This window comes from Peromyscus maniculatus, chromosome 7 (assembly GCF_049852395.1).
Source record: "Peromyscus maniculatus bairdii isolate BWxNUB_F1_BW_parent chromosome 7, HU_Pman_BW_mat_3.1, whole genome shotgun sequence".
NCBI classification, from domain to species: Eukaryota; Metazoa; Chordata; class Mammalia; order Rodentia; family Cricetidae; genus Peromyscus; species Peromyscus maniculatus.
The window spans coordinates 68,113,472-68,177,146 of NC_134858.1; the positions used below are offsets into that span (position 1 = coordinate 68,113,472).

The 63,675-nt window shown below is 42.6% G+C and overlaps 1 protein-coding gene across 9 annotated transcripts; it reads left to right on the forward strand.

Annotated features, from left to right (window-relative positions):
- The first annotated feature begins 2,410 nt into the window (after positions 1 to 2,410).
- Positions 2,411 to 50,108, forward strand: Sltm (SAFB like transcription modulator). Of its 9 annotated transcripts, none has more exons than XM_006979274.4 (21): positions 3,016 to 3,385; positions 4,276 to 4,363; positions 15,333 to 15,397; positions 17,908 to 18,108; positions 18,923 to 18,970; positions 28,361 to 28,388; positions 29,737 to 30,154; positions 30,793 to 30,842; positions 33,379 to 33,497; positions 35,436 to 35,585; positions 36,123 to 36,226; positions 36,337 to 36,500; positions 36,944 to 37,029; positions 37,488 to 37,651; positions 40,228 to 40,408; positions 41,099 to 41,223; positions 42,087 to 42,254; positions 42,989 to 43,306; positions 43,397 to 43,541; positions 47,350 to 47,510; positions 49,449 to 50,108. In XM_006979274.4, exons 1-21 carry the CDS (start codon positions 3,218 to 3,220, stop codon positions 49,555 to 49,557), a joined length of 3,060 nt encoding a protein of 1,019 aa, XP_006979336.1. In that variant the 5' UTR covers positions 3,016 to 3,217; the 3' UTR covers positions 49,558 to 50,108. The 9 variants fall into 9 exon arrangements, with proteins under 9 accessions (XP_076432747.1, XP_015853431.1, XP_076432748.1 ...); XM_006979275.4 differs by having other exon boundaries at positions 42,992 to 43,306; XM_042281221.2 differs by having other exon boundaries at positions 3,017 to 3,385; positions 29,683 to 30,154.
- Positions 50,109 to 63,675: the final 13,567 nt, after the last annotated feature.

Genomic DNA, 63,675 nt, shown 5'->3' on the forward strand with positions numbered 1-63,675 from the left:
GGTGGTATATACCTTTAACCCCAGCTCTCAGGAGGCAGAAGCAGGCCTATTTCTATGAGTTCTAAGTCTACCTGGTCTACATAGAGTTCCAGGCCAGCTAGGGCTACATACATAGTGAGTTACTATGTAAACAAATTGTATTTATTATTATTGTGTGTGTCTTGAGTGCATGGGGGTGCCGGAGCCATGGAGCACTTGTGGAGGTCAATTTTTTGGAGTCTCTTCTTTACCTCCACCTTTACAAGAGTTTTCAGGCCACCAGGTTACTTAGCAAGTGCCATCTTTTTGGCCCTCAACTTACTATTTTTTTTTTTTTTTTTTTGAGACAGGGTCTCTGTGTAGCTTTGGAACCTGTCCTGGAACTTGCTCTGTAGAGCAGGTTGGCCTCAAACTCACAGATCCACCTGCCTCTGCCTCCTGAGTGCTGGGATTAAAGGCATGCTCCACCATCACCTGGCCCTGAAACTTATTTATTTTTTTTAAACTTGAACAGTATATAATGAATAACTTTACACGCTTGGCTTCACTGGGGATCAAGCCTGGGGCTTCGGGTATGTTTGGCAAGCACTCTACCAGTGAGCACCATCTCCAGTCAGCACAGTCCTTTGCTCTTCATCTGACTAAAGAACACTTTACCAAACTTGTTTCCCTAACTGTTAACATCTTACTACATTTTTGTGATTGCCAGCATAATGTCATTTTTGTCTTTCTCCAATTATTTACAAATAAGTTGCAGGCACGATGACATCATCTACTTCCACTAGGGGCTCTCCACAAAATCCTATTCTGTTCCGCACGTTTAACCTTGATGGGATGACAAAATCTAATCAGTTGGCTCCAACTGTCCCTTTACTATTGCCCCTTTCTTTGAGCCACGACTCAAATAATAAACATACAGTATGTTTGTCGTGTCTCTGGTCATTTTTATCGCATTGCTTTTATTTTCACCACGGTGGTCTTTCGAATAGGGAAGAGCAGATAACTTCCTGAGAGCTGAAGATAATCTGTTATTTACTCCTTACCAGATTCATGGTAAGCACTCTCTGTATTTTGGAAAGTGAAATCTTTCTCAAGGGTATCAGCTGAGAATACACAGATTTCCAAGATTACTCCATTATTAGAGGTCTTTTTTCCCCTTAGACGGAAACAGCTGGATAAAAATTCATTCCCTTTGAATATATCATTAATGTGAAGTTAGTAATTAGATCCCTGGTTAAAAGTATCCACAGGCCGGGCGGTGGTGGCTCACGCCTTTAATCCCAGCACTTGGGAGGCAGAGGCAGGCGGATCTCTGTGAGTTTGAGGCCAGCCTGGGCTACCAAGTGAGTTCCAGGAAAGGCGCAAAGCTACATAGAGAAACCCTGTCTTGAAAAACCAAAAAAAAGAAAAAAAAAAAAAAAGTATCCACAGAAGATGATCCGGAAGAGGGAGAACAATGACAGAATAAAACCTAAGGCTTACTGCAAACATGGACAATAGGTGTTGGCCCTTAAGCAAAACTCAACATCTCAATTTACTGTGAAGGGATGGAGTGAGGTGCAATTGGTCTGGAAGATTAAGAACCTTTGAATTCTAAAATCCTGTGAGTGTGAAACCCATTTGTAGATTAAGACAGTTGAACCCGGGATCAGGAGGTTCGGATACTAGCACAGCTCTGCCACACACAAGCCACGGGAACTTTTGTAAGTCACTTCATCTCTTCAAGCATCTGGGAGATTTACCTCACAGAGTTGGGAGGGACTATGGGGGTTGTTATATCCGAGAGTTCCTTAAAAGCTATAAAGAAAGAAGGGCAACAGGAGTGCACGCTTATAATCCCAGCAGCACTCAGGAGGCAGGAGGCAGGGGGATCTCTGTTGAGTTCCAGGCCAACCAGGGCTTACACAGTGAGTTCCAGGACAACCAGGTCTACACGGAGAAACCCTGAATCCGGAATAAATAAATAAATAAATAAATAAATAAATAAATAAATAAATACATAAGAAAGAAAGAAAAAGAAAGCCACAAAGAAATACCGAACTGTCAGGTAAGCTTTTATAACGTCGGTTTTCCTCCATTTGAGCTAATTGCATCAGAAAAGGCAACCCAAAGTCAGTCACACCTCATCAATTTAAGTTTTAAAACCAGGAAATTGGAGAAAGGGGTAAAAATAAGGACGCAAACAAACAAAACCCACCACCAGTAAGCGTTAGTCCAGTTCTGGTGTATCCTACTTAACTTCATCGAACTTTCAGTTTATTCCATAAATGCTTATGTTGTGATGATTCATAATCCTGACTAAAATTACGAAGAGACACTCACTAGTACAGGCTGGTTCTCCATAAAGAGGCCCCTGTCCTTGACATTCTAAATGCTGAGGGCGCAAGACAGCACACACGGCACAGGATCAGGGAAACAAGTACTTAAGAACTAATCTCTTTTTGTGAACAATTTCATTGAGCCGTCACGTCCACCAGGGTGGATGGGCAAACAGGCCAACACGGAGAGGACGTTTTTCTGGTGGTTTTCAGGGGCAGCCCTAGAACGAACTAAGCTTCAGGATGTCGCAGCGTGACACGGTCCCCTGGGAGAGCCAGTGGGCAGTGTCCTATAGGTCCCCGGGGCTCGCAGTCTCAGGAGGTTTCTCTGGGCGTTCGGGGGCGGAACCCGGCGACCCAGGTTCCCCGGTGTACCCCGACCACCTTTCCGCGATGACTCCGTGCTTCTTCCGGGGAGGCTTGGCGTGCGTACACGCCCCCCTTCGCTACGGTGGCGAGACGCGCCTCCTCTCTGTACTCTGGGGTGCCTCTCACGTGGCGGTGGCTCCAGATGCGGGACGCGAAGAGAAGATGGTTAATGGAGAGGTGGGGACCGCGGTGCAAAGGACAGCTGTGCGGTCGGACGCGCTGGATGGTCCCGGGGCCCACGCCAGGGGCAGCGCCGCTAGTCGTTCAGAGCTCCGCCCCCGCCATGCTTGCTCAGTGCGCACGCGCACCCGTCATCCGGGTGCCGCTGCTGCAGGTTGCGCTGGGGCTGCGGGCCGGGGGGGGCGTGGTCCCCGCGGGGGGGCGTGGTCAGCGGCTCATTGTGCGCAGCGTAGCGCGGCGCCGCTGGCCGCCCGGCCCCGGGTTGGAAGTTGGTGCTGCCGCGGCCACCGCCTCCACCGCCGCTGCCTCCTCCTCCGCCGCCGCCGCCCTGCAGCCCACTCGCTGCCTCGGCAGCGCGCTGCTTTCCCAAAATGGCTGCCGCTGCCGCTGCCGGGGCCGTGGCAGCCTCGGCCGCCTCAGGGCAGGCGGAAGGGAAGAAGATCACCGAGCTGCGGGTCATCGACCTCAGGTCGGAGCTGAAGCGCCGCAACTTGGACATCAACGGGGTCAAGACGGTGCTGGTCTCCCGGCTGAAGCAGGTGAGGCCCCGGCGCTGCGCGCAGGGCAGCGTAGGCCGCGCCGCTGGGTTGCTGCGCTTCCGCGGTCGCGGCGGACCGGGCGGCGCCTGTGCGTGCCGGGCGCGCGAGGCCGGAGCCTCCGCGACAAGCCTGGCCTTCCAGCGGCCTCGCGAGCCGCCGCTGGTCGCGCCCCCCGCGTCTCCCCCGGGACGTCCTCTCGGTCGGCGCCGCGGCCTGCCGAGGGCGGTGCTGCAGACCCGGGGCGGCGCTGGGTACCCCGGCCTGCGGTCGGTGCGCAGCGCGTGCATCGCTCGGGCTCCGAGGCGATGGTTAGTTTGCTGACTTGGTCGAAGTTACCGTTTAATTGTGCCCAACCGTTTCTTCACCCCTGTTCGGAGAAATCGGTAGTGGGAGTTGATGGGTGGATGAGAAGGAAGGTTTGTCTTCTTCCCCTGGGCTTTTAGTTGATATATTTTTTTAATTTTTAGTTTCTGATTGCATCAGCATAATCATCTTACGTTCTCAGCCCTGCTAAGCTTTCAGGTTTATTCACGTGAAGCCTTGGAATCGGAGAGGGGGAACAAGTGTACGCAATACACGTTAGGAAAACTCTTCGTTATTTAAGTGGCTATAAACTTTTCTGTAATAGAACATTAGATTCTTGTTCAGTATATATGTGACATATAACTATCGACTCGTTGAAATTTCAAGTTCCAAGACATTTTGATACTTAATGACCCCCCCACCCCCACCCCCGTGTAGCGTAATAACTCGTTTGTGAAGTCGGTTTGTAGAATAACTGGCAATTCTAATGTCTTGAGACTTGAGGTTTGCTAATATATTTTCATTAAATTTTTATAAAATAAGTTTAGATAGTTTGTGTAGCATATTAACTTCTCTTTCTAATGTAGGCTATTGAAGAGGAAGGAGGCGATCCAGATAATATTGAATTAACTGTTTCAACTGATACTCCAAACAAGAAACCAACCAAAGGCAAAGGTTGTTACGAGTTCTGAACATATTTTCAAATATACTTTCGGTTATATAACTTGGCTCTGCTCTTGTACCACTTGCCCTGTTTATATGGTGCTACTCTTTGCTGTCTCCCTCTGGCACTCTGCCTTCTTGGGTCAAGGAAGAAAAGTTGGCTGTTACCAGGCTCCGAGTAACTTGTAGCCTTTTAGATTCGGCTGAAGTTGACTAGAAAGTGAGAAAGTTCTTTATTGATTCTGGAGAAAAGCACAAAGTTATGTTGCATACCGCTCCTTCATAGTAGGACGTGCTAAAGAATCAAATAACACTTTGATCTGTGTCTACCTTGCCCCACAATTGGCAGAGTTTTGATGAAATTCCTAACACACCTTTCCTTGGCTCTTGGCTGTTCTTTCTAGTGTATTAAAAGTTCTGTAACCTTTATGTTTAGTATTTTATTTGACAGACTGGTTATTTCGCATTTGTTCCATTATGCAGTCTAATAATTTTCAGTGAAATTCAAAAGACATCATCAGTCATACTAATAAAGGCAAAAAAAAAAAAAAAAGCCACAAATAATTAGCTCTTTTTTTTTTTTTTTTCCCCGAGACAGGGTTTCTCTGTGTTGTTTTGGTGCCTGTCCTGGATCTCCCTCTGTAGACCAGGCTGGCCTTGAACTCACAGAGATCCACCTGGCTCTGCCTCATGAGTGATGGGATTAAAGGCATGTGGCACCACCACCCGGTAATAATTAGCTCTTCAAGAAGTTTTAAGCTTCTTTTGTATGGGGATACTAAAGGTTTTTAATATCATAACTTTTAAATTCGATTTAGGTGTATTTCCAAGGGAAGAATGATTGCTGTGAATAGCTAAAAGTCATTTTCAAATGCACATTTTTATAATAAATGGGAATTAGGTACTGTTGAAAACATCCAACTAGTGTAATCTTATTTTAATAATTGCAAATTCCCCCAGCCCCTCCCTGCTTTTGAAGGCCTATGGCAGAGGGTAGACAACTAGCTGTCTGATGACTGGTCTCTACAGTTTCTAGACAGAATAAGTCACGGACTTCTGGGCATTTTGTTATTGTAACATAACTTTGCTGCTGGACCCGGTTTATACAGGAATGTAATGGGAGTAAGATGATTGAATAGGCCAGGCAGTGGCAGTAGTGCACACCTTTAATCCCAGCACTGAGGAGGTAGAGGCAGGTGGGTCTGGGTTCGAGGCCAGCCTGGGCTACAGAGCAAGTTCCAGGACAGCCAAAGCTACACAGAGAAACCCTGTCTGGAAAAACCAACCAACCAACCAACCAACCAACCCACCACAGATGATTGACTAGATTAATCTAAATAGAAGGGAACCTTCAATTTTGACCTTAAGCACTGTGTCTTAGGACCTGGCCAGCTTACTATTTGAGATTTCTTGATTCAGGAGTTCCCTGGGTGTGCTGATAGAAATTAAAAAAGGAGAAGCATTTCCTGGGTCAGTAGTTATGGCAACATGGAGATAGAATTTAGAAGATTAGCAAAATTATCTTGAAAATCTGTGGCTTTTAAACTTGAGCGATACATTGTATCACCTTGGAAACTGCCAGTGAAGCAGTTGTTTCATAATGGGAAAGAAATATGACAGGAATGAACATGTTTTGTATAGGTTTCTGATTCACATCATTTATTTGGTGTATTGTGATAGCTTATAAGCCATGTATTAATCATAGTCTCAAGTTAACTTAATGATTTTAGCATTGATATGCCACCTGATTTATTCAGTTAACACATGCTTTTCTTGTTTGATTTTGACATATTTTTCTTTGTATTTGTAGTTCTGTGCATATACATACATACATACATACATTCATCAATCTATCTTAAAAGGATGTATGTTCCGTCTGGAGGTAAAGCTCACTGGGTCAGCCTTTGGGTTCAATCCCTGTCACACTCCTCTCCCCACCTAAAATATGTTAAATGATTATGCTCAGGGAAGAGGAAAAGGAGTCTATAATCTTATATATAGAATTTTTAAAAGGCATAGTTTTCAAGGACAAAAGTCTGTGGTATTGATCATGTTGTAGTGGGTTCTGGTATTTGTAATAACATGTAGCTAATATCAAAACAGTTTGCCTTCTGGATTAGTTCTCAGTTCTTTACAGTCTCTTTCCTGGGAACTTTTTAATAAGTAACCTAGATGAAAGCTTCTCCCATTGCGAGTTACTATCGTATTACTTGGGTGTGTGTTAAGAAAGCTGTTAAACAGGTAGAGCCAATGCCTCCCTGCCTTGTTTCAGATACTGTATCTGATTTCTTCTAGATTTTCAACATTCAAAATCACCTCTAAACTTCAGCAAATTATGTGTTAGCAAATCAATGCAGCAGTCAGAATTAAGTATCATTAATTGGTGTTGAAACTAATTTTCAGTGCATATAGGCTAAAACAAAACAAAACAGATGTAGGATTTCCACCTATAGGAGTAAGTATAATTTGTAATTTTGGTTTGGTCAAGCATCTGATATCTAATATTTTTGTGAGAAAATAATACATATTATGTGTTTATTTTGTAAAACTTTAAAAAATTATCATAGCTGGGCGGTGGTGGCGCACGCCTTTAATCCCAACACTTGGGAGGCAGAGGCAGGAGGATCTCTGTGAGTTTGAGGCCAGCCTGGTCTACAGAGCGAGATCTAGGACAGGCACCAAAACTACACAGGGAAACTGTCTCAAAAATTCAAATATGTATGTGTGTGTGTATACACACACTATCAACTAAGATAATGTAATTAGTAGCCTTAGAGCACATTTTGAGTAGTTCAGTCCCAGTGAATGGTTGTTCTGCTCTGCTACCTGCTTTAAATTTTAGTATGTTGAATGTTAGTCACTAACAAAACTGTGGTGAAAGGTGGACTTTGAGCCCAGGATTGTCACAGGTGTTTCTTATGTGCCTGCTAGACTGAAAGATCCAGTGTAAGGATCAGTGAAGTCTCAGGATGTAGTCCTTACACCTCTAACAGCCTGGGGCAAGTATTTTGTGCTCAGATGTTGGTTGAATAAATTCTGAAGGTTGTTGGAGAAGTGTTATTTCCTAAAGTACTACTTGCTGCCTGTCTCGATTGTACATTTGTAGGAAGCATTTACACCAGGCATTTTTCCTCAGGAGCACAGTGGTTTCTCCTGATACACTCACTATGTCAAGTGTACTTTGAGAATGCACAGCTCACTGCATTGTTCTTGTATTTGTTACCACGCTGTAGCTGCATTGGAAAGCCTCCTGACCCTTGCTGGAATAGCATCTAGTGTCAGGGATCGTATGTTGTTTTTATTTCAGAACGCTCATTTGTCTCAGCCGTTAAAACAGTGTTTGTCATTAAGGTACTCCTGCCCATTTTTCAGCTATGATATCAAGTATGGAATATAGCTAGTCGATGCCTGTATAGTACTTTCCTGCCAGCGCAGTCATCTTAGGTGTTCAGAGGCTGAGGAACTCATGTAAACTAAACTGTTGATCGTGCATGAAGTGCAGAAAAAAAGTCATTATTAGTGTTGATGGCCTGAGATTTTAATGAAAAGATTGAATGGTGGCTTAGAGGGCATGTGGATTATTGATTTATTTAATCAGTCATTCTTCTGAAAGAATGAAAGGACCTCAGTGTTTTACAGCTTCTGGAGTTAACTGTGCAAATCCTAAGCTGCATAACACGAGTCGCCTGTGTGGCAGCCCTTCTCCTCTGGAATAGTAGTTTAGTGTTTTCCTGGTCATAAAGGTGAAGTGTTTTTCTTTTTTAAATTAGATAATCCAGAATAATACAAAAAAACCAAAAACAAAAATAGCTCTTAACCCTCCCACCTTGAATTTGTCATTGTGTTTAAGTATTTTTTTTTTTTACTTAAATTTTTTCTTTGGATTTTAAAAATTGTATTAATTTTATCAGCCAGGCGGTGGTGGCCACGCCTTTAATCCCAGCACCTGGAGGCAGAGGCCAGCGGATCTCTGAGTTCGAGGCCAGCCTTGTCTATAGAGTGAGTTCCAGGCAAGGGCTACACAGGGAAACCCTGTCTCGAAAAACTATTTTATCTATAGGAGTTTTTGCTTGCATGTCTTTATGTACATCACATGCATACTTGAGGAAGTGAGAAGATGTTGGATCTCTTGGGGCTCAGAATCTGGAGTTATAGATGGTTGTGAACACTGTGTGGGTGCTGGGAACCCAGGTCAGGTCCTCTAGAAGAGCAACAAGTGCTCCCAGCAGCTGAGCCATCACTCCAGGCCCATTTCCCCCTTTTCAACACTTTCAATACGTCCACATCATGTACTTGGTGCTTTGTTAAAGGTAGGTAGAAAGCCACTTTGCTCAGTGTGGAGAATCTGAAAACAGTCCCTTTCCTCCCAGATTTTTCTCACCCTGGCCTCTTTAGTCACTCCCATCATTTAAATGGTATTCTATACTCTGCATTAAAGTCACTCAAAATCAGATACCAGTTTCCCACTTCTTTGTGGCTCAGTTTCTGTGCTCTGTCAGGCCACCAGTCTTCTCTGGAAGCTTCCAGATGGTTCTCATGTGCAGCTGAGGCTAGTCTGCCTTTTCTGGGTGACTCTGCTCATCAATTTTATAGTTCCAAAAGCCTTTTACACTGCTTTTGTTTGATTCTCCCAGATGTGTTGAGATGTAAGCAGGACTTAAAATAAATAAATAATATATGTATATATATATATATATATGTATTAATAGTTTTAACATTTTTTAGATTTATTCATTTTATGTGTGTTTTGCCTCTATGTATGTCTGTGTACTACCTGTATGCCTGGTGCCCTCGGAGGCCAGAAGAGGCATCAGATCCCCTGGAACTGGAGTTATGGATAGGTGTGAGTCACTCCTGGGTCCTCTACAAAGGTAGCCAGTGCTCTTAATCACTGAGCCGTCTCTCCAGCCCTACAACTATATTTAGTTGATAGCTATTAACAGCCTGACAGGAACTCAAATAAGTTTTAATACTTTTCATTTTTACATACTTGTTTTATTATTATTTTCTCAGTGCTAGGGTGTCAGCCCAGATTTGGGGCCTCACACATGCTAGGCAGGTGCTCAGCTACTAAACTATATGTACCCGGGCCCTTTCACTATCTTTAAAAATCTCATGTTTATTCTAATTATCATTAGATGACATATTTAAGGGACTTTAAAGATATATACTTTGGGTATTGATTCATTATGATGAATATGAATCACCTTTCCTGCCCCGCCCCCCCCCCCCCCCACAACAGGGTTTCTCTGTGTAGCCTTGGCTGACCTAGAACTCACTCTGTAGACCAGGCTTGGCTTCGAACTTCTGCCTCTGCCTCTCAAGTGCTGGGATTAAAGACGTTCACCACCACTGCCCGGCTGAATCGCCTTTTTATACACACACACACACACACACAATCACACAATCTATATACATAAATATATATGTGTATATATTTCTTTTTCCTTGGTTTCCCCTGAAGTAGATTAAAAAAAAAATCAAACTCATTTATTCAGTGACTGCTCTATTTAAGACAGGGTGCAAGGACTTTCAGAAATTTTGTTCTGTTAGTAAAATGTTAGTTAATAGAAGCTAAATACAGCTGGGTGTGATGGTATACACCTGTAATCCTAGTACTTGGGAGAGGGACAGGAGTTTTTATTTTGGGGCCAGCCTGAGCTATATAGAGAAACTTTATCTCAAGAATAAAGTAAAATAAAGCAACAGTAGCTAAAATAGATGCCAGCAATTACCACAGGAATGATTTTTGGTTAAAATATTCTAGGCCGGGGCTGGCAAGATGGCTTAGTGATAAAAGGTGCCTGCCACTGCACAGCTTGAGTTCGGTCCCTGAGGACCCCAATGGTGGAAGGAGAAAACTGACTTCTGCAGGCTGTCCTCCGAACATGCACCAGTGAGTGTGCCCGGACCAGACACAACAAGAGCAAATAATGAAGAGGAGGTTTTGGCTGGAAATGTCAGTGGTCAGTTGGAAATCATATCCCTTTCCAACAGACGTTTTGTAACTAAGCCTCCTCCCCTCCCTGAGACTGAGGACCACCCTAGGACTCACGTCTGCTAGGCAGGATCTGCTCTGGCGCTGTGCTCTACAGCTTAGCTCTTCTTACCTGTATTTCAGAGTGATGTCTCGTGTTCAAAGGTAAAGTTACTTGGAAAAATCACTTCAGAATCTACTTACTAAGTGGATTGCAATTTTTTTTATTTATTTATTTATTTTTATTTATTTTTTTTTCTGAGACAGGGTTTCTTTGTGTAGCTTTGGAGTCTGTCCTGGATCTCACTCTGTAGCTCAGGTTGATCTGGAACTCACAGAGATCCACCTGGCTCTACCTTCCCAGTGCTGGGATTAAAGGCGTGCACCACCACCATCACCACCACCACCGTCTGGTGAAGATTGCAAATCTTTAAAGGACCAATTTACCTTTGGAGAAGAAAAATCAATTTGTAACCTAAAACTTTTTATATATATTTCTGAAATGTGTAAGTTCTGAAAGCTTTAAAAAAAAGTTTTGTGGTAAAAATGAGCTATTCTTGTTTGATGTAACCATTCATATATTTCAGCAAATAAATATTTCCTTCCTTTTTTTTTGTTTTTGTTTTTTGAGAAAGTTTCTCTGCTAGCCTTGAACTCAGGTGTCTGCCTGTCTCTGCCTCCTGAGTGCCACCATATCCCGTAGGTAAAAAACACTTCTAATGATTGTGAAGGAGTTTAACTTAATAAGTGGAACATAGAGTGCCCATTCTTGCAAAGCCTGGAAGATTGCAGTTCTTAGACATGACTGGCCTCAAGGTTTCATTAAGAATTTGTTGACCTACACACTGTCATTCACAAACATGTTTCTAACTTTGTCAACTTCGGTTTAAGTGATTTTTGCCTAAAAAGTGAATTTTATACATTTCAAAATAGTTAACCTCTTCTGCTGTAGCTTAAGATGTGATATGTTAATTTTGCTTTCATTTTCTATTCTTTTTTTCAGACAGTGTTTACTGGCCAACTTATTTTCTAGTTTTGTTTCACAAAGCATTAAAAATAATGTGCAAAATTCATTACTTTGAGTTAGCCTTCATCCTGGTCATGCTGCTCTCCTTTGGGCCAGTTTGCCTTTCTGTGGTACATGCCAGATTCCTGAAGGACAAAGGAGGGGAAGTTGTCTGTAGGACTTTTGCCTAGCACAGGGTTAAGAGGAACAGACAGAAATGGCTACCAGCTGAATAAAGTGTGCTAAACATAAGTGTTATTGGAATGTGGTCCTTCTTGAAGACCTTGAACATCTGTGACTGCACGAAAAGCTAGAGACCTGCCGATACAACTTACAGCATCAGTTAAAGTTACTCCAGCCTTTTTGACAGGATGAGGTTGCATATGACTCTTTGACTGACGTGTCACCTCTTACCTTTGTCCCAGTTGGGCTTAATCGAAGTCTAGACCTGGGCCTCCTAGTGTCTACTACTCTTCGTCTGTTAGGACCAGCCAGGAGGTTCCGGACAGTGAACACCTGCTGGCTCTAGTGCCGGACTGGCTTCTCTGCCGTATGGGCCCCATGGTGGCTCATGCAGGCTAGTTATATTTGTAGGGAGAGGTAATGATTGTTTTCACAGAGGAAGCATTTGCAATATAGTTTCAAATTCAGCATTAGTTAAATAAACCAGAGTTTCAGATCATCAAAATCTGATGACTAGATCAAAAGCAGCAAGTGTGAGTTTTCGGTTTTCTCAAATGCTGTGTACTGCAGTCTTATCTCTGTGTTGCCCAATCTTGTCCTTGTGGTTTTAAAGTTCATAAGGAGAGAGTCGAGTCACTGTGTAGTGCTTTCATGTAACATGGCATCTGGCAACAGTGCAGAGCAACAGTAAGACATTGCTATGTGCCCTCTTCGGCCTCTTCTTGTCTGTCTGTCCTGGGGCAAGTTTCTTAACTGTTGTGAATTCCACAGTTTACAATTTGGGGGATGGGGGTGGTTTTGAGACAGGGTTTCTCTGTGTAGCCCTGGCTGTTCTGGAACTCATTGTGTAGACCAGGCTGGTCTCTAACTCAGAGATCTGCCTGCCTCTGTCTCCCAAGTGCAGAGATTAAAGGTGTGTGTCACCACAGTTGACATTTTAAAGATGGGGCCTTGGAGCCTTTATTTACAGCAGGAGAAATAGCAGCTGAGCATCTGCCCCATTTTCACTCCTCAGGGATCTCCTGCCTTCCAGGTGTGGGATTGGGCTTGATTGAAATATTGCTATCTTCGTGATCTTTTCAGCCTTGGTTTCTAGTTTGTGGAATGAGTGCTTCCGAGTAGCCGGAGGGTGAAATGCACAGGTCTGTGACTGTAGAAAGCATCCCTTGTGGACTCTGGACAGCAGGAAGAGAGTGAGCAGCAGCGGCGGTGGCTGCTGGGAGTTTGTGTTGAAGTGCAATTTGAGCTTCCTCTTAGTAAATTAAAGCAAGTGGGCTTCCCCGTGGAGTGTGCCTGGTGCGTGGCTTGTTACCATGCTGTGAGTGTCTGTAAATTGTGTGCATTAACCACTTCCTAGAATGAGGCCTTGTTAGTCAGAAAAGTCTCCCCCTGGAATTGAGAGGTGAGCAAATGACTTTGCTGGTTTTTTTTGCTGGTTTGGGGCATGCTACTTGGCCTCTGAGCTCCTTACATCTTTGTAAAATTGTGGAAACCTGTCCTGTGTACCCAAGCATGCCTGTAAAATAAGTTGTATTTATAAAAAGTGCTTTGCAAATTGTAAGATAGATTTTAATTACAAAGACAAACTTAGCATTTTGAAGCAACTAACTGAGTTCACCCTAAGCTTTGCCCTCTAGGCAACTTGGGTATGTATTTGTAGAGGGAAGGCCTTGAGGTTTTTAAAACCTTTTCCACCAAAATGTAGCATCCTTAAATTAAAAAAAAAAAAAGTTTATTATTTTATGTGTCTGAGTGTTTGCCTGCACATATATAAGTGGACCAGTGTCTGTTACCCGTGCAGACCAGAAGAGGGCATCAGATCCCTTGGAATTGGAGTTACAGATGGTTGTGAGCTGCTACATGGGTGCTGAGAATAGAACCTGGGTCCTATGCAAAAGCCTGTAAGTGCTAGTAACCCCTGAGCCATCTCCCTAGACCTTAAATATTTTTGTTATGAGATGTCCTTCTATAATGTAATAGCCAAGTTAATGAGATCATGTGTGTTCAGTTTTCAGAAAAGCGACACCTTTGTTGTTATTTTTCTTCAACACACTTATGTTGTTCTAATGAACAAGGGCTATGAAGTGGTCGCCCTTGAAGTCATTTCTATATTTAGATCTTAGGCTTCCCTTATTTTGATTGTTGTGTAAAATACTATTTATGATAAAAAGAATGATAGTAATTGTAAATTCTTAAGTACATTATACATTTATGTTTTCCTTAAACTTTCGGCACCGGTGGTCTAACTAGGAAGCTGAAGCCGGCAGCTGCAGTTGATGCATTGTAATCCAGCACTGGAAGGCTGCAGTGCAGGGCCAGCCTGAGCTACATAGTGAGTTCCGGGCTATCTGGGGCTAGGAAGTGAGACCTGTCTCATCTCCTTCCCCTTTGAAAGCAAGTTTTTAAAGACTCTGTATTCTCAAGGCATGCCCTGCTCCTTGAGTAAATGGGAAGCATAGTCTCCCAGGCTTGCTTCTTCCACTTGCCGGACGGACCAGTGTTTGGTTTCCTGTTACCACTCACTCACTCACTCACTCACTCACTCACTCACTCACTCACTCACTCACTCACAGAGGGGGTTTTGAATTGAGAACATGTGAAGATAGGGTGACTGGATAGTGATAGGAAAGAACTTACTTTTTAACATTTCCCTTAGTAGTTAGACTCAGGAGTTGCTGAATCTTCAGCCTTGGCCGTAGAATGGTCAGTACCTGTTTCAGGCAAAAGGAAAAGGCAGGTTAGTTTGCCTCAGAAGGAAATAGTTGTTTACATTTCAAAAGAAATGAAAAAAAAAAAGGTTAAAATATAAACACTAAAGTTTCAGTGGCTGTGATTTTCTAAAGACAACATTTACGGTGAATTACAGATTTTTAGGTAGGTTTTTTTTTGTGGGGGGGTGTGCTATATTGAAGACATAAGAAACTTGTAGCATTGGCTGTGTGGAATGTATTCCCTGCCTCCCAGAACTGTAGTAGCACTCTTTAAATTCCACCAAATAACATAGTTTTGAAAATGAGGGCTGAGCAGAGAACTCTTGTGGTCTGCCAGGAAGCTGGGGATGGTCTGCATCTGGAAGTCCGTTCTCCTGCTTTGCATCTGCTAGGTGTCATGTTGAGTGAGCAGTGCCTGGCCCTCATGCTAGAGTGGTCAGGACTGCTGCTGTACTGAGGCTTTGGGGGAAAGAGAGCATCCAGCCAGTCACTGCACCAAAGGACTGTTTTCCCTTCATGGGGAGGTGAGAGGTTCTGGAAACAGGACTAGACATTTTGTATCAACTGGTATGCTGTGCAGGTGATGGGAGAGACTTGTCATGTAGCCTAGATTAGCTGGAAGTAACGTGAGCTATTGATCCTCCTGTATCCACCTTCCAAATTGGTGGGATTACAGGTGTGGACTATCATGGCTGGCCAAGTGTGAGCGTTTTATTTCAGATAAAGCTGTTTAAGAGGAGGATTGAAGATTTTATGGATATTGAGTCTTGAACTTGGCTCTAGGTATCTGGTTACATATCTAGATTGTAAAACACTGTTGAAATGTGCTGCCACTGACAGGCTGAAGACAGAATGTGTGCGTGTGAAGGAAATGTCCCTTTGCATTAGGTGAGTTGAGGTGATGGGTCCTGACAGCACACATGTCAGGGAGATGGCATGGCTTTGGGAAAGCTTTTTTGTTTGGGATAGCTATGACAAGGTGGTTTTTAAGTAGTTCCCATTAGCGTTGTAGATGGTCTCAGGAGTGGAGAGTAAGTGTAGAATGTTTTTTTCTTCTTCGAGTAATAAACTACTGGTTGTTAGCCCATTTTCCTTCTTTCGCAGGTAAAAAACAAGAAGCAGATGAGTTGAGTGGAGATGCTTCTGTGGAAGATGATGCTTTTGTCAAGGTAAAGTGTTCATCTCTAGGTTAAGATGTATACTTTGTGTGATGATAAATTCATGGATTTTGACTTGAACAATAGACACTGAAGAACATAGGTTAAAGAGACTTAAATATTGGCAGCCCCGTGAGCTCTCATAATTGAGGTATACAAGAAATAACTCTGTAGCTAACTGAGACATGAAGAAAATCTAAGCTGGGTATGGTGGCACATACCTTTAATTCTAGCAGAGGCAGGCAGATCTCTGAGGCCAGCCTAGGCTACACAGACCCTTGGCTTAAAAAACAAAACAAAACTAAAACTGATAAGTATGTTTGGGCATTCAAGTGGGAATCTGAGGCCTGGGGACCTGGAGAACACCCAGGATAATGAATGGTGTGTTAGGTGGACAGCGTTGCACTTGTGAAGGATACTGGTATTTTTTTCAGTCTGCTTGTTGCATTAACTTTTATACACTATATGTAGGACTCGATCATGTATACTTTAAAACCAGAGAGGGAAAATTGCTGATGTGTTATTACCTAGTAAGGATCATATTAAGAAATTTGTTACACCCGTTAAAAGATAAATACACCACACCTTTTTGAACCAAAAAGGAATGTACCTCAAAAACAGAAAATTAAATAAGTAATTTTGATTGGGGCAGTGATAGTTCTGTGTATTACAAGTATAGAACAAGTTATTTTTAGTTGTAGTTGGTATTTTATTTCTTTGAATGAAAAGTAGTGTGCTCTTTTTGGGTCTTAAGCACTGTGGCATTTGCAGATATTAATGATCACAGTGCTTTTTAAATTACATGCATTTTTATTCCCATCTATTATGTGTTCTTATGTTAGTTAGTTCACATTGTCACAATTGTCTCTGGGTATTTGTGTGTTGACTATGAGGTCAGCTCTTGTCCATTTTCCCACCTGTAGCTCCTACAGCCTAGCTCTGTGCTCTCTCTGTTCCACACACATCACACCGCACAGAGATAGAAGCATTTCATTGAGAACCTTGAAAGCAGATAGTTTTATAACTATTTGCCTGGGGAGCCACTAAACTTAGTGACTGCATTCCTATAACCAGCTTTTGTTTGAGCCTTTAAGAACTCTTTAGTTTTGATATCTATTATTCTTGTGGTGTGTCTTTCACTGGGTCTATTTCTTTGTTATTAGTTTCTGTGCTTCTTTACTAGTGTGTGATTAAGCAAAAATTATAAACTAGAAAACATTGCAACTTGTAAAAAGAATGTTTAGTTTCCTACTGTTTTTAAATTGTATCAGTCATTTGGAATGTTAGAGGATTAGAGGAGACACGTGCTTTTTGAGTGGAGTAGTGAGATGGCCCATCTGCTGGGAGGGTACTTTTGTGTCAGCCTTAAAATAATCTGGTGAGGTCTAGAAGAGCAAAAGAGAGTGTTAGAATTCACTGTGTGAATATACCGTTAGTTCTTAATATTTCTTTCTTCACTTTAAAAGTATATGTGATGTAGTTGATAAAATCAGTGAATTTCTTTTCTTGCTTCTAGAACTGTTCATTTCATAAGTTTTAGGGTAGTGGTGGGTAAATGGCAGTCCAGTGGTTGTTTCTGTGGGTAAATGACGTCCAGGTTTGCTTCAGAATGGTGTAGTTAGTTCCTTCAGGGACTCCCTCCATCTTTGTGCCTCTGCCATCCTAAATGACCTACACTGTTAGCCCCTCCCTCCACGCTCCCTAGTCAGGCTGTGGTGGTCACCGCAGAGCCCACTCTGTGGGCTCTCTGCACTGTGGAGCAGCCATGGCTTTGCTGCCTTCCTGCCTCACTAGACAGTTTCCCTTCTGAGCAGCTACAAATGGTGAGTAGACTGCCTTTTCCTTGTTAGCCCAGAAACAACTTCTTAAACCTTGATTTGCTGCAGAATAAGGAAGGTGCATCTGCGACTGTCAGCCCTTCCTCCCACCAAAATACCCTATCTCTGTGTGTTTTGAAGGACATAGATCTGGTACAGAGCTAACCCCAACCCATGTCCTCTCCTATGTAAATTGACAGTGAGAGATTTGAAGCAGTACTTTTAAATGAACAATATGCATACTTTTCAAGAGTAGACTGGTGCAGCAATGGGAGTTCTCTCTTATTAACTAGAAGTCAACTTCATGTTTAAATATGCATATGATGTCCAGGGTCTCTGCTGTTAAATTAGACTGGCACATGGAGAGTGGAGAATCACTTCATTTCCTAGAAGCTATGCCTTCTGGACAGCTCTTAGACTGTGGCTTGGAAACTCTGAAATAATGAACTTAGAGTATCTCTGTAGCGATTCAGCTTATATTTCAGTGTGGAATTTGAGATTTAGTTATGGCTCATTGGTTTGGTTATTGACTACATGCTTAAAAGGCAGTTTATGTGACAGGTACAAATGCTTGGCCTTGCACTCTGGGATATCATAAAATACAGTCAGATCTGCCACATGTAGAGTTGTAAATTTTCAAACGTGTTTGGTGATAACCCACACCACTTGGCCTCTAGTTGTACCAAATTTTCTTACCATTAAAAGGACTGTGAATTGGAGAATCAAGAGACACATGAACAAGATGGAAATGACGAGCTAAAGGACTTGGAAGAATTTGGTGAAAGTGAAGAAGACATTGTGCATTCCCAGGAGTTGCTTTCTGCAGAAGAGAACAAGAAGACCGAAGAATTAATAGAGGCAGAAGCAATAGAAGAAGATAGAGAAAAAGAGGACATCGAGAGTCAGGTCTTCAGCCAGTTTTCTTAAAACATGATCCGGATAAATTAAGATTTACTAATAGAAAGTTTTTTGTTTTTTTTTTTTTTTTTTTTTTTTTTTGGTTTGATTTGGAGGTCTCAGAACTTAAAAAGAAGTGTATTTTGTAAAATTACCCAGAATCTTATCATCTAAAGCTTTTAAATTTTTTGCTTATTTTATATATATTTACATAGTTATTGCCATGCCATAAATTGCTGTTGATTCTATATTTTATTTTTATATAACATACCATAATTACTTGGTAATTAGGCTACTTTCTGTGTGTCTGATAGCTGCTTTACAACCTTAAACATTTAAGGTTTGGGGGTTTTCTCTGCCACTAGGAATGAGTGTGCCTATTTCACTCAGACCTTGCCAGTATTACTTGGTGATAGGTCCTTCCACCCCCATTTGCTTCAGTAGGATAAAAAGTTATGTTTCTTCATTTATTATCAAGGGTAAGAAAATTAAAGTTGAGTTGTAAAGCGATTTTCAGATCTTTCCTTTAAAATAGACTATTGTCCTGCTTTGAAGTATTGGATCATAGGGAATGAGGACTGTCAGTATTCATAAAGCACTTGCCTCTTGCCTAGGCTGGTAAATGAGGGGCTCAAGACTTTTCTAACTATGTAGTAGCACAACTGATAGTTTTCTGTTGTCATAAATAGTGTAGCCTGAATTCCTAGTTTGGTGCCCACAGTTATCAGAGCATGAGGCAGTGATACCCAGGTATGAGCATCAAAGCGTTCCTGTTGTACCTAGATGTTTTGTAAAGCAAAGCTGTTGTATACCTTTTACTTAGGACACTGAAGCTCAAGAAGGCGAAGATGACACTTTTCTAACAGCCCAAGTAAGTTTGCACTTAGTCCTGTGAGTATAACATTGTGGGGGAAGGGCTTGGAAAAGCAACCGTAGCTTTACTTTGTGATTCTTTACTTCATAAAACTGCTTTAAGTTTAACCGTGAGCTTTGAATGTGATGTGGACAAACTGTTAGCAGCTGAAGGTTCTGGTGCCGCAAAAGTGATTAGGAGCAGAGGTTCCTGTTATTTTTAGAGTTAGAAAGTTCAACCTTTGTGTAAAATAGTAGAGACTTCTTACAAAACAGACTTTTAGGAAGTCTAAATCTTGTTTGTTTGTTTTTTTCCATTTGGTGTAAAATAATTTAAAGTGTGATATTCTTTTCAATGCTTTAATTTTTTATTAGTCTAACATTGCTAGGATGAACTTTGATAATAGTGGGAACTCTTGGTGTTGACGTTGTTGCGGAAGTGGCTGCATGTGAACGTGGTGAGACTTGCTTTGCTCCCTCTTATGCACGGCGTACATTTGAAAGCACCCCAGTGCTGGAAACAACATTTATAGATGGTTTCATCTATTCACAAGGACCTGTTGTATAGTAATTCTTTAAGTGCCATGCTTTCAAATAGATACCTTACCACTCACCACTGGCTAGATTGCCAGATTTAGGAAAATGGTGATGGAGTCTTTGACTCAGTAGTGTCCACTAGAAGAGCAGTTACAGGAGTACATCATGTTCAGACTGCAGAGCTGGGGTAGAGAGATGGCTCCCTGCTTAAGAGCATTTACTGTTTGCAGAGGAGCGAGGTTTGGATCCCAGTACCCACATGGTGGCTCACAGCCATCTGTCACTCCAGGCCTGGGGGATTTGATACCCTCCTCTAGCCTTTACTTGGCAACAGACGTGCACGTGGTACACAGACATACATGCAGGCAAAACCACTCACACTCATAAAATCAATCTTCAGGGAGAAAAAGAAAAGACTGTAGCCAGCTGTTCCCAGCTGTGTGCCTTTTCTGTGGCTGTCTTGCCTTGCTGTGGTTGTCCTCACAGAGGAGTGAGGTGAGCTGTGGCTCCCTGTTTTACCTCAGTGGAAGAGAACTGACATTTCTGGGAGCAGTGTTTCTGGTCACTTGTAATACTCAGGAAGGGGCCCTTTGGACAGTGAGAGGCAGCAGGCCTGTCCCCATTCTCTCTGTGTACCCTCATTTCTGCATGATAGATGAGGGGGGAGTACTTTTCTAGATTACTAATTTTCAGAAAACTGGAATTGAGCTCTGTGTAGTTTTGGCAACTTTTTGAGTTCCACTGCTGGGATGCTTCGAGCTTATGCAGCTAGTGAGCTGCGTGGCAGTGTTGTGTCTAGGAACCCTGTTTACACCACAGGCTACTTTATTACAGCATGTTCAACAGGTGGAAGTAAAGTATCTCATGGAACAGTAACCTTTTTAAAGTTGAAGCCATTTTTTTAAATTGGTTTTTCGAGACAGGGTTTCTCTGTAGTTTTGGTGCCTCTACTGGATCTTGCGCTGTAGCCCAGGCTGGCCTCGAACTCACAGAGATCTGCCTGGCTCTGTCTCCCGAGTGCTGGGATTGAAGGCGTGCGTCACCACTGCACAGCTAAACCAATTTCTATGGGATAGAATAAGTGAAACCATTCCATCCTGATAGTGAAAGAAAAGTTATTTCAGAGACCAAGTTATGAAATTGTATCAAAAAATACGGAGGCTACATCTTCAGAGAGAGATTTTAAATAAAATCTTATAGCTGAGAGTTATGGTGCAGCCTCTCACTTGTAACTTAGAAGGTAAAACAGGTGCATCACAGACAGCAGGATTGCAAGTTCGAGGCCAGGCTAAGCTACATGACTAGACCCTGTCTAAAAACCCATAAGAAGAAAATACAGCTGGGCGGTGGTGGGGCACACCTTTAGTTTCAGCACTCAGAAGGCAGAGGCAGGAGGATCTCTTGAGTTCTAGGCCAGCCTGGTCTACAGAATGAGTTCCAGAATAGCCAGGACTACACAGAGAAACCCTGTCTCGAGTGAACAAACAAACAAAAAGTAAGAAAGAAAATTATAATGTCCTTTATTTTTCTTTTTGTAAATAATGTATATGAAAAAAACCTGGAGATATACAAATTTATAGATTCCCCTGTGATTGGATGCTTCTAAACATGTTTTCTGAATATATTATATGTATTGGGGGGATAACTGTTAGCCAACTTGAACTCTTTTCAGCTCCTCCAGGCCTGCTTCCTCCACATTTACATTGTACACGGCAGTGTTTAAAACCAAATCCATTTTCCATGACCAAGTTCAATATGTAGCTTTAAAAGAAATTCCTAATATAAAAATGATAATGTCATTAAGTAGTGAAGTTAATTTTCAATATTCATTCAGCTGTGGATATTTTCTCCTTACAGGTTTGTTTGAATCCAGACCTATCCACTGTGATTGATTGACATGTCTGTTAAGGCCCTTTTAATCTGTAGGCTTGCTCTGTGACTTAGTTTCTCCTTGTTTTATTTGTTGGAAACTTAGTTGATTATCTCATAGAGCAAGGGTCAGGTAGGAAATATTTTAGCTTTTGTGGGCCGGGTAGTCCGTGTTACAGCTGCTCAGCTGTGCCGCAGTAATATGGGAGCAGTTAGAGACAGTGTGAAAATGGATAAAAAAAGAACAGTTTCCCAAGCCCTGCATTAGAGCCTCTGAAGTCTAGATTGTTTTTCCTTTTTGAATAGACAGGCTTTCTTTGTGTAGCCCTGGCTGTCCTGGATCTTGCTCTGTAGACCAGGCTGGCCTCAAACTCACAGAGATCTGCCTGCCTCTGCCTCCTGAGTGCTGGGATTAAAGGCCTGTGCCACCACTGCCCAGCCAAAATGTAGATTTTGCTGGTTACATTCCATTGTGTCCCTGAACACATTCATGCTTACTGTAGTTACTTGAAATTGGTAAATTGGCGGTAGACTGCTGGACTTACTGTCAGGTTCAAGGAGAGCATGAGAGACCGAGTGCTTCCTAGGTGGGTTGCTACCCTTGTGCTGCTGTGTCTTTTTGTATGGCACCTAGGTCATTGGTGATGTGTTTCAAAGTAGTCATAGTGTTGACTGGAATATTTCTAGAAAAACTAACCCTTTATATACTATTTGGTTATCAAGTAGTATCATTTTTAAAAGAAAACAAGGATATGTATTTGATCCCCCCCCCCCCCCCCCCGTTTATTCACCAATTTCCAGAATAATGAGCTAGTTTACCAGCACCTTCAATAAGTAATAGCAATGGGTTTTTGATTGTTCCTTTGGTTCCTGTCCTTTTATTTCAGGCTCATGTATTTAATGTATGTCAGTCTGTGGTTATCCTTGAAGTTGAGAGTGTTCTCACCTCCTGTTAGTGACAGTTTTAGCTCTCTTTATTGTTGGTATATATAAAGATGTTCTAGTTTCTTTCTGCTAGACCTGCATGTAGCCATTGCTTCATGTTAGTGGTAAATGCTGTGTCAGGACAGCAGTCAGGGTGGTGCTGTTCACTGCTCCCAAGTTGTTCATTGATTCTGGGCCTTTTCTGGAAATAGTTCATAGGGATAATTCAAAGTTACTCATTTCCTTTAGTTCACATTCTTAGTACAGTAGCCTTAAAGGAACAACCCCCCCAAGGCCATTCCTGAAAATGACTGAAGAATTCCCCAGTTATTTATAGCATAGCCTCACTAAGGATAAACAAGTTACTGTATTGCAGATTTGTTCTGCCCCCTGGAATAGAGTACCAACTGATACATACTTCGATTGACTTGTTTCATCTATTTTTAATTATTGATTTAAAGAACTTAGTCTGTAACTTTTTGGGATTCTACAGTTATTTTTATCTAATTCTATACATATTTAAAATATATTCTTGATTTTACATCAAAGCTATAAAATGAGATATTCAAAAAAGTGTGTAGTTCCCTGCCATTCCCTTATTAATAATTTTTTAAAAATCCTTGACATGGGCTGCAGAGATGTCTCAGCAGTTGTTACATAGCACTGGCTGTTCTTCATGAGGCCCTGAGTTCAAGTCCCAGCACTCACGTGGTACTCTCAGTCTTCTATAACTGCAGTCTAACTAGTTCATGGAATCTGATGCCCTCTTCTGGTGTGCAGACATACATGTAGATAAAACACCTGGATATATAAAATACATTACAAAATCCTTGACATAGTCTATTTCTTTATAAAATACAAACGAGAATGATGTTTGTGTGAGGACAATAACCCCAGTGTTAAGTGTGTAAACCCAGTCCTCAGCTTTTGACTTGAAGTTTAAGTCTCTGCATGAACGTTGTTTCCTGTTCAGTTCTACTTAATTATAGTACTGGGACTTTGAGCAGATTCTCTTAGAGGCCAGTTTGAACATTAAAAATCATGACTAGGGATGTAGCTCAGTTGGTAGTGCTTGTCTGCTATGTACAAAGGGTTGGATTTGACCCCCGCACCATACTTTAAAACAAACCCTTCCTTGCTGGAATGGAGAATTATTTTAGATCCTAGCATGAACATGTGCAATTAGTGTTTCTTTGTAGTGTTGTTTGCCTAATTTGAATTTACTTGAGAATTTTCTGAACATTTTTTTTCTAGAATGTTCTTGTTAGGGTTTTAAATCTTAAGCATTTCCTCTGGTCTCAAGAAGCTCTTTAGTGACTGGATGTGATGGTACACAGCTTTAAATCCAGCACTTGGGATGCAGACACAAGAGGATCTCGGTGAGTGTGAGACCAACTTGGTCTATATAGCAAGTGCCAGATCAGCCAGAGCTACATAGTGAGATCCTGTCTCAAAAACAAAAGAGGGACTAAAGAGATGGCTTAGCGCCTAAGAGCACTGGTTGCTTTTGCAGAGGACCTGCATTTGGTTCCCAGCAACCACATGGCAGCTTACAACCATTTGCAACTCCAGTTCCAGGAGATCCAGTGCCCTCCTTCTGACCTCTGCAGGCACCAGGCATACGTGCAGTGCACTTACATACATTTGGCAAAACAACCAAAAGAAAACAACAAAAAGAGCCGCTGTAGTGTCCTAAGATTATGCCATGTCTGTTCTTTTATTTGTTTACCTATGTGCACAACACTAATCTGAGGGACTTTCCCTTTTTGGGGGCTATTAGGGGAGACATAGATCTGTATACTTCTCAAAGCATCTGTTCTCTTCATAAAGTTAATGTCTCTCCAATCTAGTGCTTGCTAGCTGTTCATAGGGTTCGTTTTTATATCTACTACTTTTTTTTTTTTAATGGTTTTTCGAGACAGGATTTTGGTGCCTTTCTTGGATCTTGCTCTGTAGACCAGGCTGGCCTCAAGCTCACAGAGATCCGCCTGCCTCTGCCTCCTGAGTGCTGGGATTAAAGGCATGCCCACCATCACCCAGCTTATATCTACTACTTTTATTTATCCTTGATATATTTTAAATCACGTGTGAGTCTACAGAATAAAGTCTAGATGAATTTTTAAAAATACATCATGTTAAAATTTAATTACATTTAGTGTGTTTGTGTGTGTGTGTTTGTATGTATGTATGTAGATCACAGGACAACTTGTGAGAGTGATTTCTCTCCTTCTACCATGTGAATCCTTGGGATCAAACTCAGGTCATTAGATTTGGCAGCAGATACTTGACCTGTTAACTCATCTCAGTGGCTCATTTATTTATTTGTTTATATTACATCATACTCTTTTCAGTAAGTAACTCCACACTGGTAAGAGTTTTCGAAGTTCTGTTGAACTCAGAAGTCCTTTAGAAAGAGTAGTGTCTTACAGTATATTTATATTCAGTGACTTTATTTCAGCAGATACTTAGTGCTTATTATGGGCTTCAAATCTGTAACATATGCTAGCCCATTGCTGTTGTCCATGAAGCTCAGATGGTCCCCATTTCTAGCTGGGCCAATTTGTTTTTCCCACACCGTTTATCGCATTGCCAACTAGATGTCAGGCAGTTACTGATGTGAGATCATTTTGAAGGCTTATTCAGTCAGGCTGAATATAGGTCCTCTCATTTACCACAGAGACACATGTATATCACAGACTAGGCTAAAGGATGGCAGTAGGATGTGGTTGACTGAAGAGTGTGTGTGAGGCTTGAGCTGACTTTTGCTGTCCCTAGGGTCCGTGGAAAGAGAGGAGCTTTGTGTTAAGTCTTGCAGCATTTGACTAGGGATTGTAGGCCCCACTACAGGATAACTGCTTGACTACTTGCTTTCTAGAAAATGGGATTCATTTCCATGCATGAAATGCTCTTATTCAAGATAGTTCCCAAAGTGGCTAATTTAAAGATTGTTTTCAGACATGTTGCATATTTGTACACAGCTACCATGGGTATGGACGTTTTCCTCTCGCTTTTGTGCTTCTTGACTTGCCTTTAGATTATAAGGAGTTTGGAGCATATGCAGACCACGGTTAACCCTAATAGTGCTGCTATTCGAATGAGTGTGCACTTACCCGTGTCGGCTCTACTCTCACCAGCACTGGTTCCTAAGAATCAGGTCACCCCTCTGTGCTGTGGGCAGTAACACATTAACCACTGTGTGGAGACACTGGGCTTATGAGATCCTTCAGCAGACATGGAGAATTAAGAAAATGTCTAGGGAGCTGGAGAGAAGGCCCAGTGGGAGTCTGGCTGTCCCGGAAGCCACCCTGTTGACCAGACAGGTCTCAAACCCAGAGGTCAGTCTGCCTCTGCCTTGCCGCCACCACCTGGCCTAACTGGACATCTTTTCCTCCAGCCTGTCTGTCATGTTGCATCTTTAGTAGAATAGCTTGACAGCGGTGTGGTGTTGGTGCTGCAAGTCAATCATTCATTAAGATGGCTCGTTTTATTTACCCTTTCGAGGTAAATGAGTAAACCATTCCTGAGTCTGAAAGGAAAAAATGTATCTAGAATTGAAGAATAGCTTAATGTTGTCCCCTTGCTGCTACCACCAGCCATTGCTCTTTGCAAGTGCTGCTCATGAGCTGTGCAATTAAAAGCTCAGAGGTAGTGATTTATTTAATTTTAAAGTGTGTGTGTGTGTGTGTGTGTGTGTGTGTGTGTGTGTGTGTGTCAGTGTCAGCACCTCTGTGGAGGTCAGAAGACAACTTGTGTTGTTAGTTTTTCCGTCCACATATGTGTCCTAGGTATTGAACTCAGATTGTCAGTCTTGGTAGCAAGTGCCTTTATTCACTGAACCATCTTGCTAACTCCATGTGGAAGTTTATTAAATTCTTGGGAACTAGCTAGGCGGTGGTGGCACACACCTTTAGTCCCAGCACTCAGGAATGCAGAGCCAGGAGGATCTCTGTGAGTTCAAGGCCAGCCTGGTCTACAGAGTGAGTTCCAGGAAAAGCACCAAAACTACACAGAGAAACCCTGTCTTGGAAAAAAATTAATTCTTGGGAACTAGATAGGTAGCTCAGTGGTTAAGAGTACACACTGTTCTTGCAAAGTACTAGAGTTTGGTTTCTAGCATCCATGCTGGGGAGCTCATAACTTCCTGGACTCCAGCTCTGAGGGATCTGATACCTTCTTCTGGACTTCAAGGATGACTGAAGTACACACACACACACACACACACACACACACATGCACACACACATTCTCTCTCTCACTCAAAAAAATTTGAACTTTAAAATTGAAAAGAAATTATAGCATACAATATTGGTACACAGACCGATAGGATTTATATTGCTGTTGATTTATATTACAAGTGTGAGGTCCTGAGTTCAGATCCCCAGCATCCATGTGAAAGCCTCTTGTGATGCATGCCCGTAACTCTGGAGTGATGGGGTGGGGATGACAGGATGGGACAGGCAGATCCCTGGAGCTCTCTGGCCAGCCAGTCCAGCTAATTGGTGAGCTCCAGGTTCAGTGAGAGACCTTGTCTCACCAAAATAAAAAAATAAAGAAATAAAATAAGAAATAAAAGATTGGGGGGCTATAGAGGAAAGACCCCTGTCATTGACCAGTCCTCCGTGTGCACGTTTACCAGGCACTCTTGTTCATACACATAGTAATAATGTTATGGTTGTTATCCATGGTAAATTTTTAATTTTGACTTGAATTGAAAGTTTTGCTTGAAATCTTCTTTCACTGCTAGGCAGGAGGAGTTGGTCAGGTCCTTCCTGGACCTGCAGCATCAAAATCACCTGGAAACATGTTAAGTGCTGCACATCCTTCAGCCCTGTTTCAGACCTGCCGAATCAGAAGCTGTGGGACTGGTGCCGGCAGCCTGTTTGAACAAGCGCTTCCAGGCTTCTGTTGTACATTGGTGTTTGAGAAGCAGTGCTTTAAGGCTTTCCATGGGAACTTGCCCAGCTTACCTAGAACCATCTGTATCTGCACAGCTTGTATTTTAAGAGTTGTGTGACCAAGATGTTCCTGGAAACTTCTTTCGAGACTGTTGCACTTACTTACGTTTCTGTGGCTTATGTTGGGAGAGTTTATCTTGGAGGAGCTACCTGAGAAATCTTTGCAGTGTTTTCTTAATAAAGATTTTTCTCCTGGCTGCAGGCAGTAATCTAGTTTCTGCCAAGCCCCTTGCCCTTAAATATGTTATTTTTCCTTGGAAAGACAAAGTTCCTACTCCAAGAAAAACATTGTCTTATTGAGATATTTCTGTTTTAAAGTTAGCATATAGTTAATTTTGGGAAATAGCAAATACTTTAAGCTAAAAATCACTTCTTTTAAATGGCTGTGCTCTTTGCTTTGATTACTTGTAGCACAAATGCCATTTTTTAATTGGCCATTTGCTAATATATTTGTGACGGCTTTGAACTCATTTAACAGATATTTTTAAAAAGGGTAATTTGGAGCTGGCTCTTGATAATCATCCCCTTCCCATGTTGAAGTGTGTAGAAAGGGAAGCAGGGTTTTATTTCTTTATCATTCATTCAATCCATTGCAGATTATACTCTGACTCCTTTTAATAAGGATTTGTTCGAAGTATCTCTGATAGGCCAGTAAGATGGCTCAGATGGGTGAAGGTGCTTGCTGCCAAGCCTAACGGCCTGAGCTGGGTCCCCAGAACTCATGGTGGAAGAAGGAAAGTAAGATTGACCCTCATGTGGGGTCACTCTCCCCACTAAAGTAATAGAAAAAGTGTGAACTGAGCGACAGAAAACAGTCATGCCAGCCTCTATAATGACAGCTCTGTGCCACAGTGAGGTTTGGATTAGATTAACTAGTCTGGGGTAATGAACTGATAATCTTAATGAGAGATTTGCCTCCTGTTTTGTAGAATCCTATATAGCAGAAGGGTGCTCCATAGTTCTAAATGGGTCTGAGTTCTGATTGGAATATATTTGCGTGTGATGTGTATCTCTAATTAATATTTTAAAATTACCCAGCAGTTTAATTTGACTGATTTTGTGATATTATTGAAATGTTGTTCTCCGTGAGTTTATTTTACATTTGATTATTCTTTGAATTTCAGGATGGTGAGGAAGAAGAAAATGAGAAAGGTATGTTTGATGCCAAGTAGAGTTTCCAATTTATGGACATTTAGAAAAGCAAAGTATATGAAAATAAACATTCCTTATTTGAAATCTTATTTTAAAATAGTTTCTTTTCAAATTATCAATTTAGTGAATTAAGTTAGCATCTTAATTTTTCAATTGGTTTTGATTTTGTTTTGAACACAAGATATGTTCTGACTTAAAAGTACATATCAGTTACTGTAGTGAATGATACTATTTTTCACTGTAGATTTAGTTTTATTTTAAAAATAACTTTTAACATAAGGTAAGTAGATTCCGTCTTTAGGACTGACACTGCAGTAACTCATACGTGCTTATTCGAGTCTTAGTTTATGACTCAGTGAATCCTGCACCAATCCTAAGAATGGTGAATGACCAGGAAACTGGCTTTTGTGTGCTACTTTAGAGCAACTTTCGTATGATTTTCTGACATGTGTAGTGGCTTGGGAGAATTATCTTACCCAACACAATCACAGGGATAACCGTAGCAATACATGTGGTCACTATGAGGTTGAGTTCTTGGACAGAAGTCACATTATCCTACTTGGACTAGAAAGGACATGGAGCAGCCTCCTCAGCCAGGCAGAATAAAAAGCCCAGAAACTACGATGGAATAAAGCTACTGACTGAAACATCTCTCATACCTGAGGCCTTTCTCTCTGTGGGAATGCAAGATATCTTTGTAAACAGTCACTGCAGACCCCTGGACAGGATGCAGCCAGCAAGCAGCCGCTTTGCTAGACGTCAAGGAGGAGCGTCTTCGCAGTCTTCTCTAGTGGTGTTGCTTTCGACTCTGGACTGCCCAGGCAGGGATGGAAGAGTGGAAAAGATGGGGCTTGGAACTACTCCGAAGACCAATGTCCTTAGACTGTGATCGTCCAGGAAGTCACCAAGGAGCTCCCAAGGTCATAAGGATTAAATCCCAAGATGAGCGGAACATTGAATAACAAACCTGCACATCTGCCACTCTACCACGGAGGAAAACAATTCAGATACCATTAACTCAAAAGCAGAAATGAAGAGACGCATCTTAAGGATGGATCCATTTTCTCACTGTTGTTGTTTTGATGTTTGTATGTAGAGATCATTTTTTTTTCCCTGAAGAATAAGTGATCTTAGGTAAAGGATTGTGTATGTTAGTTAATCCCTTGTGTTCCCCCTAACCCTCCATCAGTGCTAATGACTGGCTTTATATTTTCTAGGTCCTATTCTAGCTTATGAATGTGAAATTGTTTAAACTTCTTGTTTTGCCATATTTATTCCTGTTAAATCCTCTTAGATATAGCAGGTTCTGGTGATGGCACACAAGAAGTATCTAAACCTCTTCCTTCAGAAGGGAGCCTAGCTGAGGCTGATCACACAGCTCATGAAGAGATGATGGAAGCTAATGCGACTGGGAAAGAAGCTGAGGATGACAACATCTCGGTCACAATCCAGGCTGAAGATGCCATCACTCTGGATTTTGATGGTGATGACCTCCTAGAAACAGGTAAAAATGTGAAAATTACAGATTCTGAAGCAAGTAAGCCAAAAGATGGGCAGGACGCCATTGCACAGAGCCCGGAGAAGGAAAGCAAGGATTATGAGATGAATCCGAACCATAAAGATGGTAAGAAGGAAGACTCCGTGAAGGGTGATCCTGTCGAGAAGGAAGCCAGAGAAAGTTCTAAGAAAGCAGAATCTGGAGACAAAGAAAAGGATACTTTGAAGAAAGGGCCCTCGTCTACTGGGGCCTCTGGTCAAGCAAAGAGGTTTGTTTTTCTATGTCAGTTCTTTACGATACTGAAATTCCAGCATTCAATAAGATCACGCTACATTAAGGGGGTGGCTTCAAGACCATGTACAATAATTAGTGTCTTATGATCCTGCCTAGAATATTTTTGACCGTCATAAGTTACTTTAAAAAAATTCAAGATCTTCATGATATGCAGTGTGTCCTACTGAGTGCATTGTCGAATTGTCAGCATATATTTGTTCTTTTTATTTTTTTGGTTATTTTTGTTTTTTATTTTTGTTTTCTTTTTGTTTTTGTTTTTTTCAAATTGACAATTTTTGTGTTTTATTTTTTAAAACCCTTGTGATGGTGGTTAATGAGCAACTCTCAGTTCTAAGAACACAAAATGAAGTCAAGTCCCAGTCCTGAAATCTGGAGAAGATGGCCATATATCCACTGAATAGAATTGTCAGAAAACCTAGATCTTCAGGCATCTTGGGCAAAATCAGTGCAAGAATCCTAAGAGAGCCATTTGTTCAAGTAGCCTAATGTAGGCCTTTGGAGTTCTCCATGTGTATGAGTAGAACCCAGTTTTACAATGCTGTCAATATCAAGCTGTTTGGTTTTTGTTTTGTTTTTTGTTTTCAATTTTCTTCTGGTGATTTGCCTCTTTAGCTCTTCAAAGGAATCTAAAGACAGCAAGACATCATCTAAAGATGACAAAGGTAATGGATTTTTTTTCTACTTATTCCATGATAACATCACATACTTGCCACCAAAAGTGTTAGTTGTCTGTGTTCCCTGTGATATTTAGTCTTCAGAACTTTGTTGAGAAGATAGAAGTTTTGATAATCTTTAACTGGTGGCATTAAAGAATTACAGCAAACCCTGCCATTGAAACTTTATCCTTTAGTTACTTTGTAAACTCATATGAGCATGAGAGATTGGAGAATTAGTTTTAGTTGCAGTGAGTTTGAAACTTCAGACCTGACCACATCCATTTCCCTATTCTGTCTAGGATGAAACTTGTATCATGAATATATTTGTGTATATTTGTGGAATCTACTATTTAGAAGAAAAGCAGTCTAACATATGGTAGTACTTCATTCTTTAAATTAGGATATACTTATGTTAACATAGCAAGTGTATAGTATTTAAATGTTTTAAAGTTCACCTCCTAATTTGACTTATTTGTGTTGATAGTTGTCTTATGTAGGGAAATAATTTTATGTTCAATTCCTGTAAGAGCCAAGGAACAATAAAAAAATTTTCATTGTATATTTATCACATAGTTGTACATGGTTCTATGTTACATAAGAATGCTACAAGTGTATGTTGTTCCTTGAGCATATCCCCCCCATACTCCCCTAAGGAGCTTATTTTATTTTTTCTTGTTACTTGGGGCTAGCTGGTTGTCTTGTGCCTATGGGCAATCTGGCTTCATCCTGTGCCTCGGCTGTGATGGCTGAAGAGCCTTTGTTTCTGAGAGAGCGTCCTAAAGGAGCATGCACTGCACTCGGGTACTAACAAATCCCTCAACTCTCCTGAGTGTCAAAGGATTTCGTGCATTGCTCTGGCTTTGGTTTGTTTTTGTGGTTTTTTTGAGACAGGGTTTCTCTGTGTAACAGCCGTGGCTATTCTAGAACTTGCTTTGTAGACCAGACTGGTCTCGAACTCACAGAGATCTACCTGCCTCTGCTTCCCAAGTGCTGGGATTAAAGGTGTGCACCACCACTGCCTGGCACATTGCTTTGGCTTGTGTTTCATTGGTATGTTTAATAGTTTGAAGTAATTATTGACTTGATTCAGGAATTCTAATTGTAATACCCCTGTCCTTTACTGTTTGGGTTAATGGATAAGAAAAGGTTTATCCTTTAAATTGAGAAACTTAGTAATTTTGGTTAAGTGGTGCCTTCTGTCTTGTTATTCAAAACTTTTTCCTATAATTAGATAAGTACCCAGGCCCAACTATTGCTAGTTACATGTAGATACACAAGTTTCTAAGTTGCATGTCATAAAGTTAAACATTTTGATGACTGCCTCCAAACTAGGAAAAGCAGTAACTGTTGGTATTACAGTTTGAGTCATTTGTATGGTTAAAAGCCTGAACTGAACAGTTTCTAGAGGTTGGCATTTATCTCATGTGACTTTGAAGCACTTCAGAAATGTTTACTGTTTCTGCTTCTTGTAGATGCGATAGCGCGGCATTTTAGAAAGGATTTTCTGCACCACAGCACTAAAGGAAGAAAGCGTTGTGCACACTAACTAGCTTGTGTGCTTCCTATACTTACATGTGTGAAGTCATATCTGGGTGGAAGCAGTTCAGAAACAAGCTGTGAGCATTTTCCTAGTCTAAGTTATTTTAAGGTCCCTAATCTACCTCCAGCAATTGTTTTAGAAGGTTGTTTCTTATTTAGGTCTTGAGTTATCCAACTGCATGTAATTTCCATTTTCTCCTAATCTTTCTCTAGTAGAAAATGAAGGTGGCTGTGTGTGGTGGCACATGCTTTTAATTCCAGCACTTTTGTGGCAAAGGCAGGCAGATCTCTGAGTTCGAGGCCATCCTTGTCTACATAGTGAATTACAGGTCAGCCAGGGCTACACAGAGAAACCCCTTCTCAAAAAAGAAAAAAAAGAAAAAAGAAAGAAAGTGAATTATTAGAATGTTTGTTCCCAGCCGGGCGGTGGTGGCGCACGCCTTTAATCCCAGCACTCAGGAGGCAGAGGCAGGCGGATCCCTGTGAGTTCAAGGCCAGCCTGGGCTACCAAGTGAGTTCCAGGAAAGGCGCAAAGCTACACAGAGAAACCCTGTCTTGAAAAACCAAAAAAAAAAAAAAAAGATTGTTTGTTCCCACCTCTGGATCTATCCTGTTTTCATTCCTCCTTCTGAGATCCTTCAGGGTCCGTGACAGAATCCAACACTGGAGTAGTCTGCTTGTTGCTACAGGACTGCTTCCAGGCACCCCAGTTCAGTGTAATGGTGTGAGGACAGCTTATTAGCATTTGCTAGAAAATGTCCAAGATGTAGTGGAATTTTCACCCACTTTGTTTTAAAACTCATGTACCAGGAAGTTTACGAACATTCAGATTTATTCTCTCACTGCTCTGATTGACTTTTCTGATGGTAAGTTTGTAAGATTTTAGATATTGTAATGTTAGGCTATCAACATTGAAATGAGAATGGATTTCAGAATGGACACCTATGAGCCTTGTAAGTCAGTGCAAGCACTTAAGCTTCTGGTGTTGGATCCATCCTCCTAGGGAGCACAGGCAGTGCTGGGGGCAGCAGTGGAAGCTCAACCAAGAATATCTGGGTCAGTGGACTGTCGTCTAATACCAAAGCTGCTGATTTAAAGAACCTCTTTGGCAAATACGGAAAGGTACATTCTTTTAATCTCTTAGTATTCAAATAATTACGTAAATATAGTCTGTATGTCATACTTTATAAGTTTCTAGATTTACTTATTTATATTTACTTTATTATTTACTTACAAATTTAGATTTATTTCATGTGTATGAGTGTTTTGCTTTCATGATGTGTGTGCACCAGGTGTGTGCCTGGTGCCTCTGGAGGTCAGAGGAGGTCCTTGAAAGTGGAGCTGCTGTGTGGATGCTGTGAATTGAACCTGTGTCCTCTGCAAGAACAGCCAGTGCTCCCAACAGCTGAGCCATCTTTCTAGCCCTGTAGTCCATATCTTTGTATCTCTGAGCTTTGGGTTATAATGAGTTCCAAGTCTATATTCATTTGAGCCAAGTTTTATTCATGATACAAAGGATCTAGAAGATGCTGAGACTATTTGGTCATCCTGAAAATATAAATAGCTGGAATTAGGTAGTAGAATATGTAAACTGCAGAGGAAACAGGTATCCTCTTGTAGAGGTTCTCATCCACTAATGAGAGAAATGTAAAAGTTGCTGGGTTTATTGCTGATCATGGGACCACCATTCCCAATGTTTGCTGACACCTGCGAGAACCTACTTTGCTTAAACGACTTTCTATTTTAAGAAGTAAAAACCTCTAAAGTCATTAAAACAGGTTTTTGTAACATTAATGCTGCGTGTGCATGTGTTTGAAAGGATATTGCTTCACTAGGAAAAGTGTGTGCCGTTAGTAGGCTCCCTAACAGTAGAGAGCAGGTATAGAACACTTGGCCAGTAGCTAGTGCTGTGCTGCTGTTGGTCTGCATCTAATGCTAGTGCTGTGCTGCTGTTGGTCTGCATCTAATGCAGTCACTTCTTTCTAGTTTAAAAGTGTCTACTTAAATTTTCATTCTCCAAATATACACCATGCTTTTTTAACTTGCTCTGCTGTTATCCTACTTTGTGTGCACATGGTAGGTTTTAAATGCTTATTAAATTAATAACCAGTATTGGTTATCAGAATGATAGTTCCATAATCAACTCTAGCATATGTTGTGTTCTGTTTCAGTAATGTGCTTTTAGAGATGCAAAACAGTACTTTAATGTTGGCACTTGTCAGAATATAAACTGCCTGAGAATAGTGTGTACATGATGACGAGATTGTGGGCTCCAGTTTCTGTACGGCAAAGCAGCCTTTCTTAAAGCTTACATGAAGCCTTACAGCTTCCAACAGCCGCCACAAAACACTGTCAAGTTCCCTTCCTGCCTCCTGCCATCATGTGTTTGTTCCCTTTCCAGCCCTGGATTAGCCATGCTTTTCTTCTCACTCTTCGTCATTCTTGAGAATTGAAATGGTCAGTTAGATACTGATTACCTTACAGCTTTTGTGGCCTAGTCTCCTTTTTTCTTCTCTTTCTGTTTTTTGTTTTTCCAAGACCAGGTTTCTTTGTGTAGCCCCTAGCTGTCCTGGAACTCACTTTGTAGACCAGGCTGGCTTCAAATTTACAAAGATCCGCCTGCCTCTGTCTTCCAAATGCTGGGATTAAAAGCATCTTAATCCTGGCCTTTTCTTTTCTCTTTACTCATTTTTGAAATTTAAAGTGACTCAAAGGAAAGAGTTTAAGACTTTTGTAAACTGTTTACAGACATGTCCATAGTTTTCTCTAAGAGATTCAGGTGTGCCCACCATGAGAAAACTGGTCCAAATCCAATTTCTCTCTGTGTGTTAATTTTGTACTATTTATTTTATTCATGAAGCTTGTTTGGGCTGTATATTTGGGTAGAGGATTAGATAAATAATTCCCTTGAATGTTTTAAGTACATAAAAACATGAGAGGATGGGATTACACCCAGAATGCATCTCCACCCCCCTTTAACCTGAGTTTTCTCAGTGCTAGTCTGATCTATTTAGGAATGTGTACAGCTGTACAATTCTGAAGTGTTATCTAATTTTATAGGTTTTAAGTGCAAAGGTAGTTACAAATGCTCGAAGTCCTGGGGCAAAATGCTATGGCATTGTAACTATGTCTTCAAGCACAGAAGTGTCCAGATGTATTGCACATCTCCATCGCACAGAGCTGCATGGACAACTGATTTCCGTGGAGAAAGTAAGTGTGATTAACTGTTTATAAAGAGGGAGATTAACAAGAGGGCTGATCTGAAAATCCAAAATCTCAAACTTTTGGATTGTCATTTTGGATTGTCAAAATCTCAAACTTTTGGAGTGTCATTGGTGGTCAAAAATTTTGATTTTGGTGCATTTCAGAGTTTTTAGTTAAAATGCTCAGCAGGGAAAGTAGATGCAGATACCTAAAGCCTAAAATGTGAAACAGTCTCAGCCCAAGTATCTCAGATAAGAATAGTCAACCTGTAGTCTCAGTCTAAAAATGTCTCTGTCATGAATGGTGGTGCATGGCTATAATCCCAGAACTTGGGAGACAGAGGCAGAAAAATCAAGACCACTAAGGGCTACGTAGTAAGTTCCAAACCTGCCATGCCTTCCCCAAACTTAGTCATTCTGTATCTGCCTCACAAGTGCTAGGCTTACAGGCATGTGTGGCTGTGCCCAGCTCAACACCATTTAGATAATGCAACTTTAAAGCTTATGAATTTTAAAAACATTTATTTTTGTTTAAACTTTTCAGGTCAAAGGTGATCCTTCCAAGAAAGAAATGAAGAAAGAAAGTGATGAAAAGAGTAGTTCAAGAAGTGCTGGTGATAAAAAGAACACAAGTGATCGGAGTGCCAAGTAAGGATTGAGTGACAGCTGCTAAGCTAAGACCGGTTTCTGATAAACAGACTGCTTGTTCCATAGCAAAAGTAGTCATTCTATTTTCTTGTCTTGGATGATGTGGTCAGGACACAAGCATCTATCAAAAAAGAAGAGAAAAGGTCATCTGAGAAATCAGAAAAAAAAGACACCAAAGATACTAAGAAAATGGAGAAAGATGAGAAGAATGATAATGGTTCAAGTGGGCAGAGCTCAGAGTCGATGAAGAAAAGTGAAGAAAAGAAACGCATAAGTACGTCATGTGTGCTCTTGTTCCTCAGCCGTGTCACTGCTTGTTCTGTGTTTCAGAAGGGACCGGTTTTCAGACGTTGTTAGAGCCAGGAGTAAAAAAGGGGCTTTTAGAAACCTCCTGTCTTCTTTCCTACTACAAGGTCACGTTCTTCTAAGCAAGCTCCCTGATTATCTCCTTAAATCCTAACTGACGTGGGTTTGGAATGTAGCAAAACAGAACAAAACAACAAAAATTTGAGCAGTGGCCACTGACTTCAGTATCTTACTGAATTAGGATCTCTTGGTGTCATTGAAAGTATTTGTTAACAGATTAAATAATTTTGATTTCTTTGCATTTATGTAGAATAAGTATTTTATTTATATCAGGCAGAAGTTCAATTTTATTTATTTATGCTCCTTTTCAATAATATTTTGTTTGTTTATCTAAAGTATTTCTTTTTTTAGGTTCAAAGAGTCCAGGACATATGGTGATACTAAACCAAACCAAGGGAGATCATTGTAGGCCATCAAGAAGAGGCAGATATGAGAAAGTAAGTCTGTTTCCAAAAGATAAGAAAGCTCTTATCTCCAAACCTCTTAGAAAGACATAGCTCTAGAAGTTTTTAAAAGGAAATATTACTAGTTATTTGGACTTTAGAAAGTATTTTGTTGATTTTTTTTTTTTAAATTTATGTGTATGTGTATGAACCCACATGAGCTTATGTTTACCTCGCACATGCAGGACACCTCCCACCCCCCCGCATACACACATAGAAGAAGGTATGGGATCCCATGGAACTGGAGTCACAGGCAGTCGGGAGCTGCTTTGTGGTGCTGGGAACCAGACTTGGGTCCTGTGCAAGCGCAGTAAGCGCTCTTAACCACTGAAACCTCTGAGCCACCTCTCGAGTCCCCCTCATTTGAACTTTCTAAATGACCAGTGAAAGCCAGAAATACATGACCTCAGATTATTTTAACTTCTAGTCCTGTTATGGTTTTTCTTCTGTAGGTTCATGGAAGAAGCAAAGAAAAGGAGAGGGCTAGCCTAGATAAAAAAAGAGACAAAGACTACAGAAGGAAAGAGATCTTGCCTTTTGAAAAGATGAAGGAACAGAGACTGAGAGAACATTTAGTTCGTTTTGAAAGACTGAGACGAGCAGTGGAACTCAGAAGGTAGGAGGAGCATTTTTGACACCTGTCTGTAATGTGCGTCTTTAGCTATAATCCAGCCTGCTAGAGATTGTGTTCCCCAGAAGACTTGATTGTCATTCTCAGGAAGTGAAGGTATGACCTAGTGATTTCTTAAGTTTGCATAGCATGCCACAGTTTGCAAAATCCTTTTTCATCTCTTATCTCCAACTCAATTCTGTAAAGCTAATTAAGCCCGCTATTTAATACTAAAATATAAGAGGCCTGGAGAGGCTTAATGACTCTTCCAATGCCATGTGTCTAATGAGTGGCAGAGTCGGGACTCAGATCCAAGTCTGACTCCAAGTCCAGTGCTCTTTCCTCTATTCCAAAGATGCTGCCATAAAAATCATGTCTTAAAGGAGAAGATAATTCCAGATAGTATCAGAGTAAGCTACAGTGTTGAACTACTGTCCTAGTGTGGGAAACCTGCAAGGTTCCCAAGTGAAGGCTGAGTTGCTCTCTGAGCTTTAATGCAGTCCCTACTCCTCATTAAAACGGACCGTTTTTAGTGTCAATATAAACAAACCAGCATGGAATATTTCATATCTACATACCCGTTTTTGGGTGCCACATGAAATATTTCTTAGTGTGTTTTTAATCTGTTAGACCTGTCCAGCACAGAGGTCACTCATGGAATTTCATCTACTCAGTCTCAGGTTCTAGGAACTTCAAAAACCGCAGCTTAGGAATACAACCATTGCCTCTGTGTGGCTAAAGGAGATGATTCTTGCAAAACTCACCCCCATAAACGCTAGCTCCTAGCCTCTGCTCGTCAGTACAAGGTTTGGGAAGAATAAAAGTGGGGAGCTACTAGGGCGGACTCTCAGACCTGTCAAACCAATGCCTACTTGATTTTTAAAATCTCCCTATGTTGTTCAGGCTTACCATTTACTCCTGAGCTCAAGGGATCCTTTTGCCTCAGTCTCCTGCTGAACTCTAACCACAGCCATGCATGCACTGCACCCAGCCCATTGATCCTTTAAAATAAACTGGTGAGGTGTGCCTTCTTCACACTCATGGAGAAAGAAAGGTCTATAGTCTATCTGCCTGTAATGTCCAGAAAAATCCAACGTGATGATTTAGCAGTAATATTAAAATGAAACAAAAGTGATTTGTAACAAATATATACATATATATATTCCAGATATAATATTAAAATGAAAAGTGATTTGTAACAAATATATACATATATATATATATATATATTCCAGATATAAATGTGTAGAAGAGACATTGAACTAGTCAGATGTTTGTATCCTATTAGACTCACTGAGAATGTGAAAGCTTCAGACACAGACCGATTTTGTGTGTCACAGTGGTGAGTCATGTAACAGGAGAAGCGTGGGCATTTGGACGTGATTTCTGAAATGGTAATGACTCGGTTAAGCCCTCAACAAAAGTATACCCCCCCCCAAAGGGTAAATTTTAAGTTGTGTCATTGAAGAATTCAATACATAAACCTGTGCTAAAACAAATAAACAAGCCTAGCCCTTCGTAAAAACAGTTAAATTCTAGGCTACCTTTTAAAGTTTTTTGTTGTTTCTCAAGGCATGGCTGTCTCTGGCATAGGAAGGGGTTCAACAGTATTAGATGTTCTTTGCTCTGTAAAACTGCTGACAGTTCATGCATCATCAAGTGTTGTAGAATTCTTGGTCTCCACCCACTGAACGGTAATAACAGACTGCTGTGTTCATGTAAAATGCCACATCAGTTTTTGTGGGAATAGTACTGACCCATTAAGAATATTGACTTGCTACAGGCAAATATGCAAGTGAACAAAAAAAATAAAGTGGATTACCTGAGTGTCAGGAAATGAAGAAGCACTATGCAAGGTCTAGCATATGTTTGTACTGAATTATCTCGGACTCAAAAGCATGTTACCTGGAACTATCTATTAGAAGCCAGTGTACAGCCATAGTGGCCCTTAAGGGCACCATTCTGTTATATAATATTTGCTATAATTGTGTTTGTGATGATAATTCCAAGCCATCAGAATGAAGTATATACATTATTTAAGGAGATAAGGACATATGGTAAATACTAGAAAATTTCTATCAAAAATAATTGATAGAAGTTGTAGTTTTGAGCTGGATATGATGGCACACACCTATAATCTCAGTACTTGGAGGCAGAGGCAAGAGGTTTGCCACAAGTTTAAGGCTAACCTGGTCTACATAGTGAGTTTGAAGCCAGACAGGGCTACATAGTGAGACCCTATCACAAAAAGCCAAGAGAAAAATTGTAGTTTTATAAATTTATATACATTTTAAAATGTCAATTACTGTTTTTTTTACTATGGTGGGATTTTCATTTAACCAAATCATCTAAAAGGCAAATAGTGTGTAAAATTTAGCTGCTTAGTTGACACTCATAAATAAGTGATAAGACTGGAATATGTTTAAAGTTTTATTTTGCGTTCTTTCCAATTACATTAAAATTACTAAGATTAATGTGGAATTTAAAATTGCCAATCACAAGGAAAAATTCAAATTCAAAGCTATTATTTTTCACACAGTACTAGCATAATTTAAGTATTTCTAAATACTGATTTTTGTTAGACGAAGAGAGATTGCAGAAAGAGAGCGTCGAGAGCGTGAACGCATTAGAATAATTCGTGAACGGGAAGAACGGGAACGCTTACAGAGAGAGAGAGAGCGCCTAGAAATTGAAAGGCAAAAACTAGAGAGAGAGAGAATGGAACGCGAACGCTTGGAAAGGGAACGCATTCGTATTGAACAGGTGCAGTCAGAAAATCTTTTCATCTTGAACAACTCACTTTGCAAACCCTGTGATTTTTGCCCTCCAGTTTGCTTTACTTACTGTAAAGCTCCTGTAGATGAGAATGAGCACTGAAGTGTCCCTGACAGATAATGAACTAGGCACCGGTTCAAAGTACATTGAATAGTGACTTCCTTATCAATTGCAAGTAACCTGTAGCTCTGCAGTATAATGGCAGCCTAATAGTATGAGCATAGGACTGAGTCCAGAGTAGTTGTGATCCAGGCTCTGTCACCACCCCAGACTTAGAAAATAACAAGGACTTCCTTACTTATCATGGGAGTCATTCCCAAGGCTGGAAGGAAGAACGCCTCTCTGTAATAGTTGCCACCCAGGGCTTATGGCACTTAGTTCTCTCCAGACGGATATCAAGAACCCAGTTTTCTCATTCCTTTTAGGTGCTTCTGTTTAAGTCAATTTATTAAACTAAATCTGACCTTCCCCCAAATGCTCACCAGTTTGTACCACTCAACCCCTGCCTGTTATTTTAATGTCACCCATCGTAGCTGTAGTCTAGGTGATTGAAATCTAATGTATTTGTCCCAGTTGTGTGCTCTGCCTGGTGCTTCTCTAGGACTCTTTCTTAACCCAGAGGCGCTTACCTTCCGCCTGTCTTCACTGTGTATTTGCTTCATTCCTGTGTATCTGAAGGAGCGGCGTAAGGAAGCTGAGCGGATTGCTCGGGAGAGAGAGGAGCTCAGGAGGCAACAGCAGCAGCTGCGCTATGAACAAGAGAAGAGGAATTCTTTGAAACGCCCGCGCGATGTCGACCATAGGTAGTGCGTCCTTTCTTCCTCCGTGACTCGCTTGCTGTCTTGTTTTTAGTGAGCGAGGGTGAGAGAATTAGAACACACATGCTCCTCCCGGCTTTGAAGAAAAGGTCGTGGCTAACGTGGAAGGGAAAGGACCCAGTGTGGTGCTCAGGTCTCCCCTCTGCTGTTTTTATGAGGGTCACAGTAGCTGAGGGCTGAGGGTGTAGCCCAGATGTAGTGCTGGCTTCCCTTGAATGAGCCAGGCCCTGGCTCATCCCCAGCACTTGAAGGGAAAATAAGGTAACTGGAAACGGCTGGTGAGAATCCATTATGATGTGCTGTCCGGTATTGACTTTTCCATTGGAAGATGTAAGGACGGGCAGTTTAGACTGGGGAGGACTAGCTGGGGGGGGGGAGGAGGGAGAAGGTCGCAAGCATGATATCTGAGTTTATCTGCCGGGCACCCATGTAATCTTAGCACTGAAGAGGCACAGATAGGCAGACCCCTGAGCTCTCTGGCCAACTAATTGAAAAATTAGTTCAATCAATGAGCGTCAGGTTCATTGAGAGATCCTGTCTCCAAAAATAAGTGGAGAACGACAGAGGCAGTCACTCACATTGACCTCTTTCCTCCACACAGGTGTGCACCCAGACAAGCACTCCAACAGCCACACACAAAAGCAAGCAGCTGTTTTCAACTGTTTTTCTCTTCTCATGTTTATGACAACAGCATAGAACTGTTAATCCTGTCCTAGCTCCTCACTGTTCTATCTTGAGTTCAGTAGCCTTTTGTGTCTATAGTTCCATATGGTGTCTATGATTCCAAGTGAATGCTGTTTGATTATCATAAAATAATTTGTATAAATGAGCAAACGTTTCTCTTCAAGGCGAGATGATCCTTACTGGAGCGAGAACAAAAAGCTGTCCCTAGATACAGACGCACGATTTGGCCATGGATCTGACTACCGTCAACAGAGCAGGTTCCTGGACTTCAGTCACCGAGAGCGGAGCAGGTTTCCCGACACTGCCTCTGTGCAGTCCTCGTCCTTTGAAAGGTAAGTGGACACACTGAGGTGCTGATGTCTGAGACAGGAGCCTTGCTGTTCATAACTGCTTCTCTATAAGATGCTAAAGAAGTGCTGAGTCAAAATAGAATGTTTAGAACAAATTGTGTGTTTACTTTGGTTTTCACTGATGAGGTAGTGGTATTCTTATCTTCAATTGGATGGGGTCCTTGGGAGGTATGGGCTAAAGAGTTGAAACCAGCCAGGGCTACACAGCAGTTTGACATTCTGCCTCATAAAAACCAGTTAAAAAGCTAATTAAAAACAAGGGTGGCCGGGTGGTGGTGGCACACGCCTTTAATCCCAGCACTCAGAAGGCAGAGCCAGGCGAATCTCTGTGAGTTCGAGGCCAGCCTGGGCTACCAAGTGAGCTCCAGGAAAGACGCAAAGCTACGCAGAGAAACCCTGTCTCGAAACTCCCCCCCCCCCCAAAAAAAAAAAAACAAAAAAAACCAAAAACAAGGGTGAGTGGGGAATGCTGATTTTGGATGTGCCATGGCTGTCAGAACAGTGAAACATGCAGGCTGGTAGGAACTTGACTGGTATCATTTCTCTTGGAAAAGAAACCAACCTTAATGCTAGACATAGCTCAGTTGAAAAGAACTGTTAACAGTTAGTAATGGAGCTTTTCTAATCGTCTGAAAGAAAGTTTCATGATTCTAGGTTATGCAAATGAAGTTTTGCATGTAAACACTTCTGAGGATCTGCATTTGTTCTTTCCTCAGTAGACGGGAGCGCTTTGTTGGTCAGAGTGAAGGAAAAAAACCAAGACCAGCAGCCCGAAGAGAAGAGCCAAGCTTTGAAAGGTACCCCAAAAACTTTAGTGATTCCAGAAGAAACGAGCCTCCACCACCAAGAAATGAACTTAGAGAAACAGACAGACGAGAGGTACGAGGGGAGAGAGACGAGAGAAGAACGGTAATCCTTCATGACAGACCTGAGGTCGCTCACCCTAGACACCCTCGAGAAGCCGGGCCCAATCCTTCTAGACCCGCCTCCTGGAAAAGCGAAGGGAGCTTGTCCACAGACAAGCGGGAGTCAAGGTAGTTACGCGCTCCTTCCTCACGGCATGCTGTACATTGTTCTCAAGAATTGTGAAGTGAGGTTTTGATCAGTCTTGTTTGTGTTCACAGAGTTGAAAGGCCAGAGCGATCTGGGAGAGAAGTCTCAGGACACAGTGTGAGGGGTGCACCCCCTGGGAACCGCAGTACTGCCTCAGGCTATGGAAGCCGAGAGGGAGACAGAGGAGTCATCTCTGACAGAGGAAGCGGAGCTCAGGTAAAAGTTGCTGGGAGCTTTCTGTTGAGTCTTTAGAAGACTCTGAAGCACTGGAGATAGACTCTATTTTTTTTTTTTAATTTAATGTTTATTATTTTTTATGTGTATGGGTGTTTTGCCTGCCTGTGTATACATCTGTGTACCACTTTTATGTCTGATGCCTGTGGAGTCTAGAAGAGGACTTCAGATCTCCTAGGACTATTAGCCTAGTTATTAGCCACCATGTGGGTTCTGGGAATTGAACTGGGTCCTTTAGAAGAGCAGCTGGTGCTCTTAACTGCTCAGCCATCTTGCCAGCCTATAGGAGATGCTCTTGACAGGTGTCCATATGGAGAACCATTCTGTTGTGGCCAATATTGGGTAATTAGAGTGACTGAGAGACCAGCTTCTTGCAACAGATCTTTCTTGAGTTTGTTCTTTATAGATGAATAACAGTTGTTCAAAGAAGTAGATACTAGCCTTAAAAACTTTTTTTTTTTCTCTTCGAGACAGGGTTTCCTGACTTGTAGACTAGGCTGGCCTGGAACTCACAGAGATCCAACTGCCTCTGTCTTCCCAGTGCTAGGATTAAAGGCATGTGCCACCATGCCCCATGAAATATTTTTTATGCATGTATATGGGAGAGAGGAATGTGGGAAGGGAAAGAGGGACCTTCTACATGCCATGGTATGTGTGGAAGTCAGAGAACTACATTTTGGGAATTAGTTCTCTCCTCCTACCTTGTTGAGAGGCAGAATCTGCTTCAAACTGACTGGTCTATAACCTTGCAGGCGATTCTCCTGTGTTGGCCTCCCATCCTAGGAGTGCTGGGATTACAGATGTGGACCATCACATCTGACTTTTTATGTGGGTTCCAGAGGTTCAGCTCAGGCCAGGCTTGTATGGCAAGTGCTTTTACCTACCGGGCCATCTTACTGGCCCTCAGACTGTTTTTATTGAAATTCTTGTTCTGCTTGGGCAGTTGTTATAGTTATGAGTCTTCCTAATGATAATTGGGCTTTTTTTTTTTTCTTTCTTTTTTTTTTAAAGATTTATTTATTTATTATGTATACAGAAGAGGGTGCCAGATCTCATTACAGATGGTTGTGAGCCACCATGTGGGTGCTGGGAATCGAACTCAGGACCTCTGGAAGAGCAGTCAGTGCTCTTAACCTCTGAGTCATCTCTCCAGCCCGATAATTGGGCTTTTTTAAAACACAGAATACATCATGACTCGATCTGCATCCTATAGCAGGGAACATGCTAATCTCTTGTTTCGATATTAATATGTGTATTGCTGAAGCTAGCACATTACGTATAGAACTGAAGTAAAAGTCACGTGCTTTCTCTGTTTTCCAAAAGTAGACAAGTAGAATCATTTTCAATTGCTTTCTATTCTTTAATATTTTTCTTAGTTTTAAAAATTTCTGTATTTTATGTTAAGCTGGGTGTGGTGGTGCACACCCTTAATCTCAACACTCCTGAAGCGGAGGCAGGCGGATTTCTGAGTTTGAAGCCAGCTTACTCTACAAAACAAGGTTCAGGACAGCCAGGACGACATAGAGAAACCCTGTCTGGGAAAAACAAAAAACAAATTAATTAATTAAAAAAGTAAAATATATTGTATGAGAGTGTTTTGCCCGCATGTCTTCTGTGCATGCAGTACCCACAGAGGCCAAAAGAGGGCATGAGATCCACTGGGACTGGAGTTACAGGCAGCTGGGAGCCACCATGTGGGTGCTGGGAACTGATCCTAGGTCCTCGGCAAGAGCAGCCAGTGCTCTTAACCACTGAACAATCTCTTGAGTCCTAACTTTTTTTTTTTTTTAATAAATAAATAAATGTATGTATGTATGTATGTATGTATGTATGTATGTATGTAGGTATGTTTTTTCCAGACAGGGTTTCTCTGTGTTTTGGTGCCTGTCCTGGATCTCGCTCTGTAGACCAGGCTGGTCTTGAACTCACAGAGATCCACCTGGCTCTGCCTCCTGAATGCTGGGATTAAAGGCGTGTGTCACTGCCGCCCAGCTTCTTTTGATATTTTGTTGACTTGACTATTCTTTTAAGATACTGAGCTATCTCTAAATGACACGAATATACAAAAGTTGCACTCAGCTTAAAAGCATTCTCTTAATTGACAAAATACTGACATGCCAGGTGATTGCGGCATGGATAGAAAGGATATGCTTTTTTTTTTCCTTCTAAAGAAAGGGTCTCACATATTCCAGGTTGGCCTTTTAATGTGCTGTATAGCTGAGGATTAAGCCAAGGATGGCCTTAAACTTCTGATCCTCTTGCCTCCACCTTCGGAGTGCTGGGATTACAGGCACATACTGGTTTCTGTGGTATTGGGAATCCAACCTAACATTTCATGCATGCTAGCCAGTGTACCAACTGAGTTACATCCCTAGTCTGAAGAAATACACTTTATAAGTCCTGCCAGATGGAATTTATTTGTGTTACACACTTGAATACACACCAGGTTTCATCATAGCATCTTTTGACGTATGTATTGGCATGGGTATGCAGGCATGTTTGGTATCCTTGATTGCTTCCCACTTCATTTATTGAGTCAGGGTCTCTTGCTGAGCCTGAAGCTCACCATTTCTGGCTAATCAAGGTGGCTAGTCTTTTCCAGGACCTTCTGTTTCTACCTCTCCCTGTGGCAGGTGCCACTCTTACCATGTCTTTCTCTCCTTCCTTCCCCCTTTTGTGTGTGTGTGTGTGTGTGTGTGTGTGTGTGTGTGTGTGTGTGTGTGTATGTATGTGTGTGTGAGAGAGAGAGAGAGAGAGAGAGAGAGAGAGAGAGAGAGAGAGAGAGGAAAGACAGGGTTTCTCTGTAGCCCAAACTCAAGAGATCCACCTCTGACTCCCAAGTATGGTGATTAAAGGTGTGTGCCAACATACCCAGGTTTTATGTAGGTTCTGGGGATCTGAACTCCAGTCACACTTGGACAGAAAATACTTTATATACTAAATCTCTTCAGCCCTCAATGATAGCATTTTTTGTTTTAGCCAGAAAATGTTTTGCTGGCTTGGCATGTACACTATCACTGTACGTCATTTCACCCAGCACATTTATGCAGTAGCCTTGTGGCTCAGTGGTTATGAGGTATTAATGCGTCTTAATAAGGAGAAATGCTTGCTTGCACAAGTTCTTTAAGCTGTTCACCCTGAACCAACTTCAAACTGAGCATATGATGCAGATACTCTGTTTTAGTTAGGGCAGAATGTAAGAGGTTATTCTAGACCAGCACCCTACATTCAGAATCCCTTTAAAAAGGGTCTTCTGAGAAGATGAGCCTGGATTCCCTGTCTGGAGTTGACCGTGTTAGTCTGTCAGCTGTCTGGCCGGTATTGTCTCTAAGACTGTGTGGATGCTGACAGCTTTGCCTAGCTAGGCGAGGTGTCGGCTGGCCTTGACCCCTCCTCTTGTCCTTAGTTCTCCAGATACTTCTGTTCCTCTGGCCCCACTGCTTATAGCCACCCTGGAGTGGTGGTGTGTCAAATCGGACAGCTTTCCCTGTACACTCTTCAAGATATTCCGATGGGTTGACCATATAGCCAGCCTTGACTGCCCTTTAACTTTTGACCTCTTGTGTACTAGAAAGAAAGCTCTTTAGATCTCTCCAGGCATTTGACATTCCTATGCCCAAATAGTGCTGGAGAAGTAGTGGGTGTGGACATAGAAATGACGGTATTGAGGTCCTGCCACGATAGTGGTCGCTTCTTTCATCTGTTGCATTCTCAGACATGAGAGCCCAGCAGAGTGAGTCAGTGCATGGGACAGAGGGCCGGGACTCACTTTCCCCTATGCTGTCCCCAGCACTACCCTGAAGAACGACACGTAGTGGAACGTCATGGACGGGACACAAGTGGACCAAGGAAAGAGTGGCATGGCCCACCCTCTCAGGGGCCTGCCTACCATGACACAAGGCGACTAGCTGATGGCCGGTCAGGTGCAGGCCTGCTAACCCAGCATTCAAGGTGAGGAGCTCGTCTGGTAAGACCTTTTCTGCAGTTCTGTAACCAGGTAGTCCTTTCCTTAAAGAGGGTTAGTTTCTGAGATTACATTGCAGTTAGTAAACCCCCTGTTGTGGCCTCAGCGCCGTCTTTTCAGCCTCACCAGCTGTCTGTCCTCTGCCTTGCACCCTGCCTTGTTTGGGAGGAGCTGCTCGGCTCTCCTGCTGCTGGTCGCTCCCATGTCACCTGCATAGCGGTGCCGTTTGCTTCTGTGGTGCTGAGGAGCGCCCGGGGTTGTCCCTGTAAGTCCTTTGGCTCTGGGCTCCCCACCGAGTGCTGTCTCTTCACCCTGTCGCTTTCCTCATTTTGTTTGAAGCAGTCTTTTGGTTGCTTGGTTTGAGGTGGGTCTCAGACTGTGTACGCTGGGCTGCCTTCCAGATGTGGTGACTTCGGGCATGCCCCAGCGTGCCAGCTCTGCCCTCTTTTGGTTTCTTTGTTTGCTTTTCAAGACAGGGTTTCTCTGTGTAGCCCCGGCTGTCCTGGTACTCCATTTGTAGACCAGGCTGTCCTCGAACTCACAGAGATCCACTTGCCTCTGCTCTCCAAGCACTGGGACTAAAGGCGTGCGCCACGGCCACCCAGCTTTTGGTCCTTTAATTTCTTCTTCCCTTCTTGACTCGTTTTTCCGGCTCCTCCAAGCAGATGAGCCTCAGATGTCACTCTTCGCTGCCATCTCCATGTAATAATAATAAAAATAACTATTATTATTATTATTACTTTGCCTCAAGCTTCTGTTGTCTGTCAGTGCTGCCATCCTCAAAGCCCTGACTGGGGAAACATGGCCCAGTCTTGCTCTTTCTTTGTTCCTAGAATAAAATTAAAATGGCGTTTCTGATGCTGCCCTTTCCTGCATTCAGCCTGTGCCTGGTCAGAGAACTTCTCCCTGATAGTCACACTACCTCTGAATGACTATGGGACCACACATTTTGTTTATCATTTACTTGCTTCAAAACCACAGTGGCTTCTGTAGGTCACAAATTTAACCCAAAGTGCTTGGCCAGGTTTTTGGTGTTTTTTTTTTTTTTTTTTTTTTTTTGGTGAGGGGTTGGTTTTTGAGACAGGGATTCTCTGTGTGGCTCTGGCTGTCCTAGAACTCACTCTGTAGACCATGCTGGTGACCATGCTGGTCTCGAACTCACAGAGATCTGCCTGTCTCTGCCTCCCTAGTACTGGGATTAAAGGCGTGTGCCACCACTGCCCGGCCTCAGCCAGTTTTATTGAAGCGTTTCACTGTCAGCTTTTACTTCTCCATTATGATAGAGTGCTGGAGTGTCTTTTTTTGTCATTTACTGGCATCTATAATGCTGCTCTATACACACTGAGTTGAGTGACGTCCTGGCGTCAGTTTTTGAACTCGAGTGTGTATCCCAATCTCCTTAAGTGCTAATTAAAACAGCCTAGAGAGTCCCACCTGGGGCGATCTGAGTAGGGTTAGAGTGGTCTATGCCGTAGGACTAGCGTGGGGGCAGAAGCAGGATCTGGAGCTTCGCTTTCCTCATCTCCATAACTGCATCCTGTTTAAAAAGAGATGGTGAGGCGGCAGGGGTCCTGAAGGGGCTCCGCTGCCGCCGCTGCCGCTGCAGCTGAGATCCGGGGTGGGTACGTGGAGAGGCCTGTAGTCCTGCTCTGGGCACAGCATCCGGCTTCTGAAGAAGTGGGCATCGAGATAAGAGTGCCAAGGTCACACGGTTGCTCCCCACCGTCGATGAGCTCTGTGCCTTGGACAGGATAGCCTTTCAGGTCTCAGGCTCTTCCTCGGGAAAGAGGGGTTAGTAATGGTGTCCACCTTCCAGGATCAGAGTCTGGATGTAGGGCAGGATGAGAGCACCCTGAGTGGTCAGCGTGCAGGTGTCCTTACGATGGTTGTTCTGACTCTTTCTTTCCTCTTTCGACCTCTTTCAGCACTGCGTCCCCAGTTAATAGGATTGTACAGTTGAGTAGCAACTCCATGGCGAGAGGAAGCAGCTCCGGGTTTAAGCCATTTAAGAGTGGACCTCCACGGCGGTTTTGAACACAAGCTTCCTGCCGTGGCTTCAAGATAATTTATTGAGATCTCCTGTAAACTTTACTTGACTACTTATGAGGAGGACCTCTGACTGCTTGAGAGCTCTATCTGACTGTTGTTTTCTTTTTTAAAAAATTTAACATGATTGCTTTTCTCAATTTTAGAGAAGATGTTTAAATAGTTCTGTTGAAACTTTTCATAGTTTTGTGTATCATTCAACTTTTTTCTTGCAGCACTGAGACCCATTGAAAGGCTTGGCCCTGAGGCCGTTTGGTTTGGCTCCGGGTGAACAGGAGAGGGACTTGCAGCCGAGTGGTAGTGGTTTCATTTGCGGCCTAGCTCTGGGGTGTCGCCAGTGTTTGCTGCCTCCATTTTGAAGGCTATTTGAGCTTCAGACGCCTGCTGTCTAATTTTTAGAGAATAAGATTGTTCCTTGCATTTCGGAGTATTATGTGACCTATTTTTGCAGAAGGTACTGTTACATTAAGTGCATCTGTGTATCCTGGTTAAAAAAAATGTAATCTTTTTTGAAATAAACCTTCATATTCTGTATAGTTGCTAAAGTGTTGAGGAGCTTCTTAACTGTAAACTAAAGGTCGATTTTTATATAGGGAGCTGTCCACTTGTCCAGGTTTGCATGGTATACGGCTCCATAGATGAAGGGAACCATGTCCATGTGCCTTGTATCACAAGAGTGTGTCATACTCAGTTGAGCAGGTAAGTTGCACTTGTTGGGGGTTTCATGGTTTGATGGATGAATCCCACCTCTCAGAATTGTGTGATAACACTGTGTGATATCCATCTTCCCAGAAAATGCTGAGAAGTGGAAGAACCCCAGATTCTAGATGGGTGAGTCAGTCAGGTTTGGTAATGTTAGTCTGTGGCAAGATTCTCTTTATGAGAATAAAAACCCACTCTTGGAAGTGTGTCTGTTTGTGCAGCCTCAGGGGTTAGTCCTCCAGCCTTCCTGCGACTGTGTCCCAGGCAGCAGACTTGGTAAGAACTGAAATGGCAGCATTCGCGCTCTCTCTAGGACATGCGGCCAGCTTTGCTCTGGTCAAGAGTTGATAGCACATTGTGGATGTGTTAGAAATTCTCTAACCCTTTGTTAGAAACTAGCCACCATAACCCAGACCATCGAGGATCTTGGTCAAAACAGTGGCCTGTTCGTACCTAGTGAAGGATGGAGGGAATGGTCCTCTTTAGAGGTGTGGCATCTTTAGAGAAGTCTTGTCAGTGTCTGGGCCTGAATGTAGGGGCAGGAGATGTTTCAGGCTCCTGAGTGGCTGCAAGCAGCCAGAGGACTCTTGGAGTCTGTTCCCTGGGGACCCCCCTTTGGTTTTTGTTGTTTCTGAGACAGGGTTTCTCTGTGTAGAGCTGGCTGTCCTGGAGCTTGCTCTGGGGATCATCTGCCTCTTCCTCCTGAGCGCTAAGATCAAAGGTGTGGGCCATCAAGCCAGGCTCAAGGGCAGCTCACTTTCAAATCCAGCGGATTCTCAGTCTGTCCTTCCACCCTACAGCTGTGAGTGTCCATGTCCAGCCCTACAGCGGTGTGTGTGGGTGTATGTGGTCCATGTTTCCTGCTTCCTGACACTCGGTGTTCACTGACTAGGGCTGTGGACTGGGTCCTGCTTCTGTTGGTGGCTAGGGTCAGTGTGACATTGCTATGTCTCACCTCTAAGCAGGGACCCTTGCACATGGCTGGCTTTGGTGCTCATAAGCAACCAAGGGCACAGTCCGTGCCTTGCACAGACCTCACTTGGACATCTCAGAAGCACTTGGCTTGTTAATGTTGCCTTGATTAGTTTTTTGTTTGTTTTTAACTGGTCTCCTGTCTGTTAGGCATAGAGTTACATTCTCAGCGTACTGAACTGCTATTAAAAAGTTAGTTTTTGAAGAACTGGGGAAGATGGCTCCATGGGTAAGAGTGGTTGCTCTATAAGCACAAGGCCCTAAGTTCAAATCCCCAGCACCCACGTAAAAAGACGGACCATGATTGTGTGTGCCTCTGACCCTAGTCTTTGCTGGTCCTTCAGCTTAAGGGAAAGCAGATTCGGTGAGAGCCCTGTCAGTCTCCAGGCAAAAAGGCAGACCAGTAGCTGACAGCTGAAGTCTTCTCTGGCCTCGGCATAGGCGTGCACTTACAGCATGTGCAGCTCCAGATGCGGTTGCTCAGACCACTAATCCCAGCGCTCTGGAGGGCTGAGGCAGGAAAGCCTCATGACTTCAAAACCAGCCAAGGTTTTGTGATGAAATCCTGTCTCAAAAAAACAGGTGGAAAGTGATTAAGGAAGATACTGGAATGTCAGTCTTGCGTCTAGACACAGACACACACAGACACACACACACACACACACACACACACACACACACACACCAGCATACACACCTACGCACACATGAACATGCAAATACATAATGTTAAAACGTATTTGGAGTGTGTGTGTGTGTGTGTGTGTGTGTGTGTGTGTGTGTGTGTGTGTGTGTGAGATGTATGTGGTCCCAGCCTGGGCTACATAGACCATTCCAAAAAAGGTTACAGGTCTTTGAAGGGCTGGGTATGTTTAGTGGTTAGTAGGTAAAAGTCTTTTCCTAATGTGGAAAAGTCCCTATGTTCAGTCCACAGTACAAATAAATTAGCTTTGAGTGTTGCTAGTCTTTGCTCACACTGAGGGACCCAACCATCTTCATATACTGTTTTCCTCGTGTTGCCATAGTTACAGCTCTTTCTAGTTCAGAAAACTTGAGAAACCCACCTGGGAGTATTTAGGGGTCGAGAGTATCTCTGAAGACTTAGGTCTCTAATTAGCAGAGGTGGACCTGGGTCAGCAGTGAAAACTGGATTTAGAGAGGGTTCTGTAAAGGAAGAGGGGCTCTTCCAGACCCAGGGACAGGGAGCTTGTGTCCATCGTGGCGCTGTCCAAATGCTTCACTGCAGTGGTAGAGTTTGCAGTGGTTTACAAACAGAAGGCTTGTGGTGGTTCAAGAGATCCAGTGTGGGCAAGATGCTGCAGTCCCAAAGTTCACATGCAGAGGAGCGCAAGTGGAAGTACAAAGCTTAAGCCGCACAGACAGCCCTGTCTCGAAAAAACAAAACAAAAGAAAATGCAAAGCTTATGAATCGCATAGACACATGGCCCCTGCCTGTGTCACCTGCTAGGTTGTCACTTACCACGCTCCCCTGTTCTTAGTTTCCACAGCTAGCTTTTTTTGAGGCCTTCCTGGAAAAAGGTTATTATCCTTTTTTGTGTTCTTCATGAAGTACGGAATTTTAAACTGGCCTCTTACCCGCAGGTGAATCTCTTCTGCGGTCACCTACAAATACCGAGGCTTCTCGGGCTCTTCAGCTTTACATGTTCAAGCCAGGCATAGTGGTGTGCACCTATCATTTTAGCCACCAAGGAGCTAAGATAAGCTTTAAGGCCAGCCTTGAGTAAGTTAACCCTGCCACAAAATTTAAAAAAAAACCTGGGTGGGATGGCATATGCCTATAGTGTCAGCCCTCGGGAAGCAATGGCAGAAGGATGGGCAGTTCAAAGACAGCCTGGAAAACGAAACTTGGTCTTAACCACAAATGAGCAGGACTGGGAGTGGTGTTGGTGTCACACACCTTGACCCCGGCCCTTCGGAGGCCGACACGTCTGCAGAGCCGCTTCTGGAAGAGCCAGGCCTACACAGCAGACTTGCTCTGAGGCTGCAGATTTTTTTCTTTTAAAGAACAGTGGTATTCCATAGCAGTGGTAGGTTTGCTTAGCATGTGTGAGACCCTGAATTGAGTACCAAAAGAAAAATTCATTACCCCACCAGTCTTTACAAATATCCGGGCTTTGTCCTCAAGGGAACTCCTTTCCAGGACAACTCAATAAATACTGCCTTTTTTTTTTTAAGATTGATTTATTTATGTATAAAGCATGTATGCCTGCAGACCAGAAGAGGGCACCAGATCTCATTATAGATGGTTGTGAGCCACCACGTGGTTCCTGGGAATTGAACTCAGGATCTCTGGAAGAGCAGTCAGTGCTCTTAACCTCTGAGCCATCTCTTCAGCCCCCCCCCCTTAAAGTATGAAATTGATTTCTAAAATTCTTTTTTTTTGTTGTTGTTGTTGTTTTGTTTTGTTTGTTTTTTGAGACAGGGTTTTTCTGTGTGGCCTGGCTGTCCTGGATCCTGCTCTATAGACCAGGCTGACCTTGAACTCAAGAGATCCACCTACCTCTCCCGAGTGCTGGGATTAAAGGTGTACACCACTATACCCTGGCGATTTATGAAATTCTTAAGTTCTTCCTATTATTGCTGACCTTAATATATTTTTAAATTTAATGTGTGGGGGGCAGGGCAGTTTGAAGGTGTTGATCTCTTTCCACTGCGTGAGTCCTAGGGACTGAACCATCAGGCTTGGTGGCCAGTACCTGTACCCACTGAGCAAGACCTGATTGCAAGGGGCTCTGGTGGAAGAGAGAACTGGCTCATGGGAACACCATGTGTGTTTTCTCCCTCAAAGCTTCCCTAAGAATTCACATTGGCAGCCAGAATTGGGAATCATAATAGATAAACATCTTAGAGTTGGTCAGACCAAAGAAATGCTTTTTGTTTTTTAGCTTAAAAAATGGTCATGTGTGGATGTATATCTGCAGGTGGGTGTGTACATATAAGTGCAGCTATCCACAGAGGCCAGAGGTGTAAAGACCCCTGGAACTGAAGTTGCAGGTGGGTTATAAGCTGCCCGAGGCTGCTGGGAATTGAATTTGGGGCCTTTGCAAGAGTAGAGCGTGCTTATAGTAACTGCTAAACCATTCTCCAGTCCCCTTTCTACTTTTTAAAAACGATTTTTAAATTTAATGTGTATGAGTACTTGCCTGTGTGGTAGTTTGAATGTGGTTGGCCCCATAAGCTCATAGGAAGTGGCATTATTAGGAGGTGTGGGGCTTTGTTGGAGTAGATATGGCCTTGTGGGGGTGGGCTTTGAGGTCTTCTTTGCCCAAGCTTCACTCACTGTGACACTGGGACCATTTTCTGTTGCCTGCAAGATATAGGACTCTCAGCTACTTCTTCAGCACCATGTCTGCCTGCATGCCACCATGTACTCTGCCATGATGATAATGGACTGAACCTCTGAAACTGTAGAGCAAGCCACCCAAATTAAATGTTTTCCTTTATAAGAGTTGCTGTGGTCATAGTGTCTCTTCACAGCAGTAGAAACCTTAAGCCTGCATGAATGTATGTGCACCATATACATGCAGTGCCTGTGTATAAGATAACCAGGATTTTAGGCTGACTATGTGTCAGTCATGTATGATGATCATTCTTGATTGTCAGTCTGAACCAGAATGTCCTGAGATTCTGGGGAGTGTATGAAGGCATTTCCAGAAAGAATTGACTGAGGAAGAAGATCCTCCTCACAGTGTGTGACACCTGACAGGTAGCCTGCTACTGAGCATTCTGAGGACGTGGCTGTGTTTCTTGCCTGCTTGCTTTGGTTTCTTGCTGGTGCTCTGGCCATCCTTCCCTAACTCCAGACTCTAGCTTCTCCAGCCTTCCAATGTGGACTAAAGACCAGCAAAACTCAAGGAATCCTCCAGGACTTGGAGACTGAACAGCCAAGAGAGGTTCTCGGCTTTCTCTAGTGCATACATGGCTATTGGTGGACTGCCTAGCCCATTGATGCAGTCCAACCTATTAAATGTTCTCTCACACTGGGAGGATGGCACACGCCTTTAATCCCAGCACTCGGGAGGCAGAGGCAGGTGGATCTCTGTGAGTTCGAGGCCAGCCTGGTCTACAGAGTGAGTTCCAGGACATCCAAGGCAGTTACACAGAGAAACCTTGTCTTGAAAGGCCAAAAATAAACAAAAGCTCTTTACACACACACACACACACACACACACACACACACACACACACACACACACTGGTTCTGTTCCCCTAGAAAACCCTGGCTAATGCAGCATGTTCAATATTTCCACATAGGATTAAATATTTACATAATGCCTGCCATGTACTAGGCTAGTTTTTCCATTTTCATGTGTGTCTGTGTTGTGTGTATGCATATTCGATGTGTGTGCATATGTGGAGACCTGAGGTTGGTGCTGGGAATCATCCTTGGTTACTCTTCCACCTTATTCTCGGAGTGAGCCAAGGTCTCTCTGTCATTAATATGGCTAATCTTACTTGACAGCCTGCTCTGAGGATACTGTGTCTCTGTGGTCCACGACTGAAATTACAGGTGGGCAGCCATGCCCACTTGGCATTTCTGTGGGCTCTGGGCATCTGAACTCTGGTCCTCGCACTTGTATGGCAAGTGCTTTGACCACTGAGCAATCTCCCAGAGCATCTAGGCAGTTGGCATGCAGTACTTTAATTCCCACGAGACTTAGGTGTGGGTATCAGCAGGGAAGGAAACCGAGGAATCATCTCAAGATCACAGAGAGTGATAGAAGTAAGATTCAAACCCAGACGAACATACATGTGCTCAGAACTGGAGACCATGTCACCTCAAGAAGCAGAAATGGAGTGGTGGCTAGGCACTGTGCTCCATAGCGAAGTAGTCAGTCCCTTACACTCCTGTTTGACAGAATGTCTTCACAGTGTGTTTTCCTTTGTCCATTACTTGCTTTTAAAATAAATAACTTAGAAGCTTCTGTTTTCAAGATTATTATTGAAATTCAGTAATTCTTTTTTTAAAAAAAAATTTACTAAAAAAAACTTTATTTATCCTTTATATGTACAAATAAATATTTTGTCTGAATATGTCTGTGTACCACATACAATGCCCTTAGAGGCCAGAAGAGGGCGTCAGGTCTGAGACTGGAGTTACAGTTGTGAGCAACCGTGTGGGTGCTGGGAATCGAGCCCAGGTCCTTTGCAAGAGCAGCAAGTGCTCTTGACTACTGAGCCCTCTCTCCAACCCAAGCCTGGTGGGCATGGGGGTGGGGAGTACGGGGGGAGACGACAGAGACAGAGGGAAAAGAAGAGGCAGAGAGGTGAGTGTGAGTGGAAAGGAACCACAGTGAGTGTGGCGATCAGAGGACAGTGTTCAATTCCTTGGAGGTAATTCGCTCCGCTCCGTCCATCTTTACATGGAATCAGGAATAAATTCAGGACTTCAGGCTTCTATGGCAAGCACTTTATCCACTGAGCCACTTTGCTGGCCTAAATAATGCATTACTTTTAAAACATTTAAAAAATTTAAAGAGGGGGCTGGAGACAAGGCTCAGAGGTTAAGAGTACTGGCTGCTCTTGTACTCGTTTCTTGAAACCCCCAGAGACCACCAAGGAGTGGTTTCCGATGCAAGCGCATAAGGGCTCTTTTATTCAGGTTCAATCTGGGCCACTGCACGGCAGATGGAAGGAAATGTGGCCGTGGCCACGAGCCCAGGTGTAGAGAGTTTATAGGGAAAACCACAAGCCGGGAATTACATGCCTGAGATTGGGTAGACGGATATGGGGCAAGGTGATTCTTTGAAACTACTGGTCTAGACTTTTGGCAGGAAACCACATTTGAAACCATTGGGTTAGACTTTTGGCAGGGAACCACAACTTGCTGAGCAGGATTATCTGGGCTGCTCAGCAGGATTATCTAGATATCTTCAGTGGCCATAAACCGCAGACAGAATGTCTACCGGAGCATACTGCCCTGTATCTGTTGGAGTTGTCAGGGCACATTCCTGAGGTCCTTCCTGGAACTGAGGACAGCAGGTGGTCTGAGATGGTGGCCCCACCCTTAGATGGGGTCTGTATTGCCTTCACACTCCTTCAGAGGATGGGGTTCAATTCCCCCAACACCCACATGGCAGCTCACAACTGTTCAGTTTCTAGAGATCTGATGCCCTCTTCTGGCTTAGGTGGGCACAGACATACATTCATTCAAAATACTCATACCTATAAAATAGTGCAAACATTTAAAAAATATTAAAGATATGGATCTCTCTCTCTCTCTCTCTCTCTCTCTCTCTCTTCTCTCTCTTCTCTCTTCTCTCTTCTCTCTTCTCTCTTCTCTCTTTCTGTGATAAAACACCATGACCAAGGCAACCTATAAAAGAAGTGTGTAATTGGACTATGGTTCCACAGGGTTAGTCTATAATGGTGAAGTAAAGGCATGGAGGCAGAGAGCTCACAATTAATTTGCAAGGAGGGGGCAGAGAGACACACTGGGGATGGTACAAGTCTCTTGAAGCCTGCCCCTAGTGACACAGCTTCTCAAAGGACACCTCCATGTCCTTCCCTTCCACCAACTAGGGACCAAGTGTTGAAACACGTGTGACTTTGGGGGTCATTCTCATTCAAACCATCACACGCCACTTTTTAAAAACCTGGATTCCGGAGAGGGAGCTCAGGTCCTAATGCTGTCTTCCCAACTCTCAACTAGAATTTTTTAAATCGCAGTTTTCATTGTTTGTGGCTAATGTATGAAAGCATTTGAAATTATTTTAAAGTGGAATTTACAGGTGGCCAGACACAACTACCAACAAATTTAAGTGGCTATTTTATCACTGAAAAACATTTCCTTTTTTTAAAGATTTATTTTATTTTAGTTACATGCATTCATCATTCATGTGTGTCTGTGTGTGGTTATGTGTGTGTGAGTGCGGGTCCCCCTGGAGCTGGAGTTACAGGTGGTTGTGAGCCACCTGCCGCAGCTGCTGGGTACCAAACTCTGGTCCTCTGCAAGAGCAGTACATGCTCTTAACTGCCGAGTCATCTATCTCTCTAGCCCTCATGTCCTTTCCTGATTATCCCTAAACACTTCTCCAGCCTAGACAGCTACTGTTGCCTTTATTTTTCTTTTAGGTTTCATATACCTGGAGTCAGACAAAAACATGATTGAATTCAGTAGAGTTTGCATTCGGGCAGTGTTGCCGTGGGTCGGCAGTTTTCTGCTACTGTGTAGGTTTCCATTGTACATACGCACCACACCTTCCTGTGCCTTCACTGATTGATGGGAATCTAGCTCGCTGGCAGTGTGATGAATAAACGTTTTGAATATTTGTGTGTCAGTCTCTGCGGCTGTGTTTTAACTTCTCCTGGGTAGGTTGGCTTGGCATTGGCAGGTGTTGGACACAGCAGTGTTGTCTTCCATCAACATTGCAGGAAACGGCTGGAGAATTCTGAAGTGTGTGCCATCCCTGCATCTCAGTGTGAAAGGTCTGGACTGCCCAGACTCGACCCTGGATGTTGGCAGCACTCCTGGTGTTGACTGTTCCATGGTGTTAATGTTTTTTAACTCCTAATAAACGTGTAAACTCTCATTACATAAATTGGTGTGTACATGTGTCATAGTGTACATCTGAAGGTCAGTGGACAACTTGAAAAGTCAGTTCTGCTGTGAAGGTTCTGGAAGTTGAACCCGGGTTTTTATGCTTGGTAGCAAGCTCTCCTACCCATTGAGCCATCTCATTGGCTCTTGAATTTCTGTTCTAATGGTGTTAAGCATATTTTCACATGGTTTTGGTAATTGATAGAGCTTTGAATTATTTGTTTACACTTTTTGTTTGTTTTTTAAGACAGACTTTCTCTGTGTAGCCCTGGCTGTGCTGGAACTGACTCTGTAGACCAGGCTGACCTCAAACTCACAGAGGTCTGCCTGTCCAAGTTCTAGACCAGTGTACCACCACCACCACCCCTGCCTGGCTACATCTTTACTCCATTTTAATTGTGTTTTTGTCTTTCTGAGTTCTAAGTCCTCTTCGTGTATTATTTATCAGATATGTGCTGGGGATACTGTGTCCCAGCTGATGGACTGCTTTTTTTTTTTTTCTCTTCCTTAAGTCTTGTTTCCCAGACTGGTCTTGAATTCACCACCCTCCACCTCTGAGTACTGAGATTACAGATATGTACCACCATGCCTGGCTCACTGTCTTCATTTTTGCTTTGTTTTGAAACAAGTTCTTATCTCTGTGAGTTCCAGGATAGCCAGGAATACACAGAGAAAAACAAAAAACAAACAAACAAAAAAAAAAAAAGAAAGAAAAAAGAAAAACAAAACAAACAAACAAACAAACAACGAAACAAGGTCTTGTGTAGCCCAAGCTGGTCTAGAATTCCTGATTTCTCATGTTTCAGTCTCCAGAGTGTTGGGCACACTTGGACCTCCAAAGTTAGAAATGGCTGTGATGGTGAGATTCAGTATGATGCTTGAGTATATGAAAGTTGGCCTCTTGGTTACAGTCCTGATGAGGGAAAGCCTGTGCCAGCATCTACCAGGGCACTGCACCCAGCTACAGAGCTGGGGGCAGTAATTAATGGCAAGTGTGGTGAGGTTTGCCATTGTTCAGGGCTCCCCTTTGGACTAATTTGAATAATTGCATTGTGGGCATGACTGTCCCTAGTCGTCTGGCTTCTGTTCTTCCCCTGATGTCTTTAAGTATGGGAGCAGTAGCCTGGCATTTAAGACCCTAATGAGGGGCATGATTGAGGTTTGAACTGGTCAACTCAATAAGAGAAACTGGCCTTGGTTGGAGCATTTTGTTTGAAACTTGAAGCAATGTCTCACTTCATCATAGCCTAGGCTGGCCTTTAGCTCACAGTGATCCTCCTGCTTCAGCCACCTGAGTGCTGGGATTACAAATGTGAACTACCATGACTGTCCACAGTAGAGTTTTTAAAAGCCACATTTAAAAGCCACATTATAGTTGACCATTCATATTTGATACTGATTTGAGCTGGAGCACAAATAGCTCAGAATCACTTAGAAATCAAAATGAGACTGCTCGGTGGGTAGAGGTACTTGCAGTAGCCTGGCAGCCTGACCCACTGTGGAAGGAGGAAACAGTCCCTTTGCATCTCATTTTGAACTGACTCCTCCGACAGGAGAGCTGTGTGAGATGGTAACCCTTCCTCACCAGATTCAAGGTTTGCACTTTGCAGTTTAGAGTTGGTTATTGTCTCTTGTGTCGAACACTGATCTAAGCGAGTCTCAGGTAAATGTGACCAACCACTCAGACGGCAGCTTAGTGTGATGAGCTGACACAGAGAATGTTCGGTCTAAATATCAAAGTTTATTGAAATAAAATATAATCTATAATAAAAAATACTACGATGTTATTCACTGGTTACAGTTTTAAGTATATTAACAAAAACATCCAACATTTTAATCCAACGACACTACACTTGTGGTACAACAATGAATTTGATATTAAACACTGAATAATACTGAATCATTGTGTCAGAACATTTTATACTTTCCCACCTGTATTCAATGTCTTTTCAGGAGTAGTTTCCAAAAGTGAAACTAGAAATTTAAGACACAATTTTTAGAGGTGTTCTTAGCATACATAATTAGCATTTAAAACAGTAAGTCTCTTTCACAGAAATCAGTTCGGCCGTGTGATGGGTAGGTGCATGTTAGGTGTCTTTTTTTCAGGAACACAGCCCAGTGCTTCTGTGTTGTTATTCTGCACTTGCATTTACAGCAGAAGGCTGACTTGTTAGAAGGAGGAGAGGTGCTGGGACAGACAGGAAAGGGACAGAGGCACCCAGTCCTCCAGTCGGCTCTGACAGCCCCTTTCAGCTAGCGCACAGCTCCATGTGAGCAACAGATTCGCCTCACTGACGTGGGGGACAACACCTATTTCTTTTCCTCATTACTGTTCAAAATGACAGTTTCAGTCAGCATTCCATTGAATTGTTGCTCTCCCAGTCCACGTTTCAACCTACTTCTGCAGCCCAACTTCTGCATGGGAAGAGTCACGTGCAGGCATTAGGAAATGACTTTCCTGGGAAATTATGCCCTCTGTCATTTAGCAGTCACACATCGTGCTTCTATTATCTGGTCCTATATGATCTGTGATAGTAGTTGTCATTTTATTGAGGGAAAACAAGTCTTAACAAAAGCTACTAGAGCAAAGCTTCCCTAAAAACAAAACTGGGAAGTGAAGAGGTGCTGCATCCTTTCACAGTGGTTATGTCATACAAAAAATGGGTGGGAAAGGACAGCAACAAACATTCCCACAAACCAGACAGCATTTCCAAGGATGAAACACCAGTCTCTTATCTTAACTCATTTTGTGGGTTAGAGCTGCACGTCTGTTAGGTGTCGCCGGGGGTCTGTGATGTAACGGGCACTCCGGCTCCCTGACTTTACACATAAAGCTGTAAGGGACTGCTGCAGCCACAGGAGCCAGGACTGCCTACCCTTCGGTACTCTGCCCTGGGCATCCATCCAATTCCAGGGCCGCCTGGCCTCTCCAGATGTGACAGTGCAGGACTGAACACTTAAAAGGTGACCAGTGACAAATTCCTATGTGAGCTGAGTAAGTCTTTACAATTCGAGCTTTCTGAGATGAGGGGGTTTTTGTTCTTTAACTTTACCCTGGGGCAAAGCTTGGGTTTCCTATCTCTGCCATGGCATTTCAACTAGTTAATGGGAATGTATCATGCCCTAAAAGATACCAGCTTATTAGACAAGTCTAACTAACCTTTGTCAGGACAAAGGAACATTGAGTTTGAGGCAAGAGTTGAAGATTTATACCCTGTTTGTTGAGTTTAGTTTTCTTGAGTTCAGAAGATAGAAACTAGAATCCTACATGTAAAAAAATATATGCATATATCAATTTGTTAAGCTCTATTTCCTAATAGCAGAAATGCCAGGATTAAGTAAAGACATGCATGAATTAAATTTAAGATAAATTTTCAAAGTAAGCTTTCCAGCATTCTGCAAGGTACCCTCCTGTTTTATCTTCTCTGTAATGTATTCCCTTCAGGGAGCTTTTACTTTTAAAAGTTATTTTCAACTGTTACTGAGAAAAGTAAACTCAATTCTTCATAATTTTTCCTCTTAACAGTTTAAAAAATGTTGGGCATCAGTAACAAAAGATGCTAAATTATCAGAGAACCAAGGACTCGAAGTTTCAAACATTCTTTTACCATTTCTCACTCACTGTCTAAAGCAGCTGCCTTGCACATCATCAGAGTTCATTTTCACTCTAAACCACAAGTAAGTAGTCTACATTGCCAGCAGGGGAGACAGCAGTCAGTTCCCGATGCTGCTTTACTCTGGAGGGGACACCAAGGGGCTCGAAACACTTAGATCTGTAAAAGATACTGGGAGAACAGGTCTTATATGTAAAGTGCATTTTCTACACCAAATCCTCCTGGTCTTTAGACTAGTCTTCCGAATACAAAAGCAACAGCAAAATATATTTTTGAAAGCCATGATGCCACATTTGAAATAATTCTACAAATTCTAACAGCATTAAAAAAAAAACTGATTTAAGTCATTACAAAGTCTGCACATTCAAGAACAGAGGACTTGCAGTGTCTGTGATGATCTCAGTAATTCTCGGTGCTCAGAGAATGGCATTTGCTCGGGAGAAGCGAGCACTGGGGAGCGGTGGAAGAGGAGGACCCCACACACACAGTAAACTGAGGTGCACAGTGATTGCCAAACAAGACAAAGGCAGGTTTGTTTTTGGAGACAGGGTCTTACTACTTGTCCAGGTTGGCCTTGAACTAAGGATCCTCCTGCTTCAGCCTTCCCAAAGATGGGTGACAGGTGTGTATTACTATGCCCAGACAAAGTTTTCAAACATCGAATGATCCAGAATTTCACGTCTAATTCTGTAAAATATAAGTAACTATCTTTAATGTCTTTGCCTTATTTTGTCAAACATTAATTTTTCAATTTAAATTATATGCCTAAGACAGTGATAGGTGTAAACCTGTAAGGTTTATATCATAAAAAAAAAATGGTACAATGAATAAGAAAGCTAAGTAAAATGCAATGTTTGCTTTTCAAAAGAAAGTTTAGATGAGCTGGGTATGGTGATATATGCCTATAATCATGGCAGTGAAAAGCTGAGGCAGGAGGATTCTAGGTTTGAAGGTAGCCAGGGCTACAACAGTTGATTCCAGGTCAGCAGGCTGCACAGCAAGACCATGTCTAAAAGTTTAAGCAAGACTGAGACAGTTCTAGAAATTCTGCCCTGATTTGCTAGGATTTTACAGACGACATTTGTCCACTTGCTAACACAGTGATCACGAGGCATACCTTTCCCTCCCATCTGCCTTCTGGTCCTCAGGCTCTGCACTGAGTTTATGATACACAGAAAACAAGATGCTATGAAGCTATCGTGTGAGTATAGAATGGCTAACATGAGTTTAGTTAACTTATATCTGATATTATTTTGC

Bases quoted from the DNA above. Each gene is read 5' to 3' on its own strand.
- Sltm (XM_076576632.1), top strand. From the start codon at position 2,809: ATGCGGGACGCGAAGAGAAGATGGTTAATGGAGAGGTGGGGACCGCGG. The intron at 18,971-28,360 runs GTAAGTTTGCAC...TTTGAATTTCAG, and splicing joins ACACTTTTCTAACAGCCCAA to GATGGTGAGGAAGAAGAAAA. The intron at 33,498-35,435 runs GTACATTCTTTT...CTAATTTTATAG, and splicing joins TCTTTGGCAAATACGGAAAG to GTTTTAAGTGCAAAGGTAGT.